The 72,089-nt window shown below is 38.1% G+C and overlaps 2 protein-coding genes, 1 long non-coding RNA gene and 3 other non-coding genes across 6 annotated transcripts; 2 read left to right on the forward strand and 4 right to left on the reverse strand.

Annotated features, from left to right (window-relative positions):
* Positions 1-8,725: 8,725 nt before the first annotated feature.
* Positions 8,726-15,591, forward strand: LOC130982775 (kinesin-like protein KIN-5B). Its single transcript, XM_057906859.1, has 24 exons — positions 8,726-8,881; positions 9,004-9,205; positions 9,601-9,730; positions 9,855-10,010; positions 10,125-10,462; positions 10,543-10,681; positions 11,119-11,216; positions 11,310-11,466; positions 11,566-11,635; positions 11,715-11,791; positions 12,047-12,100; positions 12,178-12,258; positions 12,351-12,462; positions 12,543-12,629; positions 12,764-12,939; positions 13,034-13,195; positions 13,501-13,608; positions 13,704-13,862; positions 13,954-14,037; positions 14,149-14,354; positions 14,442-14,543; positions 14,641-14,750; positions 14,857-15,008; positions 15,156-15,591. The coding sequence occupies exons 2-24, from the start codon at positions 9,015-9,017 to the stop codon at positions 15,336-15,338; spliced, it is 3,132 nt and encodes a 1,043-aa protein (XP_057762842.1). The 5' UTR covers positions 8,726-8,881; positions 9,004-9,014; the 3' UTR covers positions 15,339-15,591.
* Positions 14,978-16,346, reverse strand: LOC130982776 (uncharacterized). Its single transcript, XR_009087199.1, has 2 exons — positions 16,099-16,346; positions 14,978-15,334 (listed from the first exon to the last, which is right to left on the reverse strand). It is a non-coding gene; the product is annotated as an uncharacterized LOC130982776 (long non-coding RNA).
* A 1,992-nt stretch (positions 16,347-18,338) lies between these two features.
* Positions 18,339-19,052, forward strand: LOC130979531 (zinc finger protein ZAT11-like). Its single transcript, XM_057902991.1, has one exon. The coding sequence runs from the start codon at positions 18,421-18,423 to the stop codon at positions 18,934-18,936; it is 516 nt and encodes a 171-aa protein (XP_057758974.1). The 5' UTR covers positions 18,339-18,420; the 3' UTR covers positions 18,937-19,052.
* Positions 19,053-26,614: 7,562 nt separating this feature from the next.
* Positions 26,615-26,722, reverse strand: LOC130984110 (small nucleolar RNA R71). The gene has a single exon (XR_009088065.1). It is a non-coding gene; the product is annotated as a small nucleolar RNA R71 (small nucleolar RNA).
* Positions 26,723-35,099: 8,377 nt separating this feature from the next.
* LOC130984111 (small nucleolar RNA R71) lies at positions 35,100-35,207 on the reverse strand. Its single transcript, XR_009088066.1, has one exon. It is a non-coding gene; the product is annotated as a small nucleolar RNA R71 (small nucleolar RNA).
* Positions 35,208-54,752: 19,545 nt separating this feature from the next.
* On the reverse strand, positions 54,753-54,860 carry LOC130983949 (small nucleolar RNA R71). Its single transcript, XR_009087916.1, has one exon. It is a non-coding gene; the product is annotated as a small nucleolar RNA R71 (small nucleolar RNA).
* Between the last annotated feature and the right edge of the window lie 17,229 nt (positions 54,861-72,089).

Genomic DNA, 72,089 nt, shown 5'->3' on the forward strand with positions numbered 1-72,089 from the left:
GGATTTTGAACAGTGGTCTGGTTGTCCTCTGTCACTTGTTCCTTGTTTGGCTTTTTACTCTTTTGAGCAGTGTTATTCAAGGTCTTCCCACTCCTCAATTGAACTGCTTGACACTCCTCTGTTATCTGTTTAGATATTTGCTGTTTTGCTTGATTCAACTGTAGTTCTATGCTCTTATTAGCAACTTTAGTTTCATGGAGCATCTCTTTAAATTCTGCTAACTGTTCTGTCATCAGGAGCAGTTGTTGATTAAGCTCATTCATCTGTTCTTGAGGATTAGGATCAGTGACTAATGCCATGACTTCCTCCTTTGGAACGAACTCATTGCTAGAATACAAGTATTGGTTTCTAGCAACAGTGTCTATAAGCTCTTGAGCTTCTTCAATTGTCTTCCTCATGTGTATAGATCCACCAGCTGAGTGGTCTAAAGACATCTGAGCCTTTTCTGTAAGCCCATAGTAGAAAATGTCTAACTGGACCCACTCTGAAAACATTTCAGAGGGACATTTCCTTAGCATACCTCTATACCTCTCCCAGGCATTATAAAGGGATTCATTATCCCCTTGTTTAAAGCCTTGGATGTCCAGCCTTAGCTGTGTCATCCTCTTTGGAGGGTAAAAATGATTCAAGAATTTGTCTGATAACTGTTTCCATGTCTTTATGCTTGCTGTAGGTTGGTTATTCAACCACCTTTTAGCTTGATCTTTTACAGCAAATGGAAACAGTAATAGTCTGTAGACATCCTGATCTACCTCTTTATCATGTACTGTGTCAGCAATTTGTAAAAATTGTGCCAGAAACTCAGTAGGTTCTTCCTGTGGAAGACCGGAATACTGGCAATTTTGCTGCACTATGATAATGAGTTGAGGGTTTAGCTCAAAGCTGCTTGCTTTGATGGGAGGTGTACAGATGCTACTCCCATATGCAGCTGTAATGGGGTTAGCATAAGACCCCAGAGTCCTCTTGGACTGATTAATTCCACTTAAGTCCATAATGGACAAAAGGGAAATGAGAATGATTGCAAAGAGATAAATTTTGTTTATTTTTTTTTTTGAAATAGCCGAAAAAAAAGAAAATTAAAATAAAATAAAATAAGACAAAAGGAAAATAAAAATAAAATTCGAAAATTAAAAATAAAATAAGATCAAAGCAAATTGAGAACTGAATCAATTAGTAAAGAAAAAGATTTTGAAAACAGCAATTAAGAAGATATGATTGAAAAAACTTTTATGAAAAAGATTTGATTTTTAAAAAGAGGAAAGAGAAAAACACAAAATGACACCAAACTTAAAATTTTAGAAAATCAAACACTAATCTTTTCGAAAATTTTAAAGAGAAAAACACAAAGAGGACACCAAACTTAGAACTTTTTATGAATCAAAAAGGGGCTAAGGACATGCAAAATTCGAAAATCAAAAGAAAAACAAAAGCATGCAATTGATACCAAACTTAAAATATGAAACTAGACTCAACTAAGAACTCTAAACCAACAAAAATAAAACAGTCCTAATCTAAGCAACAAAATAAACCGTCAGTTGTCCAAACTCAACAATCCCCGGCAACGGCGCCAAAAACTTGGTGCGCGAAATTGTGATCACTACAACTTCACACAACTAACCAGCAAGTGCACTGGGTCGTCCAAGTAATACCTTACGTGAGTAAGGGTCGATCTCACGGAGATTGTTGGTATGAAGCAAGCTATGGTCACCTTGTAAATCTCAGTCAGGCAGACTCAATTGGGTGTAGGTAATAAACGAAAAAGCATAAAGATAAAGATAGAGATACTTATGTATATCATTGGTAAGAGCTTCAGATAAGCGAATGAAGATGCCTTCCCTTCCGTCTCTCTGCTTTCCTACTGTCTTCATCCAATCCTTCTTACTCCTTTCCATGGCAAGCTCGTGTAGGGTTTCACCGTTGTCAATGGCTACCTCCCATCCTCGCAGTGAAAGCTAATGCTCACGCACTCTGTCACAGTACGGCCAATCACCGGTTGGTTCCCGCTCCTACTGGAATAGAACCCATTGATTCTTTTGCGTTGTCACTACGCCCAGCAGGTTACAAGTTTGAAGCACGTCACAGTCATTCAATCATTGAATCCTACTCAGAATACCACAGACAAGGTTAGACCTTCCGGATTCTCTTGAATGCCGCCATCAGTTCTCGCCTATACCACGAAGACTCCGGTTAAAGAATCCAAGAGATATTCACTAGAGCCTTGATTGCTTGTAGAACAAGAATGGTTGTCAGTCACCTTGTTCATAAGTGAGAATGATGATGAGTGTCACGGATCATCACATTCATCAAGTTGGAGAACAAGTGATATCTTGGACAAAGAACAAGCGGAATTGAATAGAAGAACAATAGTAATTGCATTAATACTCGAGGTACAGCAGAGCTCCACACCTTAATCTATGGTGTGTAGAAACTCCACCGTTGAAAATACATAAGAACAAGAGTGATCATTGGTTTCGGCCCTAGAGAGGGAACCAGAAGAACCAAGATGAAAATACAATAGTAAAAGGTCCTATATATAGAAAACTAGTAGCCTAAGGTGTACAAAGATGAGTAAATGACATAAAAATCCACTTCTGGGCCCACTTGGTGTGTGCTTGGGCTGAGCAACGAAGTAATTTCGTGTAGAGACTCTTCTTGGAGTTAAACGCCAGCTTTTATGCCAGTTTGGGCGTTTAACTCCCATTTAGGTGCCAGTTCCGGCGTTTAACGCTGGAATTTCTGAGGGTGACTTTGAACGCTGGTTTGGGCCATCAAATCTTGAACAAAGTATGGACTATTATATATTGCTGGAAAGCCCAGGATGTCTACTTTCCAACGCCGTTGAGAGCGCGCCAATTGGGCTTCTGTAGCTCCAGAAAATCCACTTCGAGTGCAGGGAGGTCAGAATCCAACAGCATCTGCAGTCCTTTTGAGTCTCTGGATCAGATTTTTGCTCAGATCCCTCAATTTCAGCCAGAAAATACCTGAAATCACAGAAAAACACACAAACTCATAGTAAAGTCCAGAAAAGTGAATTTTAACTAAAAACTAATAAAAATATAATAAAAACTCAACTAAAACTACCAAAAACATACTAAAAACAATGCCAAAAAGCGTACAAATTATCCGCTCATCAATATGGCAATTATTTTAAATGACAATTAAAATAAATAAATAAATGTAAAACAAACTTTTGGCAAGGTGTGAGAAATTGGAAGTCCAGACTTTGTTATTCTTAGCAATAATAATGAAAGTTGAATCTTAATTCCACTTAGTTGACCTTTGCTAGAGCAAAGGAAAGTCAAGGGACTAATTAGTTTGACCTTCGAATCCTATTTATTTCCTAAGAAAAAAGGTTGGGATTATTGAAGTTCAGTTCAATTAGCAAAGATAACAGTTATCAATTATGTTAAGCTAAGATAACTCCTGAGTTACTGATTTCTTAACCAAGACCAAAAGGAAGGAAATTAAATCTACCAGAATAAAATATCTTCGGATTGGGGATAATCAATAACATAAACAAAAGAAAACAATATCAAACTGAAATACCTCAAATATCATTAAATAAGGAAATCATCATGAATGTGGCATAAGCCAAATAGGCAACATAACTAATATAAACATTTACGTATCTGAAAATAAGAAATAAATATAAAGCAAAAGAACATTGAACCTGGTAAAAGATAATCCTTGAAGTAATAAAAATTCTAAATCTAAATCCTAATCCTAAAGAGAGAGAGGAGAGAACCTCTCTCCAACTAAACCTAAATCATGGAAAGTGAATTATGAAAAGCTTGATGAGTCTCTGCAAGTTCTCTGACTTTAATCTGTGTTTCTGGGCCAAAAACTGGGTTGAAATCCGGCCCAGAATATCTGCCAGCAACTTTTGTAATTCTGCAGATCGCGCACGTCACGCAGATGCGTCGTCCACGCGTTCGCGTCACTTAGCATTTCTCGTACCACGCGTGCGCGTCGTCCACGCTTTCGCGTTGTTCGTGCAGCTTCCAATCCGCGCGGTCGCATCAGGCACGCGAACGCGTTACTCTGATTTCTCCCATTTCGCGCGGTCGCGTTAGCCATGCGATCGCGTGACTTCTCGCTGGTCATCTCCTCAATTCCTTGTATTCCTTCCATTTTTGCATGCTTCCTCTTCATTCTCTAAGTCATTCCTACCCTATAAAGCCTGAAACACTTAACACACAAATCAAGGCATCGAATGGTAATAAGAGAGGATTAAGATTAGCTAAATTAAGACCAAAGAAGCATGTTTTCAATCATAGAACTAAACTAGGAAGGAATTGTAAAATCATGCAAATCATATGAATAAGTGGGTGAAAAGCTTGATAAAACCACTCAATTAAATGCAATATAAACCATGAAATAGTGGTTTATCAACCGCCTTCCTCTTTGCTCTACACCTTTGACTTCATGTCCCTTTCTCTTCTCCCTTTTTCAGGCTGGCCACCAGAACGGGTAAAGAGAAAGCTTCTACAAAGAGCAACAGCTGAGGAACCACAACACCTGCCCACCTGTACTTCTCAGCATGCACCGAGGACGGTGCAATCTTTAAGTGTGAGGAGGTCGATACCGATCTCCACGGATTAGTTAGTCCCTTCTCAACACCAATTTTTGTTTTTCATTGTTGCATTTGCATGTTTGATTGCATGTTTATTTTTTGTGCATATTTTACCACTTGGTTAAAGTGATATTTTCTTTTTCAAGAAATTTTTATAGTATTTCACTAATTTGAATAAAACTTTTTGAAAAACTTGTTTGAAGAAATATTATTTTGGAACATAGTTTAGAGCTCGAACACACAAAACCTGTGAGATTTTTTAGCCTATTTGAATTGGTTGCATTTTACCAACCAATATTTTATTTTTGGTGTGTGTTTTTCTCTCTAAAATTGTGATCTTTGTCTTGCTCAATTCTATATTTCCATCAATTGATGTATGCATGCACTTATATGATTGAGGCCCTGTTTCACTGAGCTTACATACCCATATGGCCTTATCCTTTTATTATCCTTTGCAAACCAATTTGAGCCTAATATACCCCTTTGTTCTTTACTTTAGCACATCATTTAACTCTAAGCGAAAAACAATAATATCCCTAAATTTGAATCCTTAGTTAGCTTAGACTAGTAAAAGTGCTCATGATTTAAGTGTGGGGAAGATAGATTTGAAAATATTTGGTTTGAATAATTGGGTGTTGTATATTTTAGTGAAAATGTGCAAAATAATAGTTGAGCACATATTATTGCATTCAATACTTTAATCATATGCATTGAAAAAAAAAGTGAAAAAGAAAAAGAAAAGAGCAAATAATAAAAAGGGGACAAAATGCCCCAAAGTAAGTGTTGGTATCAATGCATATGTACTAAACTCAATTTTAGGATGCATGAACATATGGAAAGCACAATTAATGGGAAGTTAGAGTTTGCATTTTAATTAAATGGATTGTCTTAAGTTAGGTGGAAAGTTTATGTTAATTAAGGATTCAGATTTTAGTCCACTTGGCCAAATACAATCCTACCGTGACCCTAACCCTATTACAACCCTTAAAAGACCTTTTGATTTGTGTATTGGTGCATTAAATTTTTGTTGATTGTTAGATGAAGAGCAAGCCATAAAAAGCAAGATTAGTAGAGAATTGAGAGAATTGACCCTAGACACTTGAGAGTTAGAGTGATATACACTACCAGTAAGGGTTCAGCGCTCAATTCTATGTTCCCTGCTTTCATAAGCTATCTTCTTCTTGCAAGTTATTCATATTGTATTATGTGATTTGTATTAGTGAAATCCAGTCCATATTTGTTCTGGAAAGATTTATTTACTCTTTCACCAAGTAGGTAGAATCATCTCTGCATCTAGTTGCATTCACATTCATAGGTTGCATTGCATGGCATTCCACCACTTTAACCTTACTTTTTACCTTGGATATAGCATGAGGACATGCTATTGTTTAAGTGTGGGGAGGTTGATAAACACATATTTTATGATATATTTTGTGCTTAGTTTGAGTGATTTATTCAATCCTTCACCCACTTATTCATATTAATTGCATGGTTTTACTTTCCCTTCCTTATTATGTGATGTATGTTAAAAACATGTTTCCTATGCTTTAAAATTAATTAATTTAATTACCTTTTATTATCATTCGATGCCGTGATTTGTGTGTTGAGTAGTTTCAGATCTTCTAAGGCAGGAATGACTTAAAGAATGGAAAAGGAAACATACAAAAATGGAAGGAAAGCGTAAAACAGAGTTTTGGAGAAACTGGCATCCACGCGACCGCATGGACGATGCGGCCGCATACCAAGCGCGAAGAAGCAGCGACGCGGCCGCATGACTGACGTGACCGTGCACCTAAAGAAGAACACCTATGACGCGGCCACATGACTGACGCGACCGCGCGATAAGAAAAACTCCAATCGACGCGACCGCGTGACCCACGCGGACGCGTGACAGAGGCCACGCACCAGAAATTGCAGAAAACGCTCATAGCGAATTCTGAAGCCTTTTTTTGGCCCAAATCCAAGTCTAGAAGGCATAGACCAGAGGTTATGAAGTGGGAGAATGCATCCATTGGGGGAGTCTCCAATTTTGAGTCACTTTCCATGATTTAGATTTAGTTTTGAGAGAGGTTCTCTACTCTCTCTCTTAGGATTAGGATTTAGATTATGATTTTAATTGCTTCAAGGATTATCTTTTTACCAGGTTCATATTCCTTTTTCATTACTTGTTTTCTCAATTTAGTTATGAATTCTTCCATGTTACAGACTACTTTTTTGAATTAATGTTATTTGAGGTATTTCAGTTTAATATTGCTTTCTTTATTTATGCCATTGATTATTCCCAATCTGAAGATGTTCTTATTCCAGTAGATTTAATTTCCTTCCTTTTTGGTCTTGGTTAAGAAATCAGTAACTCAGGAGTTATCTTAGCTCAACATAATTGATAACTGTTATCTTGCTAATTGAACTGAACTTCAATAATCCCAACCTTTTCTTAGGAAATAAATAGGATTCGAAGGTCTAACTAATTAGTCCCTTGACTTTCCTTTACTTTAGCAAGGGTTAACTAAGTAGAGTTAAGATTTAACTTTCATTATTATTGATAAGAATAACTAAGTCTGGACTTCTAATTTCTCACACCTTGCCAAAAGTTTGCTTTACAGTATTTATTTATTTTGATTGCCATTTAAATTAATTGCCATATTCACTCCTCATTCTTGAAACCCCAAATTTACAATCTTCATAACCAATAATAAGAACATACTTCCCTGCAATTCTTTGAGAAGACGACCCGAGGTTTAAATACTTCGGTTATCAATTTATTTAGGGGTTTATTACTTGTGACAACCAAAACGTTTGCACGAAGGGATTTCTGTTGGTTTAGAATCTATATCTACAACGCGACTATTTTTATAAAATTCTTTACTAGCAAAAAATCCTCTCGTCAATGGGTTTTTGTCCTACCTGATCCTGTTCTGTCCTACAATAATCTGCATCGAATTCGCTTCGCTTTTATTTATGGATAGTAAAATGTTAAATCCTAATCCGCTTCTATGAGTACATGTTCTGTTCCTATCCGTTCCTATAATTATTAAAATTTAACAAATCAAATTAAATTTTAAAATTTATATAACTATCATTATATATGTAACATAAATTAAAGTAAAAATTTAAATATTATACAATATTATTAATCATTTTATTAATTATTTTATATATATTACATATATTATATATTAAAAGTATATATTATATATATATTAGGACGGATAGGAACAGATTTAACTTAAACCCGACCTCGTCTCATTCTGTCCAAAAACCCGTCCCGTTAAAAACTTATCCAGTATGAGGACGAGTAATTATCCGTTTCAAACAACGGGATAGATATCCACGGATTTAGATAGTGTTATCACTCCTAGATAAAAATAGGAATATAATTTTTTAGAATTGAATTCACTTTAGGTAAAATGGCAACATAATTCTTATTGTGACATTGACGATAATATTGTGTGATTTACGCCGTGAATTGACGATAATATTATGACTTACTAGTAGGTTATGACCTACATGATAAATTTGGAATATCAAAATAGCAGCAAGAATTAATTATAATATTCTAATTCTAATTTTAGCACTATAAAAAAATAGCATTTGTATAAAAAAATTGTTACAAAAATTTCTAATTTGTTTGCAAAATAAATTTGTAACAAAAGTAAATAATTGACGATTTTCATTTTTCAAAACAAAAAAAAATAAGTAAGACGATTTCAATTTTTACAATCACTCTGACGGCTAAAACAGTATACTTAACCTATTTTTTACATTATAAATCAAAGAAAATAATTTCATAAATTTCGAATACATTCTTAGATATTTAATATTTAATATCTATCCCATGAACAACATGTGAGATGGGACTGACATAGATGTTGGTTGTTAAAAAATTCATGTAACATTATTAAATCCAAAATTAGATTGTCACCTACAATTCAAACTTTTTTCGTAGAAAGTAGAAACTATACTGGAGCTTGTCCAAATTTATTTAAACGAAAAATTAAAAAAGGCGAAGTTTAAACTTTAAATATTGGGTTTGCCGTGGCTCTAGTGGTTGGAACTCGCTCAACGGCTATCCCAAGCTATGCTACAGTACTACACTATATACTCTCAAATAGCCGTTGCCACTTCACCTTCTCTTTTCAATTTAAATTTCTCTTCATCACTCTCACACCACTCTCTCACAACAATAAGAACGCGAAGGGGAAAGAAAGGAAAAATCACCGAAAAGCAAACAACTCGAAAAGGATCTCTTTCCTCAGATTCTCGGATTTTATTCTGCTTCTCCCCTCAGCTCAGACTCACCACCACAAGGTATATTATCCTCTCACGTTTTGCACTTTAACGTTACTTCGGTAGTTTAAAAAAATAAAATCACATGTCAACAAGTGTTTTTTTTTTTATTCTAATGTCTGTTTTGGGTTTGATTTTGCCAGGTTAAAAGAAAATGATGCCAATAACGCCAGATCAGTGCAGCAAGAAAGTTGGATCAGGGATGACGGCGTCACCGTCTCCGTTTCTAACGCCTCGACCAGAACGACGTCGACCTGATTCAAGAGGCTCGGATCGGAACTCTAATAAGAACCACCGTCACGAAAAAGATAGCGAGACTAATGTCCAAGTTTTACTTCGCTGCAGGTCCTCATCTTCTTCTTCATGAATTTTACCTTGTGCTTCGCAATTTCGAGATTTTTTTCTTCATATATGTATTATATTGTGTTAGATTTTGGACCTGGCAACCTAGCAACTAGCATTAGTTTTATGATCCAAGCTTCGTGTACTATGTTTTATCTGTGGTGTATAGTAAGAATTTTGAATTTTGAATTTTGAACTTTGTATTGCAGATTTGTGTGTCTTTTATTGATTGTTAACTAGCCATGGAATCTCTCTGAATGTTTGGTTTGGTTTACTTTGGATTAGCATTTTAGGGTTAATAGATGTTATCATTGAGACAAGAAATGTTGTATTTCTCCAAATTAGGGCTTAGCTAACATGCTCTTGGATTGTTGTTTTATTTATTTTAATTTATTCAGGCCATTAAGCGATGATGAACAGAAGTCGAATGTTCCTAAAGTGGTGACATGTAATGAAAACAAAAGGGAAGTTACTGTTATGCAGACTCTAGCAAACAAGCAAATAGATAGAGTATTCACCTTTGACAAGGTATGCAATACTTGCTTTGCTTCTATTTTTTAATGAGCTATCTTACTTTGATGTGAATTTCTTAATTGTAGCATAGTGTGATCATTCTTTGGTTAACATTTCTTGATCCTGTTTATTTGGCAAGGTTTTTGGACCTAAAGCACAGCAAAGATCAATCTATGACCAAGCAATTGCACCAATTGTCAATGAAGTTCTTGATGGATTCAATTGCACTGTCTTTGCTTATGGCCAAACTGGGACTGGTAAAACTTATACAATGGAGGGTGGGATGAGAACTAAGGTATACAATACACTATGTGCCACTGCCCTCATTTCCTGATGCTTGTTAAAATGGTGTAGTGTTTTTCTTTTTTATCAAAGAAATTGTATCTAATGACATGATTAATCTGTTTAGGGTGGTGATTTGCCTGCTGAGGCTGGTGTTATTCCACGAGCAGTTCGCCAGATTTTTGACATTTTGGAGGCACAAAATGCTGACTACAGCATGAAAGTGACTTTCCTTGAGCTTTATAATGAGGAAATAACTGATTTGTTGTCCCCAGATGACAATTCTAAGCCCATGGAAGAAAAACAGAAGAAGCCTATAAACCTTATGGAAGATGGAAAGGGTTGTGTGTTCGTGAGAGGCCTTGAAGAAGAATCAGTTTACAGTGTAAATGAAATTTATACCCTGTTGGAACGTGGAGCATCGAAAAGGCGCACTGCAGAGACGCTGCTTAATAAGAGAAGCAGGTAGACCTGGTTTCCTTCAACTAAATTTGTTACATTTCTTGTTATTCGAATGTCTTTTAATGAATATTATTTTGTTGCAGCCGTTCCCATTCAGTGTTCACTATTACTGTCTATGTGAAAGAAACAGTAATTGGTGATGAGGAGTTAATTAAATGTGGCAAGCTTAATCTTGTTGATTTGGCGGGATCAGAAAACATATTGCGGTCAGGAGCACGTGAGGTAATGAAGAGCTTCCTCCTTTATCTCACCTTTTTGTGATTAGTGCTGCATGGTAATATGTAATTGCAATTTGTCTTTTTATAAATGAGATAGATATAGAGCAACGGGGGGTAATGAAGTGCTTCCTCCTTTATCATCTCAGCTTTTTGTGATTAGTGCTGCATGGTATTATATAATTGCAATTTGTCTTTTTATAAATGAGATAGATGTAGAGCAACGTGGTAAGAGAAAATGATCAAAATATGGGTCATATTTGTCACTAAGTTAACTTTTCCAGATATATCAGCAGTGGATTACCTTCTCCAACTATAACTTGTTTCTCTTTGTCTATCAAAATATGAGGACTATACTTGTTTCTCAAGTATGCAACTGAATGTTAATATTATTGAAGCATTAAATATCAGCATATCTTCAATGCTGTGTGACAAAATTTGCAGGGACGTGCTAGAGAAGCAGGGGAGATAAACAAAAGCTTACTCACCCTCGGACGTGTCATAAATGCACTTGTGGAACATTCTCCCCATGTGCCTTACAGGTTCACCATAACACCATGTTCCTGTGCTGTTCAGAATTTGAAAGACATGTATCTTATATTATGCATGCCACTTGGTATTGTTTATTGTTTCAGGGACAGTAAGCTTACTAGGATTTTGAGAGATTCCTTAGGGGGTAAAACAAAAACATGCATAATTGCTACTATTTCACCATCTACTTATTGTTTGGAAGAAACATTAAGTACACTAGATTATGCTAGTCGTGCCAAAAACATCAAGAATAAGCCTGAGGTCAGTTATTAAATGCAGTTTTTATCTTTTTTTTTTTTAAATTTACTTTATCATTTTAATTTGCTTTGTGGTGAATGTCACTTCTTATTCTTTTAACAGGCAAACCAAAAAGTTTCAAAGGCTGTTTTGTTGAAGGACTTGTATATGGAAATTGAGAGAATGAAAGAAGGTACATTCAACATTATCATCTTAAGTTTTGGAATATAGGGAGAATCTTGTATCAAACCTTTTTTCCAAAATGAATGCAGATGTGCGGGCTGCTAGGGAAAAGAATGGTGTATACATTTCTCACGAAAGATTTGCCAAGGAAGAAGCTGAAAAGAAGGTCAAGCATACTTGTTTTCAATATCTACATATCTGCCTAATGTTACAATAGGTTTCGTCTTAATTTTATTTACATCATTCTCTGATAAGAATAATAAGATTAAGGATGTCTACACTCCCAAGTTTTTAGCAGAAAGCTCAAATAATAAGGCAATTGACCTCAAATAATGTCCTCAAAAGATTTAGGATGTTCTGTATCTTGTGATATTACCTATTTCAGTTTCCGCAATCTAATATTGGCTTGTTATCTATTCAGGCAAAAGATGAGAGGATAGAGCAATTAGATAATGACCTCAGCCTTAGTCAAAAGGTATTCCCTGGAGTATATCAGGTTGACATTTTTCTATTCTGTCCCCAAATCTTGTCAATAATTAATTTTAATTTCAGGAAGTTGACAAGTTCCGTGAGCTCTATCTAACAGAGCAAGAACAGAAACTAGATTTGGAATGTGAACTGAAGGATTGCAAGGTGCGTGGAGGCAAAACCTTTTTTCTCTATTGCTAATCACTTAAAAGTTTCAGATTAAGAGTATCTTATCTCAAATTAAACTACCGCTTCAGGAAAAATTAGAAAAAACTAGCAACACCTTGCAAGATCTCCAAGAGAACTACAGGCTGGTAGTTTCAACATTGAAGGAGAAGGAACATACAATTTCCAAGCTACTGAAATCAGGTTTATCAATTGTCACATGCTGGCACATTTGTGCTGTTTTTGTTCAGTATATATGATTTCCTTTATTTTATCTCCAACAGAAAATGCCTTAGTTGGGCGTGCGAAGGAAATGTGTACTGATCTGCAGATCGCATCAGATCATATTGATTCACTATCCTCAAAATTAGGTATGATTTACTTTGCTCTGAACTTTGATGACCACCATAAGAAATTTTCTTCACAGGAAATGCTCTGAACTATACAGGTTTTTGCAGGATATATACTTTCTTTTCTTAAGTATCTTATTTTGTTAATCTCACAGATCAAAAAGAAAGGATGGAGGCAGAAAATCAAAAGATAATATTGAATTTTGGTTCTCTTCTAAACGAGGGCCTAAAAGACTTGCAGACAACCATTGCTGGGTCTATTAGTCAACAGCAGAAACAACTGAGGTGCATGGAAGATCATGTCTCCTCATTCCTCACCAGTAAATGTGAAGTAAGAAAAATGGATAAAAGAAATCTTATTTCAATTTCAATCTATGTTTGCCATATTTCTATTCATTTTCTAACTAGCAGCAATCTTTCATCAGGCTACACAATCTCTAGAATCAAGGATCAAGAAAATGACTGAGATTTATACTTCAGGAGTAGAGACCTTGAAAGGTCTAGCCAATACATTACATATGAAAGCTTCGTCTGATATGGAGCAGATGCAGTCTCAAGTTTCATCACAGGCATTGGCTGTTGAGGAGGTAAGAGCTCATGCAGATATTGCTTGGTTTTGTTAGATACCAAAACATGGTTACGCAAATGGGTTAACTCGACTTAAATTTAACTAAAGTTTACTCAGCAAAATTTGGTTTATTTCAAATGCTCACATCCACCTTAGTTGGACAGTCGGTGTTGATTGTTCATGAATAATGGACAGTCGGTGTTGATTGTTCATGAATAATGGATAGATTGGTTTTACGGTTTATGATTGGATTGTGTATTTAATGAAATTTAATGGTTCCTTTGCTTTTTACTTTAACTTTCAATCCCTTTCTCTCTTTTGTAGTTTCTTGGTACTGCTGTTCATGAAGCCAACGATGTTATATGCAATATCCAGAATTCTCTTGCTGAGCAAAAGCAGCTACTAGCTTTCTCTATCCAACAACAAGAAGAAGTACGTTCTACTTACAACTTTTCAATTTTTTCTTCGGTAAAAATATTAGAACCTAAAACAATTATTTAATCATGCTATTTCATCAATCAATGTAGGGATTGCAACAAAGTTTGACTTCAGCACGAGTGGTTTCTGAGGCAACTGTGAACTTCTTTAATGACATTCATCTGAGATCTTCAAGTGTCATGGAAATTCTCGAAGAAACTCACATTGAGAGGTCCAATCATTTAACTAATTTTGAGAAGAAGTTCGAGGTAGGCAAATATTTTGTGCCTCCGAGTTACTTATCACGTCATCTCTAAGTTAGCCTCTCGTGGTTGATTTCCTTTCTAACACATGTAACAGGAAGATGCTGTGAGAGAGGAAGAGAAAGCCTTAGAGGAAATTGTAGCAATTTTGGCGAGATTGACTTCTAACAGAATCACTATGGTCAATCAATCAATTTCATATTCCTTGTTTATTCATATTTCTCTTCTTGATATGTACAATTTATATCATGTCAACTGCAGTAGTGCTGACTTGTCGAAAAATATGTATCAGGTCTCAGAGGCATCAAGAAATATGCAGGTCATGAGTACAAAACAGTCCGAGAGACTCCAGCATGAGATGTTCAGCATTCAGCAAGTTTCAAAAGATGCAACTAAGGAACTTTGCGAATATGTTGAGAATGCAAAATGTCATTTTGTGGAGCAGATATTCTCAGCAAATGAAATCAAATCCAGCATGGAAAATTCTCTCTTGGATTGGTAAGCTTTCATTTTACTATTTGTTTAGTAAAAAAAGAAAAAAATAATCAGACACATTTTTATGTGATTGTTACTTATGCTCTGCAGCTCAAAGAAAGTGGACTGCTCCAGGCTGCAGTGGGAAAGTGCCCACATGTCCTTAAACAATATCCACAAGCACAGTCTTGTAAAATTTGAATCTACAGTGAAGTAAGCTTTAGATCACATATTTTAGTTTTGTTTATAACAAGATATTTCTATAATCTGATTAGTTCTAATGCTTGTAACTACTATTGATCCTTAACAGGGATAATATCATTAAAAATGATGCTCTAAATCGGGACTGTGTGTCTGCGTCATTGACTTTGGATTCAGATTATACTGCCGGAACTCGCAACTTGTTAACAGATGTAAATGGTAAATTACTAAATTATTTGACTGAAAATATATCAGATGTAAATGGTTTTCAGTTTTCATTTCTTTATTTTCTGAGGCCTGAGAAACAAAAAACTTTTACTTCCAGGTGCACTAATGCTAGACCACGAAACCAAGAGGGAAATTGATTCTATGACTAAACAGTGGTTGGAACAGCTTAACTCTGTTCAACAGAAGCATGATGAAAATATATCAAACATCTCTGTCCAAGCAGATAAAAGCCTTGTTTTAGATTACGTGGTATGTGAAACTAACAATGAATTTAATTGTTGTTGATCTTGTTAGGGAGACAGGAAAAAACTTAGCCAATAACTAACAGAATTCGCACGTCCGAAATCCAAAATTATGTGACAATCTCTTTATGATGAATATTGTTTCTGTTCTTAGGTTGACAAGAATACAAGTCCAACATCCTATAAAAGAACTGTGGTCCCAAGCCATGCTTCCATTGAGAAGATGAGAACTCAGATTACAGAAGACGGTTCCACGCCCAACCATACAAAATGGGAAAGCAAAATTCCACTTCCATCAGCATCTCCAAATCGGACACCATTTGCAAATGTGAACTGATGGAAATTAAGGCAATTGTTTAGTTATCAAGTAAAAAAGCTCATCAACTGATGAGTACCACTCCCATGTATCCCAAACATTGTGATGCTTGTGAACATTTATTAGTTTAATTAATATGAGTCTGCAATGGCTGCATTTCCCAAATTAGGGTGTATATCTTTTTCGAAAGAAAACATTAATGTTTTCAAGCTCAAATTTGATGATCATTTTTATTTGTGAAGAAGGAAGCTAATAAGGAAGAAAATAATAAGAAGAGGAGAAAAAAATGGTTCGTGATATTACTAAAAGTAAAGAATATATTGCTAAATTAGATGTCATTTTTATTTGTGAAGAAGGAAGCTAATAAGGAAGAAAATAATAAGAAGAGGAGAAAAAAATGGTTTGTGATATTACTAAAAGTAAAGAATATATTGCTAAATTAGATGTATAATTTTTTTTAAATATTAATTTTGGTCAATTTAGTTAACAAATAGTTAATATTATTATTAAGAAATAATTTAACAAAACATACTAGTATTTTTTAATTTTTTAAAGTATTCTTTCTTATTTAAGTAAAATCACCAAATTCACCAATAATTTTGCAATTCACAATGCTTCATGCCCCCATATTTAAAAAATTCAGCCATGGGAAGTTGTATAACAGAATTTTCATTTACTGCTTGTGAATGCAAGCTACATATTATATATTATATATTTTCATTTATATATGTAGCTTCACCATATTGTGCTGTACTGCTGTTCCTTTTCATATTAGACTTACGTGCATAAGAAGAAAGAAGTTTCGCACACTTTCCGCTACATGGACAATTCTCCGCGTAAGTTTAATTTTAGCTGGCGCCTATGGCGGCTTAAGTACTTGGCTGGTTTTTGAAGTGTTTTACTGGACAACTAACAAGAAACCTAAGAGAAAAAACATAATTTTGCTACCCAAAAATGGGGTGCGCTTCACAGCAGTTCTGTTTGAATGGAGATTAATAATATTATTCCTCAGACATTTATGCGTTTACATTAATGTTCTTTATTTGACTTTTGGTTACTAGAAAATGGTGTAATAAAATATTCCGAGAAAAATGACATGGAAGCTTCATGGAACTATTGTGCTGGCTTGTTTGACAAGGATATGGAAGATTCATACAAGTCGATTGCTCAACCGTGCAGCCTTACTCGGTGCCATAACTGCAAAAACACGGTTACTAAAGTAGTAGATGTAACGAAGCATGTGAGGGTCACGTGGACTACCGAAAATAAAACTAACTGATTTAGTGAGAGTTTAATTTTGATATACTTAATTATATAAATTAATTTACCTAGTCGTTTACTTATATCTGTTTTTTTTATGATTATTTATATATTTAATATTAAATATAATTATTTTTTCTGATCTAATAATTAGATGCATATATAAAATGTAAAATTATTTATATTAATATTGTATCAAAATTAAATTATTTAATCCAATAAAATTACTAAAACTGAAATAACAAATATTTTGATCCTCTAATAAGTAATAACACAATTTTATTTTTACTCACAAATATTACGGATTTTAGTATTCAATAAGACAGATTTTTAAATACGAATAACATATATTTTTACTTAAAACTTAAAAGAAATAACATTTTTTTTTTTTACTTTTCAAACACACCAATTTGACAGGGTTCGACTACAGATGACTTGTATATATTTTGCGTTAGGGTAATAAATTACTATGATATTTTATGTTCTTATTTTGTTTATAACTATTCGATGAGGTTAGACATCCAATTTTATGTATATAATAATGTTTATAATTATATATATTTGTTATATTAAAAATTGTTTTATTATTTTAGTGGTAATTAATAAATATTAAATAAATTATTTTTAAGCTATTTAGATTAATATTTTTATTATTTCTCAAATATTATTGATATATAATCTAAGGTCTATAAGTTTTAAGAATAAAGGACACTAATAAGTAGAGTGAAAGTTTGTCCAGGGTATTAAAGAAAGTGACAATTTGATCTCTAATAATTCTTGGGTCAGACAATCTTATTTCTGATTTTTTTTTATTTAAAGTTTTTAATGATATGAATAAATTATAGAATATAATAGTTTATTAAAATTTAAAATTGAAAAATGATCACGTATTATTTCAATAATTAGATATAGAGATTAGTCCTGTATATATTCTACTTTTTAAATAGTACGTGCAAATTTTGTTTTTTTTTTTTTTTATAAATTGATGGACTATTCGTGAAGATAGATTTGTGATTAAAGCTTTGAGTGTAAGAAATAAAATGTTAGAGACGAAATTGTAAGACACAGAAATTACACCAAATCTGGATTACTTTAATGTTTAATCTAATTCCGTGTATTGTGATCTACGTGGGCATCACTTACTCATGAAATCATGATATCCTGTTTTATTTAATTATTTATTTATAATAGCGAGAAATATAAATATTTAGGATAAGTTAAAATTTACATACTATATTTGCATATCTTTTAAAAAAAAAAGTAAATACATAAATCACATAATTAGATACGTTATTTTTTCTTTATTTATATAAAGAAATCTAGATCTTTTAAATTTTAAATTTTATTTTAGAAAAAAAAGTATAATCTTTTACAATTTATTTCATAGGTGAAATAAAAAAAATATAAAAAAAACTATTTAAAAATAAGAGATCATCTTTTATCTTTTAAAATAAAAATTTAAAATGTAAAAAATTGAAATTTTTGTATTAAAATAAATAATTTAATTTAAAGAGATATGACATGTGACAATTAGATGAGGAATCTTCCAAATTAAGTTAAGAAACCTATTAGATACGATAGCGCGGAATTATGTAAGCATCCACGAACGCAGTTAGAACTTTTACAACAAAGAAAGTCAAAAAGTCCAACTGATTTGTTTTTTGCTGAACAAATTAGAACCTTTCCCAGTTTCCAAGTTGAACCAAACAATACCTTTGACTTTCTCACCAAGTAATATAACTCCCCTATAAATACACAAACACTTCCACATTCTCCCAATTCATTCATTCACACACTCAAAGCTTAATTATTCACATATACGATTCATTCATTCAAATTCTTCATGACAGTTATCAAGAGAGAAAGAGAAACAAACAATGAAAAAGAGAGCATAGATTATTTGGCAAATACCCTAATGTTGCTCTCAAGTGCCATAGAATTGAAGAGTAGTGAGAAATTCGAGTGCAAGACATGTGGCCGCAAGTTCGCATCTTTTCAAGCACTTGGTGGGCACAGAACCAGTCATAAGAGACAAAAGCATAATGGTGATCATGGTGATGAACAACAACTCAACTCAGAGCCCAAGAAACCCAAGAAGATGCACGAGTGTTCAATTTGTGGAATGGGATTCTCTTTGGGGCAGCAATTAGGTGGCCACATGAGAAAGCACAGAGAGAATAATAATAATAAAGGGTTTTCTTCTAATCCTATAAACCATGCTGTTGTCAAAGTTCCGGTTTTGAAGAGATCGAATAGCAAGAGGGTTATGTGTATGGACTTGAACTTGACGCCATTGGAGAATGATCTCAAGTTGTTGTTTGGAAACAAGGCACCACGAGTTGATCTTTCTTTCTTGTGATGTATAGTTAGTTAGGACTTAGGACAGATATTTTCATTCGTATTTTTTTTCAATTATTTTTTGCTGTAAAGATTCATTATTGATTTATATATATTAGATGATTGATTCATTATCAAGTTTTGCTTTGTGGTGGTATATAGTTAGTGATTTCACTATTTGTAGTTAATCATTCTTGCATCTAAATTGGGTAAGGGAAAAGTTTTTTTTTTTTTTTTTAAATTTTATTGATGAAATCACTATAACATCCTTACAATGTCATAACCAAGCAAAGCATCGCAAAAAGGTGGGACAGGACGGATATATTCATTAGCTAGTGGGGCCAATGAGATTTAAAAAATATTGAGTGGTTCTTAGGCTAAAGAATTAAAATATGGAGTAAAGATTTGTGTTTTTTCTGGAAATGGACGTTTTTTTATATATATAGAGACAGGTGGATATTGTAGAGGTGCAGGCACAATACTTAGGTAACGTGCTGATTCAGCACGCAACCCACATGTTGGACATGTGTCTAAATCTAAAGCAATATGTAAGTTTTGTGTTGACATATGACAACCATCCGTCAACACACATGATGCGTGATTCCTACGTGGCAGGTAACACACAGGTTGCGTGTTGTACACGTGGCGAACGTTGGTTGGATGGTTTAGCAACATGTAGCCTGCGAGGTAAGTCTTATGTCTATAAAAAGTAAAGCTCGTAATCATTTTGTTTCATTCTGAAAGAAGTGTTTTCCTCCAAGGTTGGTACGATGGAGGGCATTGCAAATATAGTGGTTTACTACAACGGTGAGGTCGTACGAAATACGGATGAGGGTGTGAGCTTTGCGTGTGAGAATATGTTTTCGTTTGTGGTTCCATGCACTATAACGTTCGTTGAACTACAGTACGGGCTCTATCAAAACATAGAGGCTGACATTGTAAAGAGGGTGACCAACATTCTTTACAGGAGTCCGGTTGTGGTACTTGGCAGCCTGATACAATTTGAGGTTATGCCAATCATCGACGAAATAAGTATTCAACGGATGTTTCGTGTTCACTAGCAAACTCAGGTGCAACACTCGAGGATTGAGTTATATGTTGAGTTTGAGCATATTGTTGCAGATGAGGTTCAACATGACCCAGATGTGCAAGATGACAGAGTTGAGGCGTACTTGGGAATGAACGATGATAGCAATGAAGAGTTCGAAGCTACGTACGAAGCCGGTGATGAGGACGAGGACGGCAATGCGGAAGGTGAGGCAGTGGCGAAAACTTTAGTAGTTCTAGCCGCAGTTAGTCAACCGATGGGCGTTCTACCCTTTACGCGTAGTTTGGATCTTGACGCCATTCATGCACCGGAGTTTCCCGAATATGCAAACATAGGTACATGATCAGTGGGTAATATGTTTACTTGATTTTGTTTTAGCGGATCAATGAACGACAAATGTTTTCTTATAGGTGTTGCTGATCCTGAGGATGGGGAGTTTAGGATTGGAATGGAATACGATTCAAGAAAATCAGTCATTACGGTCATTCGGAGTTACACTATCTCCAGAGGAGTCGATCGATTACATTGTTTATGAATTTGAGACACAGACGTTCTATGGAAAGTGCAAGAATTATGGACGTGGGTACGACTGGCTTATTCGAGCTAGCTTGATACAGAAGAAAACTTGTTGGGAGATTCGAAGATACAACTGGAGGCACACGTGTTCCATGGGAACGATCTCACAGGATCACTCTAAGTTAAACTCGGACACAATTGCTGAGGCTATGAAGCCATTGGTTGAATCTGATCCATCCATACAGGCCAAAACTACAATTACGGGGGTCCAGGCAAGATTTAACTACACTATTAGTTACCGGAAGGCTTGGCTGGCAAAGTAGAAGTCAATAGCTAAGGTTTTCGGTGGATGGGAAGAATCTTACCAAGCTTTTCTGCTGTGATTCTTGGCAATGGTTCAGAAGATTCCTGGTTCACAAGTCCAAATAGAAACACAACCCTGTATAATGGGAGTTAAGAGGTGGACGGTGTTAGGATACTTCATCGGGTATTCTGGAGCTTCAACCCTGCATAAGAGCTTTCAAATATTGCAAGCCGCTGGTTCAGGTTGGTGGGACCCACCTATACGAAAAATATAAAAGTTGCCTTTTGGTTGCAGTTGCACAAGATGGGAATCAAAACATTGTACCGATTGCTTTTTCTATTGTAGAGGGTGAGACTGTTGATACGAGGCACTTTTTTCTCAGTAATTTACGAACACATGTTGTAAGAAAAGACGGCGTGGGGATAATTTTCAATTGTCATGAGTCAATCCGGGTCACAGTAAACATAACGGAGGTGATTGAAAACCTCCAAGAGTATGGTGGATGTTTTGTATTCGGCACATTGGCAGCAACTTCTTGAGAGAATTCAAGGTTCCGTACTTGTAAAAGCTTGTGGTCAACATTGGGTATTCAAGGACAGTGGAGGAGTACAACGCCAACTATAAGAGGTTGCAAGAATGAGGCGAAGCATATGTTCGTTGGTGCGACAACATCGATCGTCCCCAGTGGGTGTTGGCATTTGACAAGAAACATCGATGGGGTCACATGACGACAAACCTTGTTAAGTGCATTAATTTGGTGTTGAAGGGTGCTCGAAATCTTCTTATATTGGTGCTAGTCCGAGCAACATATTAGTTGAATGAGTTGTTTACGTGAAAGAGTACTGAGGCTTACCAGTGCAAGCGTGCTGGATTTACTTTCTCTGAGTTTGCCACTCAGTGGATAGAGGCAAACATGCAATGTGTAGGTAACATCGTTGTGAACCAGTTTGATAGAAGAAACGAGGTGTTTGAGGTGCGCGAAATGCCTAGTGAAAAAGTGTTAGTTGTTGATCTTGCACGACGGAGGTGCGACTGTGAGTATTTTCAGGTGGAGCGACTTCCTTGTCGCCATGTTATTGCGTGCTCTGCTAATCAGCGACTAAATCGGCAGGTGTGTGTCAGTGATGTATACAAGATGTCAGAGATTCAGAAGGTCTACAGAGTTGAGTTTGTTCTATTGGGCGACACGGAGACATGGCCTGATTACCTGGGACTGACGATGGTCGTGAATCTTACCTTGAGACGAAAGTCAAAGGGTTGTCCCAAATCGACTCGCTATTTAAATGAAATGGATTCACAGGAAAAGCGTGGTCCTCGGGAATGCCATCTTTGCAGGGGACAGGATCATAGTCGCAGTAGATGTCCTCAACGTGCTGGACCAAGTGGGGTAGGTGGCAGTAGGAGCTCGTAGTATTTTTAATATCTATGAAATTTGAGTCATTGTATTTCAATTCTGAATTTTAATGTAGTATTTCAGTTAATGTAGTTCAATTCTAGATTTCGATATCTATGTAGTTTAAGTTAATGTATTTGAGTTAATGCATTCAAAGTTTGTCTAAACTGAAACTAAAACAAGAAATACAACGATGAAGGAAACAAAGTTCGTCTAAACTGAAAACTAATACAACAAATACAACGATGAAAGTAAACAAAGTTCGACTAACGAAAGGACTGGGGATATACTCGCCAACATGCTCCTGTGTCGGCTCATTCAAGTCCAGACCGATCGGAGCTTGCTGTGATGCATTCATATGACCCCGATCGATCTGAATATGCGACTTGATGTATACACTGGCTCGACTATCTAGTTTGGCCGGTAGATGATGTCGATGAGACAAACCGTCGACCGATGCCCGGTAGAGTTGCAAGGACTGCTGTGAAGGGATGGTTGAGATGTAAGCATCATCAAGACGAGGACCACCGCTGTCAAGGAATCGACGAATGATATCTTAGTCCCCAGGTGATGGCTGTGATGGTGAGAATAGGGGAATGTCTGTGAGCCTAAATCCAAGATGGCTGTGATGGCTGATGAGCGGATAATTTGTATACTTTTTGGCATTGTTTTTAGTATGTTTTTGATATGATATAGTTAGTTTTTAGTATATTTTTATTAGTTTTTAATTAAAATTCACTTTTCTGGACTTTACTGTGAGTTTGTGTGTTTTTCTGTGATTTCAGGTATTTTCTGGCTGAAATTTAGGGACCTGAGCAAAAATCTGATTCTGAGACCAAAAAGGACTGCAGATGCTGTTGGATTCTGACCTCCCTGCATTCGAAGCGGATTTTCTGGAGCTACAGAAGCCCAATTGGCGCGCTCTCAACGGCGTTGGAAAGTAGACATCCTGGGCTTTCCAGCAATATATAATAGTTCATACTTTGCCCAAGATTTGATGGCCCAAACCGGCGCTCAAAGTCACCTACAGAAATTCCAGCGTTAAACGCCGGAACTGGCATAAAATTTGGAGTTAAACGCCCAAACTGGCATGAGAGCTAGCGTTTAACTCCAGAAAAGGTCTCTACACGAAATTCCTTCATTGCTCAGCCCAAGCACACACCAAGTGGGCCCGGAAGTGGATTTTTATGTCATTTACTCATTTCTGTACACCTTAGGCTACTAGTTTCTTATAAGTAGGACCTTTTACTATTGTATAGAAATCTTTTGATCACTTTTAGATCTCTAGATCATCTTTGGACATTTTAGTTCTTAGATCATTGGGAGGCTGGCCATTCGGCCATGCCTAGACCTTATGCTTATGTATTTTCAACGGTGGAGTTTCTACACACCATAGATTAAGGTGTGGAGCTCTGCTGTACCTCGAGTATTAATGCAATTACTATTGTTCTTTCATTCAAATTCCGTGAGATCAGAGTCTTCGTGGTATAGGCAAGAACTGATGGCAGCATTCAAGAGAATCCGGAAGGTCTAACCTTGTCTGTGGTATTCTGAGTAGGATTCAATGATTGAATGACTGTGACGTGCTTCAAACCTGTAACCTACTGGGCGTTAGTGACAGACGCAAAAGAGTTATTCTATTCCGGTAGGGGAGGGAACCGAACCGGTGATTGGCCGTACTGTGACAGAGTATTGAGCATTAGCTTTCACTGCAAGGATGGGAGGTAGCTGCTGACAACAGTGAGACCCTATACGAGCTTGCCATGGAAAGGAGTAAGAAGGGTTGGATGAAGACAGTAGGAAAGCAGAGAGACGGAAGGGAAGGCATCTTCATGCGCTTATCTGAAGTTCCTACCAATGAATTACATAAGTATCACTATCTTTATCTTCTATGTTATTTTCGTTCATCACCATATATATCTGAGTTTGCCTGACTAAGATTTACAAGATGACCATAGCTTGCTTCAATACTAACAATCTCCGTGGGATCGACCCTTACTCACGTAAGGTTTATTACTTGGACGACCCAGTGCACTTGCTGGTTAGTTGTGCGAAGTTGTGTAATGCCATGGTATTAAGCGCACCAAGTTCTTGGAGCCAGTACCAGGGATTATGAGAGTTGTGAAAAAGTATAGTTCACAATTTCGCCCGACCAAGTTTTTGGCGCCGTTGCCGGGGATTGTTCATGTTTTGAGCAAGCTTTTGGTAACATCAGTGCCAAGATCCGGCAACAACATCAAATTTTTGGTGTTATTGCCCGGGATTGTTCAGGCTGGACAACTGACGGTTCATCTTGTTGCTTAGATTAGGTATTTTTTTTTCGAAATTCTTGAAGATGAATTCTAGAGTTTCATGATGATTTGTTGAAATCTGGCTGGCTGAGAAGCCATGTCTAATCTGATTGGACCGAGGTTTCAACTTATCACCACAAGAGCTTGTTAATTTCGTACCAATCTTGCTTTTGGAGCAGTGATTTGCTAAGGCTTGGCTGACCTTTGGTCATGTCTAGTGTTTTGGACCGAAGCTTTCTTTGGAAGCTTGGCTGGCTGTGAAGCCATGTCTAATTCCTGGACCGGAGTCTTAGACTAGCATTGCACTGATTCCTGGAATTCTCATTAAGAATTTTGATTCTTTTTCCACTTAATTTTCGAAAAACACAAAAAAATTAAAAAATTTTACAAAATCATAAAATCCAAAAATATTCCTTGTTTGAGTCTAGAGTCTCATCTTAAGTTTGGTGTCAAACGCATGTTTTTGTTACATTTTTCGAATCCATGCATATATTTTGTGTTCTAATCTTTGAATTCTATTGACTTGAGTATTTTGTGTGTCTCATATGCATTTGCAGTTCATTAGTGTCAGTAGTACACAAACTACTAAGTTTGGTGTCTTGTATGCATTGTTATTTGATTCTTGTTGCATTTTAATTATTAAAAATCCAAAAATATTTTTAATTTGTGTCTTTTCAAGTCAATGATACAAGGGATTGAAGATTCAGAACACACTGCAGAGGAATTATACAGAAAAAGCTGAGCATTCAAAAATGCCCAGTGAAGAAGGCAGACTGGCGTTTAAACGCCAGCCAGGGCACCTGGTTGGGCGTTTAACGCCCAAAGAGGTAGCATTTTGGGCGTTAAACGCCAGAATGTATACCATTCTGGGCGTTTAACGCCAGGATGGTGCTAGGGGGAAGATTTTGTTTTCAAATCAATTTTTTTTTCAAGTTTTCAAAGTTTTTCAAAACCAAATCTTTTTCAAATCATATCTTTTCAATCAAATGTTTTCAAAATCAATTTCTTTCCTTTTTCAAAGATACTTACTAACAATTAATGATTTGATTGAACATTTTTTGCCTTTTCTATTAAGGAAGGTTTTATGCTTGAATCATATCTTTTCTTGTTAGGCAAGTCATCAATTTATTTTTAAAATCATATCTTTTTAAATTGTTTTCAAATCATATCTTTTAAAAATTGTTTTCAAATCATATCTTCTCAATCACATCTTTTTAAAACCATAACTCTTCAATCAAATCCTTTTAATCACATCTTTTTCAAATTAGTTTTCAATCAAATCTTTTCAATTTCTAATTTCAAAATCTTTTTCAAAAATCACTTGATTTCTCTTCCACTTTCAATTTTCGAAAACTATCAATCAAATTTTCAAAATGTTTTCAAAATCTTTTGATTGAATTTTCGAAAATTCTCTTCCCTCCTTCCCACATCCTTCTATTTATGGAGTACCACTCCTTCTAAATGCACAATTCGAACCTTACCTAATTAAAGTTCGAATTCTCCTTCTCCTTCTTCTTACTATTTCTCTTTTCCTCTGACACTTCAAGGAATCTCTATACTGTGACATAGAGGATTCCACATTTTCTTTTTTCTCTTCTCTTTCATATGAGCAGGAGCAGAGACAAAGGCATTCTTGTTGAAGCTGACCCTGAACCTGAGAGGACCTTGAAGAGAAAGCTAAGAGAAGCCAAGGCACAACTCTCTTTAGAGGACCTGACCGGATTCTTCAAGGAAGAAGAAAACATGGCAGCCGAAAACAACAATAATGCCAACAATGCAAGGAAGGTGCTGGGTGACTTTACTGCACCTACTCCTGATTTCTATGGGAGAAGCATCTCTATCCCTGCCATTGGAGCAAACAACTTTGAGCTTAAGCCTCAATTAGTTTCTCTAATGCAACAGAATTGCAAGTTCCATGGACTTCCAATGGAAGATCCTCATCAGTTCTTAGCTGAATTCTTGCAAATCTGTGACACAGTCAAGACTAATGGGGTTAACCCTGAGGTCTATAGACTGATGCTATTCCCTTTTGCTGTAAGAGACAGAGCTAGAATATGGTTGGATTCTCAACCTAAAGAAAGCCTGGACTCTTGGGAAAAGCTAGTCAATGCCTTCTTGGCAAAGTTCTTTCCACCACAAAGATGGAGTAAGCTTAGAGTGGAAGTCCAAACCTTCAGACAGAAGGATGGAGAATCCCTCTATGAAGCTTGGGAAAGATACAAACAATTAATCAGAAGATGTCCTTCAGACATGCTTTCTGAATGGAGCATCATAGGTATTTTCTATGATGGTCTCTCTGAACTATCCAAGATGTCCTTGGATAGCTCTGCTGGAGGATCTCTTCATCTGAAGAAGACGCCTGCAGAAGCTCAAGAATTGATTGAAATGGTTGCAAATAACCAATTCATGTACACTTCTGAAAGGAATCCTGTGAACAATGGGACTAATCAGAAGAAAGGAGTTCTTGAGATTGACACTCTGAATGCCATATTGGCTCAGAACAAGATATTGACTCAACAAGTCAATTTGATTTCTCAAAGTCTGTCTGGTATGCAAAATGCACCAAACAGTACTAAGGATGCTTCATCTGAGGAAGAAGCTTATGATCCTGAGAACCCTTCCATGGAAGAGGTGAATTACCTAGGAGAACCCTATGGAAACACCTACAATTCTTCATGGAGAAATCACCCCAATTTCTCATGGAAGAATCAAGAGAGACCTCAACAAGGTTTCAATAACAATAATGGTGGAAGAAACAGGTTTAGCAATAGCAAGCCTTTTTCCATCATCTTCTCAGCAACAGACAGAGAGTTCTAAGCAGAATACTTCTGACTTAGCAACAATGGTCTCTGATCTAATAAAGACCACCCAAAGTTTCATGAATGAAACAAGGTCCTCCATCAGAAATTTGGAAGGACAAGTGGGTCAGCTGAGCAAGAAAGTTACTGAACTCCCTCCTAGTACTCTCCCAAGTAATACAGAAGAAAATCCAAAAGGAGAGTGCAAAGCCATTAACATGGCCGAATTCTGGGAGGAAAGAGAGGAGGTGGACGCCACTGAGGAAGACCTCAGTGGGCGTACACCACTCTCCTCTGAGTTCCTCTATGAGGAACCTTGGGAATCTGAGGCTCAAAATGAGACCATAGAGATTCCATTGGACTTACTTCTGCCATTCATGAGCTCTGATGAGTATTCTTCCTCTGAAGAGGATGAGTATGTCACTGAAGAGCAAGTTGCTAAATACCTTGGAGCAATCATGAAACTGAATGACAAGTTATTTGGAAATGAGACTTGGGAGGATGAACCACCTTTGCTCACCAAAGAACTGGATGACTTGTCTAGGCAGAAACTGCCTCAAAAGAGGCAGGATCCTGGGAAGTTTTCTATACCTTGTACCATAGGCACCATGACCTTCAAGAAGGCCTTGTGTGACTTAGGGTCAAGTGTGAACCTCATGCCCCTCTCTGTAATGGAGAAATTAGGGATCTTTGAGGTGCAATCTGCAAGAATCTCATTGGAGATGGCAGACAATTCAAGAAAACAAGCTCATGGACTTGTAGAGAATGTTTTGGTAAAGATTGAAGACCATTACATCCCTACTGACTTCATAGTCCTAGAGACTGGGAAGTGCATGGATGAATCCATCATCCTTGGCAGACCCTTCCTAGCCACAGCAAAGGCTGTGATTGATGTTGATAGAGGAGAGTTAATCATTCAAGTGAATGAAGAGTTCTTGGTGTTTAAGGCCCAAGGACATCCCTCTATCATCATGGAGAGGAAGCATGAAGAGCTTCTCTCAAACAGAGCCAAACAGAGCCCCCACAGTCAAACTATAAGTTTGGTGTTGGGAGGCTACAACCAAACTCTAAGTTTGGTGTTGAACCCCCACATTCAAACTCTAAGTTTGGTGTTGAGAGGTTCCCACATGGTTCTGAGCATTCCTGAGGCTCCATGAGAGTCCTCTATCAAGCTAATGACATTAAAGAAGCGCTTGTTGGGAGGCAACCCAATGTTTTATAATTAATTATTTTCTTTTGTTATTTTATCTTTTTTGTAGGTTGATGATCATAAGAAGTCACAAAAACAATGAAAAAAGCAAAAACAGAATGAAAAACAGGAAGAAAAACAGCACACCCTGGAGGAGAAGAAACTGGCGTTCAAACGCCAGTAATGCTAGCTGTTGGGCGTTTAACGCCCAGTCTGGCACCATTCTGGGCATTTAACGCCAGAAAGGGGCACCAGACTGGCGTTAAACGCCAGTAAAGGGCAAGAACCTGGCGTTAAATGCCAGGAATGGGCACCAGCCCGGCGTTTAACGCCAGAAATTACTCAAAACGTGATTTTGAGCAACATTTGGTGCAGGGATGACTTTTCCTTGACACTACAGGATCTGTGGACCCCACAGGACCCTACCATCACTCTCTCTCTTCTTCCCCCATTCACCAATCACCTCAACACCTCTTCCCCAAAAACCCCTCACCTATCAAATCCCATCTTTCTCTTCACCACTCACATCCATCCTTCATAAAACCCCACCAACCTCACCCTTCAAATTCAAACCACTTTCCCTCCCAAACCCACCCCTCATGGCCGAACCTTTACCCCCTCTCTCCTATAAATACCCTTCTTCAACTCTTCATTTTCACACAACCTAAACACCCTTTCTTACCCTTCTTGGCCGAACACACTTCCATCTCCCTCTTCCTCATTTCTTCTTCTTCTACTCTCTTCTTTCTTCTTTTGCTCGAGGACGAGCAAACATTTTAAGTTTGGTGTGGTAAAAGCATTGCTTTTTCATAACCATTATGGCACCAAAGGCCGGAGAAACCTCTAGAAAGAGGAAAGGGAAGGCAAAGGCTTCCACCTCCGAGTCATGGGAGATGGATAGATTCCTCTCAAAGGTGCATCAAGACCACTTCTATGAAGTTGTGGCTTTGAAGAAGGTGATCCCCGAAGTCCCCTTTTCACTCAAAAAGGGTGAATATCCGGAGATCCGCCATGAGATCCGAAGAAGAGGTTGGGAAGTACTTACCAACCCCATTCAACAAGTCGGAATCTTGATGGTTCAAGAGTTCTATGCCAATGCATGGATCACAAAGAACCATGACCAAAGTGTGAACCCGAATCCAAAGAATTATCTCACTATGGTTCGGGGGAAATACTTGGATTTTAGTCCGGAGAGTGTGAGGGTGGCGTTCAACTTGCCTATGATGCAAGGAGATGAGCATCCTTACACTAGAAGGGTCAACTTTGATCAAAGGTTGGACCAAGTCCTCACAGTCATATGTGAAGAGGGCGCACAATGGAAGCAAGATTCAAGAGGAAAGCCGGTTCAATTGAGAAAGCATGACCTCAAGCCCGTGGCTAGAGGATGGTTAGAGTTCATACAACGCTCAATCATCCCCACTAGCAACCGGTCCGAAGTTACCATAGACCGGGCCATCATGATCCATAGTATCATGATTGGAGAAGAAATAGAGGTTCATGAGGTTATAGCCCAAGAACTCTATAAGGTGGCGGACAAGACCTCCACCTTGGCAAGGTTAGCCTTTCCTCATCTCATTTGTCACCTCTGTTATTCAGTTGGAGTTGACATAGAGGGAGACATTCCCATTGATGAGGACAAGCCCATCACCAAGAAAAGGATGGAGTACACAAGAGATCTCACTCATCATGAGATCCCTGAGATTCCTCAAGAGATGAATTTTCCTCCACAAAACTATTGGGAGCAACTAAACACCTCCCTAGGAGAACTAAGTTCCAACATGGGACAACTGAGGGTGGAGCATCAAGAACACTCCATCATCCTTCATGAAATTAGAGAAGATCAAAGAATCATGAGGGAGGAGCAACAAAGACAAGGAAGAGACATTGAGGAGCTCAAGCACTCCATAGGATCTTCAAGAGCAAGAAAGAGCCGCCATCACTAAGGTGGACCCGTTCTTTGATTTCCTTGTTACTGTTCTTCTGTTTTTCGATTTTTATGCTTATGTTTATCCATGTTTGTGTCTTATGATCATTAGTGTCTTAGTGTCTATGCCTTAAAGTTATGAATGTCCTATGAATCCATCACCTTTCTTCATTAAAAACGTGCCTAATTGATAAAAGAAAGAATTGCATGAATTTTGAATTTTATAATAGTTTAATTATTTTGATGTGGTGGCAATATTTTTGTTCTCTGAATGTATGCTTAAACAGTGCATATGTCTTTTGAATTTGTGGTTCATGAATGTTGGCTCTTGAAAGAATGATGAAAAAGGAGACATGTTACTGAGGATCTGAAAAATCAATAAAATTATTCTTGAAGCAAGAAAAAGCATTTAAAAAAAAAAAAAAAACCGAAAAAAAAATTTCGAAAAAAAAAAAAGAAAAGAAAAAAAAGAAAGAAACAAAGTTGTGATCCAAGGCAAATAAGAGTGTGCTTAAGAACCCTGGACACCTCTAATTGGGGACTTTAGCAAAGCTGAGTCACAATCTGAAAAGGTTCACCCAATTATGTGTCTGTGGCATGTATGTATCCGGTGGTAATACTGGAAGACAGAGTGCTTTGGGCCACAGCCAAGACTCAATAAATAGCTATGTTTAAGAATCATCATACTTTACTAAGAGAGTCATTAACACTATCTAGATTCTAAGTTCCTAAAGAAGCCAATCATTCTGAATTATAAGGGATAAAGTGAGATGCCAAAACTATTCAGAGGCAAAAAGGTAAAAGCCCCGCTCATCTAATTAATACTGATCTTCATAGATGTTTTTGGAGTTCATTGCATATTCTCTTCTTTTTATCTTATTTGATCTTCAGTTGCTTGGGGACAAGCAACAATTTAAGTTTGGTGTTGTGATGAGCGGATAATTTGTATACTTTTTGGCATTGTTTTTAGTATGTTTTTGATATGATATAGTTAGTTTTTAGTATATTTTTATTAGTTTTTAATTAAAATTCACTTTTCTGGACTTTACTATGAGTTTGTGTGTTTTTCTGTGATTTCAGGTATTTTCTGGCTGAAATTGAGGGACCTGAGCAAAAATCTGATTCTGAGACCAAAAAGGACTGCAGATGCTGTTGGATTCTGACCTCCTGCATTCGAAGCGGATTTTCTGGAGCTACAGAAGCCCAATTGGCGCGCTCTCAACGGCGTTGGAAGGTAGACATCCTGGGCTTTCCAGCAATATATAATAGTTCATACTTTGCCCAAGATTTGATGGCCCAAACCGGCGCTCAAAGTCACCTACAGAAATTCCAGCGTTAAACGCCGGAACTGGCATAAAATTTGGAGTTAAACGCCCAAACTGGCATGAGAGCTGGCGTTTAACTCCAGAAAAGGTCTCTACACGAAATTCCTTCATTGCTCAGCCCAAGCACACACCAAGTGGGCCCGGAAGTGGATTTTTATGTCATTTACTCATTTCTGTACACCTTAGGCTACTAGTTTCTTATAAGTAGGACCTTTTACTATTGTATAGAAATCTTTTGATCACTTTTAGATCTCTAGATCATCTTTGGACATTTTAGTTCTTAGATCATTGGGAGGCTGGCCATTCGGCCATGCCTAGACCTTATGCTTATGTATTTTCAACGGTGGAGTTTCTACACACCATAGATTAAGGTGTGGAGCTCTGCTGTACCTCGAGTATTAATGCAATTACTATTGTTCTTTCATTCAAATTCCGTGAGATCAGAGTCTTCGTGGTATAGGCAAGAACTGATGGCAGCATTCAAGAGAATCCGGAAGGTCTAACCTTGTCTGTGGTATTCTGAGTAGGATTCAATGATTGAATGACTGTGACGTGCTTCAAACCTGTAACCTACTGGGCGTTAGTGACAGACGCAAAAGAGTTATTCTATTCCGGTAGGGGAGGGAACCGAACCGGTGATTGGCCGTACTGTGACAGAGTATTGAGCATTAGCTTTCACTGCAAGGATGGGAGGTAGCTGCTGACAACAGTGAGACCCTATACGAGCTTGCCATGGAAAGGAGTAAGAAGGGTTGGATGAAGACAGTAGGAAAGCAGAGAGACGGAAGGGAAGGCATCTTCATGCGCTTATCTGAAGTTCCTACCAATGAATTACATAAGTATCACTATCTTTATCTTCTATGTTATTTTCGTTCATCACCATATATATCTGAGTTTGCCTGACTAAGATTTACAAGATGACCATAGCTTGCTTCAATACTAACAATCTCCGTGGGATCGACCCTTACTCACGTAAGGTTTATTACTTGGACGACCCAGTGCACTTGCTGGTTAGTTGTGCGAAGTTGTGTAATGCCATGGTATTAAGCGCACCAAGTTTTTGGAGCCAGTACCAGGGATTATGAGAGTTGTGAAAAAGTATAGTTCACAATTTCGCCCGACCAAGTTTTTGGCGCCGTTGTCGGGGATTGTTCATGTTTTGAGCAAGCTTTTGGTAACATCAGTGCCAAGATCCGGCAACAACATCAAATTTTTGGTGTTATTGCCCGGGATTGTTCAGGCTGGATAACTGACGGTTCATCTTGTTGCTTAGATTAGGTATTTTTTTCGAAATTCTTGAAGATTAATTCTAGAGTTTCATGATGATTTGTTGAAATCTGGCTGGCTGAGAAGCCATGTCTAATCTGATTGGACCGAGGTTTCAACTTATCACCACAAGAGCTTGTTGATTTCGTACCAATCTTGCTTTTGGAGCAGTGATTTGCTAAGGCTTGGCTGACCTTTGGTCATGTCTAGTGTTTTGGACCGAAGCTTTCTTTGGAAGCTTGGCTGGCTGTGAAGCCATGTCTAATTCCTGGACCGGAGTCTTAGACTAGCATTGCACTGATTCCTGGAATTCTCATTAAGAATTTTGATTCTTTTTCCACTTAATTTTCGAAAAACACAAAAAAATTAAAAAATTTTACAAAATCATAAAATCCAAAAATTCCTTGTTTGAGTCTAGAGTCTCATCTTAAGTTTGGTGTCAAACGCATGTTTTTGTTACATTTTTCGAATCCATGCATATATTTTGTGTTCTAATCTTTGAATTCTATTGACTTGAGTATTTGTGTGTCTCATATGCATTTGCAGTTCATTAGTGTCAGTAGTACACAAACTACTAAGTTTGGTGTCTTGTATGCATTGTTATTTGATTCTTGTTGCATTTTAATTATTAAAATCCAAAAATTTTTAATTTGTGTCTTTTCAAGTCAATGATACAAGGGATTGAAGATTCAGAACACACTGCAGAGGAATTATACAGAAAAAGCTGAGCATTCAAAATGCCCAGTGAAGAAGGCAGACTGGCGTTTAAACGCCAGCCAGGGCACCTGGTTGGGCGTTTAACGCCCAAAGAGGTAGCATTTTGGGCGTTAAACGCCAGAATGTATACCATTCTGGGCGTTTAACGCCAGGATGGTGCTAGGGGGAAGATTTTGTTTTCAAATCAATTTTTTTTTCAAGTTTTCAAAGTTTTTCAAAACCAAATCTTTTTCAAATCATATCTTTTCAATCAAATGTTTTCAAAATCAATTTCTTTCCTTTTTCAAAGATACTTACTAACAATTAATGATTTGATTGAACATTTTTTGCCTTTTCTATTAAGGAAGGTTTTATGCTTGAATCATATCTTTTCTTGTTAGGCAAGTCATCAATTTATTTTTAAAATCATATCTTTTTAAATTGTTTTCAAATCATATCTTTTAAAAATTGTTTTCAAATCATATCTTCTCAATCACATCTTTTAAAACCATAACTCTTCAATCAAATCCTTTTAATCACATCTTTTTCAAATTAGTTTTCAATCAAATCTTTTCAATTTCTAATTTCAAAATCTTTTTCAAAAATCACTTGATTTCTCTTCCACTTTCAATTTTCGAAAACTATCAATCAAATTTTCAAAATGTTTTCAAAATCTTTTGATTGAATTTTCGAAAATTCTCTTCCCTCCTTCCCACATCCTTCTATTTATGGAGTACCACTCCTTCTAAATGCACAATTCGAACCTTACCTAATTAAAGTTCGAATTCTCCTTCTCCTTCTTCTTACTATTTCTCTTTTCCTCTGACACTTCAAGGAATCTCTATACTGTGACATAGAGGATTCCACATTTTCTTTTTTCTCTTCTCTTTCATATGAGCAGAGCAGAGACAAAGGCATTCTTGTTGAAGCTGACCCTGAACCTGAGAGGACCTTGAAGAGAAAGCTAAGAGAAGCCAAGGCACAACTCTCTTTAGAGGACCTGACCGGATTCTTCAAGGAAGAAGAAAACATGGCAGCCGAAAACAACAATAATGCCAACAATGCAAGGAAGGTGCTGGGTGACTTTACTGCACCTACTCCTGATTTCTATGGGAGAAGCATCTCTATCCCTGCCATTGGAGCAAACAACTTTGAGCTTAAGCCTCAATTAGTTTCTCTAATGCAACAGAATTGCAAGTTCCATGGACTTCCAATGGAAGATCCTCATCAGTTCTTAGCTGAATTCTTGCAAATCTGTGACACAGTCAAGACTAATGGGGTTAACCCTGAGGTCTATAGACTGATGCTATTCCCTTTTGCTGTAAGAGACAGAGCTAGAATATGGTTGGATTCTCAACCTAAAGAAAGCCTGGACTCTTGGGAAAAGCTAGTCAATGCCTTCTTGGCAAAGTTCTTTCCACCACAAAGATGGAGTAAGCTTAGAGTGGAAGTCCAAACCTTCAGACAGAAGGATGGAGAATCCCTCTATGAAGCTTGGGAAAGATACAAACAATTAATCAGAAGATGTCCTTCAGACATGCTTTCTGAATGGAGCATCATAGGTATTTTCTATGATGGTCTCTCTGAACTATCCAAGATGTCCTTGGATAGCTCTGCTGGAGGATCTCTTCATCTGAAGAAGACGCCTGCAGAAGCTCAAGAATTGATTGAAATGGTTGCAAATAACCAATTCATGTACACTTCTGAAAGGAATCCTGTGAACAATGGGACTAATCAGAAGAAAGGAGTTCTTGAGATTGACACTCTGAATGCCATATTGGCTCAGAACAAGATATTGACTCAACAAGTCAATTTGATTTCTCAAAGTCTGTCTGGTATGCAAAATGCACCAAACAGTACTAAGGATGCTTCATCTGAGGAAGAAGCTTATGATCCTGAGAACCCTTCCATGGAAGAGGTGAATTACCTAGGAGAACCCTATGGAAACACCTACAATTCTTCATGGAGAAATCACCCCAATTTCTCATGGAAGAATCAAGAGAGACCTCAACAAGGTTTCAATAACAATAATGGTGGAAGAAACAGGTTTAGCAATAGCAAGCCTTTTTTCCATCATCTTCTCAGCAACAGACAGAGAGTTCTAAGCAGAATACTTCTGACTTAGCAACAATGGTCTCTGATCTAATAAAGACCACCCAAAGTTTCATGAATGAAACAAGGTCCTCCATCAGAAATTTGGAAGGACAAGTGGGTCAGCTGAGCAAGAAAGTTACTGAACTCCCTCCTAGTACTCTCCCAAGTAATACAGAAGAAAATCCAAAAGGAGAGTGCAAAGCCATTAACATGGCCGAATTCTGGGAGGAAAGAGAGGAGGTGGACGCCACTGAGGAAGACCTCAGTGGGCGTACACCACTCTCCTCTGAGTTCCTCTATGAGGAACCTTGGGAATCTGAGGCTCAAAATGAGACCATAGAGATTCCATTGGACTTACTTCTGCCATTCATGAGCTCTGATGAGTATTCTTCCTCTGAAGAGGATGAGTATGTCACTGAAGAGCAAGTTGCTAAATACCTTGGAGCAATCATGAAACTGAATGACAAGTTATTTGGAAATGAGACTTGGGAGGATGAACCACCTTTGCTCACCAAAGAACTGGATGACTTGTCTAGGCAGAAACTGCCTCAAAAGAGGCAGGATCCTGGGAAGTTTTCTATACCTTGTACCATAGGCACCATGACCTTCAAGAAGGCCTTGTGTGACTTAGGGTCAAGTGTGAACCTCATGCCCCTCTCTGTAATGGAGAAATTAGGGATCTTTGAGGTGCAATCTGCAAGAATCTCATTGGAGATGGCAGACAATTCAAGAAAACAAGCTCATGGACTTGTAGAGAATGTTTTGGTAAAGATTGAAGACCATTACATCCCTACTGACTTCATAGTCCTAGAGACTGGGAAGTGCATGGATGAATCCATCATCCTTGGCAGACCCTTCCTAGCCACAGCAAAGGCTGTGATTGATGTTGATAGAGGAGAGTTAATCATTCAAGTGAATGAAGAGTTCTTGGTGTTTAAGGCCCAAGGACATCCCTCTATCATCATGGAGAGGAAGCATGAAGAGCTTCTCTCAAAACAGAGCCAAACAGAGCCCCCACAGTCAAACTATAAGTTTGGTGTTGGGAGGCTACAACCAAACTCTAAGTTTGGTGTTGAACCCCCACATTCAAACTCTAAGTTTGGTGTTGAGAGGTTCCCACATGGTTCTGAGCATTCCTGAGGCTCCATGAGAGTCCTCTATCAAGCTAATGACATTAAAGAAGCGCTTGTTGGGAGGCAACCCAATGTTTTATAATTAATTATTTTCTTTTGTTATTTTATCTTTTTTGTAGGTTGATGATCATAAGAAGTCACAAAAACAATGAAAAAAGCAAAAACAGAATGAAAAACAGGAAGAAAAACAGCACACCCTGGAGGAGAAGAAACTGGCGTTCAAACGCCAGTAATGCTAGCTGTTGGGCGTTTAACGCCCAGTCTGGCACCATTCTGGGCATTTAACGCCAGAAAGGGGCACCAGACTGGCGTTAAACGCCAGTAAAGGGCAAGAACCTGGCGTTAAATGCCAGGAATGGGCACCAGCCCGGCGTTTAACGCCAGAAATTACTCAAAACGTGATTTTGAGCAACATTTGGTGCAGGGATGACTTTTCCTTGACACTACAGGATCTGTGGACCCCACAGGACCCTACCATCACTCTCTCTCTTCTTCCCCCATTCACCAATCACCTCAACACCTCTTCCCCAAAAACCCCTCACCTATCAAATCCCATCTTTCTCTTCACCACTCACATCCATCCTTCATAAAACCCCACCAACCTCACCCTTCAAATTCAAACCACTTTCCCTCCCAAACCCACCCCTCATGGCCGAACCTTTACCCCCTCTCTCCTATAAATACCCTTCTTCAACTCTTCATTTTCACACAACCTAAACACCCTTTCTTACCCTTCTTGGCCGAACACACTTCCATCTCCCTCTTCCTCATTTCTTCTTCTTCTACTCTCTTCTTTCTTCTTTTGCTCGAGGACGAGCAAACATTTTAAGTTTGGTGTGGTAAAAGCATTGCTTTTTCATAACCTTATGGCACCAAAGGCCGGAGAAACCTCTAGAAAGAGGAAAGGGAAGGCAAAGGCTTCCACCTCCGAGTCATGGGAGATGGATAGATTCCTCTCAAAGGTGCATCAAGACCACTTCTATGAAGTTGTGGCTTTGAAGAAGGTGATCCCCGAAGTCCCCTTTTCACTCAAAAAGGGTGAATATCCGGAGATCCGCCATGAGATCCGAAGAAGAGGTTGGGAAGTACTTACCAACCCCATTCAACAAGTCGGAATCTTGATGGTTCAAGAGTTCTATGCCAATGCATGGATCACAAAGAACCATGACCAAAGTGTGAACCCGAATCCAAAGAATTATCTCACTATGGTTCGGGGGAAATACTTGGATTTTAGTCCGGAGAGTGTGAGGGTGGCGTTCAACTTGCCTATGATGCAAGGAGATGAGCATCCTTACACTAGAAGGGTCAACTTTGATCAAAGGTTGGACCAAGTCCTCACAGTCATATGTGAAGAGGGCGCACAATGGAAGCAAGATTCAAGAGGAAAGCCGGTTCAATTGAGAAAGCATGACCTCAAGCCCGTGGCTAGAGGATGGTTAGAGTTCATACAACGCTCAATCATCCCCACTAGCAACCGGTCCGAAGTTACCATAGACCGGGCCATCATGATCCATAGTATCATGATTGGAGAAGAAATAGAGGTTCATGAGGTTATAGCCCAAGAACTCTATAAGGTGGCGGACAAGACCTCCACCTTGGCAAGGTTAGCCTTTCCTCATCTCATTTGTCACCTCTGTTATTCAGTTGGAGTTGACATAGAGGGAGACATTCCCATTGATGAGGACAAGCCCATCACCAAGAAAAGGATGGAGTACACAAGAGATCTCACTCATCATGAGATCCCTGAGATTCCTCAAGAGATGAATTTTCCTCCACAAAACTATTGGGAGCAACTAAACACCTCCCTAGGAGAACTAAGTTCCAACATGGGACAACTGAGGGTGGAGCATCAAGAACACTCCATCATCCTTCATGAAATTAGAGAAGATCAAAGAATCATGAGGGAGGAGCAACAAAGACAAGGAAGAGACATTGAGGAGCTCAAGCACTCCATAGGATCTTCAAGAGCAAGAAAGAGCCGCCATCACTAAGGTGGACCCGTTCTTTGATTTCCTTGTTACTGTTCTTCTGTTTTTCGATTTTTATGCTTATGTTTATCCATGTTTGTGTCTTATGATCATTAGTGTCTTAGTGTCTATGCCTTAAAGTTATGAATGTCCTATGAATCCATCACCTTTCTTCATTAAAAACGTGCCTAATTGATAAAAGAAAGAATTGCATGAATTTTGAATTTTATAATAGTTTAATTATTTTGATGTGGTGGCAATATTTTTGTTCTCTGAATGTATGCTTAAACAGTGCATATGTCTTTTGAATTTGTGGTTCATGAATGTTGGCTCTTGAAAGAATGATGAAAAAGGAGACATGTTACTGAGGATCTGAAAAATCAATAAAATTATTCTTGAAGCAAGAAAAAGCATTTCAAAAAAAAAAAAAAAACCGAAAAAAAAAAATTTTCGAAAAAAAAAAAAGAAAAAGAAAAAAAAAGAAAGAAACAAAGTTGTGATCCAAGGCAAATAAGAGTGTGCTTAAGAACCCTGGACACCTCTAATTGGGGACTTTAGCAAAGCTGAGTCACAATCTGAAAAGGTTCACCCAATTATGTGTCTGTGGCATGTATGTATCCGGTGGTAATACTGGAAGACAGAGTGCTTTGGGCCACAGCCAAGACTCAATAAATAGCTATGTTTAAGAATCATCATACTTTACTAAGAGAGTCATTAACACTATCTAGATTCTAAGTTCCTAAAGAAGCCAATCATTCTGAATTATAAGGGATAAAGTGAGATGCCAAAACTATTCAGAGGCAAAAAGGTAAAAGCCCCGCTCATCTAATTAATACTGATCTTCATAGATGTTTTTGGAGTTCATTGCATATTCTCTTCTTTTTATCTTATTTGATCTTCAGTTGCTTGGGGACAAGCAACAATTTAAGTTTGGTGTTGTGATGAGCGGATAATTTGTATACTTTTTGGCATTGTTTTAGTATGTTTTTGATATGATATAGTTAGTTTTTAGTATATTTTTATTAGTTTTTAATTAAAATTCACTTTTCTGGACTTTACTATGAGTTTGTGTGTTTTTCTGTGATTTCAGGTATTTTCTGGCTGAAATTGAGGGACCTGAGCAAAAATCTGATTCTGAGACCAAAAAGGACTGCAGATGCTGTTGGATTCTGACCTCCCTGCATTCGAAGCGGATTTTCTGGAGCTACAGAAGCCCAATTGGCGCGCTCTCAACGGCGTTGGAAGGTAGACATCCTGGGCTTTCCAGCAATATATAATAGTTCATACTTTGCCCAAGATTTGATGGCCCAAACCGGCGCTCAAAGTCACCTACAGAAATTCCAGCGTTAAACGCCGGAACTGGCATAAAATTTGGAGTTAAACGCCCAAACTGGCATGAGAGCTGGCGTTTAACTCCAGAAAAGGTCTCTACACGAAATTCCTTCATTGCTCAGCCCAAGCACACACCAAGTGGGCCCGGAAGTGGATTTTTATGTCATTTACTCATTTCTGTACACCTTAGGCTACTAGTTTCTTATAAGTAGGACCTTTTACTATTGTATAGAAATCTTTTGATCACTTTTAGATCTCTAGATCATCTTTGGACATTTTAGTTCTTAGATCATTGGGAGGCTGGCCATTCGGCCATGCCTAGACCTTATGCTTATGTATTTTCAACGGTGGAGTTTCTACACACCATAGATTAAGGTGTGGAGCTCTGCTGTACCTCGAGTATTAATGCAATTACTATTGTTCTTTCATTCAAATTCCGTGAGATCAGAGTCTTCGTGGTATAGGCAAGAACTGATGGCAGCATTCAAGAGAATCCGGAAGGTCTAACCTTGTCTGTGGTATTCTGAGTAGGATTCAATGATTGAATGACTGTGACGTGCTTCAAACCTGTAACCTACTGGGCGTTAGTGACAGACGCAAAAGAGTTATTCTATTCCGGTAGGGGAGGGAACCGAACCGGTGATTGGCCGTACTGTGACAGAGTATTGAGCATTAGCTTTCACTGCAAGGATGGGAGGTAGCTGCTGACAACAGTGAGACCCTATACGAGCTTGCCATGGAAAGGAGTAAGAAGGGTTGGATGAAGACAGTAGGAAAGCAGAGAGACGGAAGGGAAGGCATCTTCATGCGCTTATCTGAAGTTCCTACCAATGAATTACATAAGTATCACTATCTTTATCTTCTATGTTATTTTCGTTCATCACCATATATATCTGAGTTTGCCTGACTAAGATTTACAAGATGACCATAGCTTGCTTCAATACTAACAATCTCCGTGGGATCGACCCTTACTCACGTAAGGTTTATTACTTGGACGACCCAGTGCACTTGCTGGTTAGTTGTGCGAAGTTGTGTAATGCCATGGTATTAAGCGCACCAAGTTCTTGGAGCCAGTACCAGGGATTATGAGAGTTGTGAAAAAGTATAGTTCACAATTTCGCCCGACCAATGGATGTGATGTGATCTATGATAAAACTGATGGCTATGATGCAATCTGTGATGGCTCGATGATGGCTATGGATGATGATAAAGAAACAGCTGAAACATTGCATAAGGTGGTGGCTACGGTGGATACTGAGGTGGCTACTGCGGTGGATACTGTGGTGGCTGCTAAGGTGGTGTCTGCTGAGGTGGATACTGTGGTGGGTGCTGATGAATGAATTCCGTCAACCTCAGGTACATCCCATATGATCTAATGTACCAACTCCAATAATCGGCAGATGGGGTGAAGTCGACAATTGGTTGCAGATCCTGATCTTGCAGACAACTGTTGTGGCGTTTACCCTATTATTGTATCCATTCGTCATAAATCCTGCACCAGTCATGGTGATGTACTCCCCGAAGAGTATAGCAATGCGTCTCAACTAGTATGGCTTGTATTGCCAGAGGGGGAGACTGTGCATATTTGTACTGGCGAACCTCTCAGTCCACAGGAAGCCATTCAACACACTCGAATGACACCAACGGCCCCACCGTGTCACAAACATCAAGGTGTGCATGTAGTTTGGCACGAATGATGATGCCGACATACGACCTCCATACAAACTGCAAAATAAATCGAGGGGCATTAGATTATTAATAATACCATTAATTATAACAAAAACCCTCAAAACCCATACTCACCTCTTCCATAATGTTGATTGCATGCCTAATGTTCGCCTAAATCCTAGCCATCCATTTTTGGGCCTGTGGATGATGACTCCATCTGCAACATAAAACATTATTCACATAGTTTGAATTACATTTTGCCTATAAATAATATACAAGTCAAATTCCTATAAAATAATGATGCATACCTGCGTGCCACTAGTATCTCAGCCAGCGCAAGCTGGTGTCGGAGAATGGGTGCAAGCCTTGACATACGCTCCCATGCCCAAACAAACAGCAAGTCTAGTGGCCCATCCATCTCCTTGCAATTGTACTGTAATGCACGACACAGTGACCTGTAAAGGTTTGCAAGACAAGCTGACCCCCAACTGTAATTGCTGATCTGATCAAAATTCTAGAGCAGTGGTAGATACTTCGCGTGTAAATATACCGTCGACTTATCCACGAAGAGGGTGGTACCCAACAGACAGAAGATGTGACACATAACATAGCGCATAACTGACTCCCATGTATCCAAAGGCTGTGTGTCTCTAATATGGCGAACCCATGAATGATTTATGTAGCTCTTGGAGGAACTGCTCACTTGGGGTTTGCTGCCGAATATTGCGAGACTCTGGCGACCAAGAAGTCGTGACTGCTATCGGTCCAACCAGTCACAACCTCTCCGTCAATCAGTTGGCCGAATAAGTGTAACACGTCCTGCAGTGTCACTGTAACATCACCCACTGATATTACAAACGTACGTGTCTCCGACCGCCACCTTTCCATAAGAGCAACTAGTATCGCAGAATGCCCTCTGATTACTCAAACTCTTGAGAGCTGGTAGAACCCGGTGGTTCGTAAGGCTTAGTCAACCGCCGGATGCCACGTTTCTGGTTGGCGAAGCTTACGAGACAAAAAATTCCTATCAGCCTCGTAGAGTTCAACCACAAAAAAATTAATTTAATAAATAGCAAAAATAATAAATTAATAATTTTTCAACAAAAAATAAAATAAATAATAATTAAACAAATTTGAATTTTTTATTATTTACATTTATAATTAATTTAATAAATAACATAAATAATAAATTAATAATATTTTTAACAAAAAATAAAATAAATAACAATTAAACAAATTCAAATTTTTCATTATTTACATTTATAACGTCATTCTTTTAATTAAAACAGAAAATAAAATAACAATAATATTAAAACACAAAACACCATATAATTATATATTATTCATTGCTTACTCAGTTTCATTAATTTATTTTACTAAACAAATGAACTGTACTATACCTAACGAAAGAAATAATAATAAGGACTAGATTCAAATTAATAAATTAGATAAATTAATAAATTAAATTTTGTGTATATTCAATTATCTTGTCTTTAGTGTTAAAGATATATAATAAATTTGTTATCAGCTTAAATTTGTTATTTTGTTTAACTAAGACTTATATTTTATATTTAATATTTTATTATTCAATCAATTATATATTCTAACGAAGAATATGGAAACAGGACTATATCACAATCATACAAACTATTATACTAATATTAACTAAGTAAATATTAATAAATTAATAAAAAATAATAAACTTATATAATTAGAATGCCTCAGATAATTGATAACATGATCTTTAAGAGATGTATAATCACGTATTATTATAAATATATTAATCTCACTTTTAACTTTAAAACTAATTCAAAACATTTCTAAACCCTAGACCGCACCACTCCTTTGTCATTCTCAAAGAAAACAATGAAAACAACCCTAGCCACACCACCATTTTATATGTAACACCCTAATATTCAAATCCTTATACTCGAGTCATAAGTCAATGATAATAAGGTGGTACGACTCTCAAGGTGAATTTTTAATACATAATTTATAAGTATAATTGAAAGGAGTATTAATCGAGAAGTCTGAAAGGAGTAAAAATAAAATCGCGAAGTCGTAACACTCACGTATCGACAAAAAGAAGGTAAAGCATGAATTGGGACGATATAAAGATAATGCCATCAAGAAGAATAAGATAAAACAAAATATAGATAGGTAACATAAATAATTAGTCACTAGTCGCGACCCGCGAAGTTTAGGCCGATTAGGGTACATTATAAAAGCAGTTTGACAACCATATCTCCTAATCTCTCCCAAAAGATGCACAAGGTCCTCTATAGGCAAGTTTAAAAGAGTTTAGTATATAATATAGGTTTTTCAAAATAAAGCTGGAGAGATTATAAGCAAAATATAAAGTAGAGGATATAAAGATCTTCGCCATTTCTCAGATGAACCACAGCTCACTTCTGAGCACCTGGACCTGTATCTGAAAAATAAGAGATATATACGGAATGAGAACCCCTGACCCATGAGTTCCCAGTGTGATAAAAATGCCAAATAAATACAATGCACTGTAATAAAAACTCACTAAGCATCCTAAACTTCCTTTCACCAAATATTCATCCTATGTTCTCGCTAATCCATGAATAGGAAACTATCATAAGGGAAAGCTAAATCTAATTCATATTCCTCATACTTCCCAACTTTCTAACTTTTCAACAAATCAAAATCAGAATCAGAATCCAAACCATCACCAATTATTCTGTCTTAGCAATTCTATATCAATACTTCATATCCTCACCTGAAGCAGGTGAAATCACTTCACTGTGTCTACTCAGGGAGCTCAATTTATCTCATTCAATAATCATCATCATTATTTAATTTTATCATCAACTCATCTCATCAATAACAGCCCTCAGTGTCAACTGGCACCAGCATGAGGGACCTCTCAGTTGTACAAACACAAGCAATACAAGCAAAAAATACACAATAAGGTACAAGTAGAACAAGTAGCACATAATCAGATAGCATAGCTTATATGATATAGCAATCCAAAACAATTAGGAAAACCCAAACAATTCAAACATATGCAAATGATGTATGCCTGCCCTATGGCTGATGATATCATCTGTCGGTTATATAGCCAACCCGACACGTCTTGGTAGCTAACCATGGACAGAAACACTCATCGCGGAGCAAGTAGGCTTGAGCTACAACTCCCTTGCTACTACCCACTCAACCCAAAGCCAGTGGAATAACCAATACTGCGGCTACTACCCAGGCGGGTGTTTAAAAGCTCAACCTGGAGCGAGCGGAATCACCACTACTGCCACTACTACCCAGGCATCACAATCTCTGACCTGGAGCAAGTGGGGCGAACCAGCACCCTTGCTACTACCCAGGTATCACACTCTCTGACCTGGAGCAAGTGGGACAAACCACAACCCTTGCTACTACCCAGGTATCACAAATATACATTTATTCATAATCACCCTTCATTATTACCAATTCTCAGACAATGACCCAAAGCAAGCAAGACGAACCACGACCCTTGCTACTACTCGGGCACAATCATACATTCATTCAAAACTCCATAATTAAATTCATTTATCATAATCCTTCCTCCCCATCTCATACCCGGAGCAAGTGGACAACGCCACTGCCTACTACCCAGGGTCACACATCACATTCAACATTTTTCATCATTATTCATTTACCACAATCATTCATTAATCATATATGCATCTCCGGCATACTCGCCACATGTTCAAGCCTCCTCAATCAATCATAATCATTTAATCATTAATCATATACAAATACATACTTAGCCATAATTCAATGCTTATCATAGTCATCCGGCTCGTAACATACACAGCACCTTTACCATCATCCTCAAGAACTCATACAATCATCATTACTCATCATTCATCATTGATTCTCACTTTACTTCATCCACAGGTTATCACATGTCCTAACTTATTCTTATTACTAGGCATACTATAAAAATTTAGGACTTAAAGAATTAAAATGGAGGCTTAAAAGTCTGAAATTCAGCTTTAAAACTCAAAAATCAATTTTTGCTAAAAATGAGGTCACGTGTGTGTGTCGCCCACGCGTACGCGTGGGAATTGGAGAAAGGGGGGACGCGTAAGCGTCGCCCATGTGCACGCGTGGAAAGTAGAAAGGTAGGGTGATGTGTGCGCGTCAGCTACGCGTATGCGTGGATACGTTTTGTGCTCCTCGCACAAAACTAGCACGCTACCAACACAACTCTCTGGAATTTATACCACGCACCTGCATCAATACAGCGATGCATACGCATAGGCCAGGCGCACGTGTGAGAGAGTAAAAATCATGAGTGACGCGTGCGCGTCGGCCATGCGTGCACGTCGGAGTACGTTTTACCAAAAATTTTACTAAGTTAAAAAGCTGCAGGATTACATTTTCAAACCTCAAACTTCCGACACACATAACTTCTTCTACAAAATTTCTTTTCCAACCATTTCTGAATCGTTGAATGAACTTTCATAAAAATTCAATTTTGAAGAATTCATAACTCTGAGGACCGAGTTACGGACTGCCGAAGTTGGTCAAAAATAATTTTTTTACCCAAAAATAGAAATCACCAATTTTTCCAATGTTCACTAGCCCAATTTCCTTTCCACTCATCCAAATGACCACAACCCAACCATATTCACATAATTACACTCAACTAAAACGAAACCTACCTCATCTACACAATTCAATTCAATTTTGTCACGTTCCACTCCTAAATTTCTAATTTCTTATTATTCCACATTCCTCCCATTTATTCATACACACACTCAATATTCAATATTCAATATCCATTCAATCTCATATGACATCACACAATACACACATCACTTACCTTCCTTACCTCTTTCCAGCCTCCGGCCCAAGATTCACGACCTCCGGCCCCAAATTCATAATTTAAATGTATATTCCACAAACCAATATTCATTATCCAATTCATCAAATTCTCAACACACCAAACATACAAATTCACACAATTCTCAACCCAATCATTAATTTACATTACATATCAACTATACATATTAGTACCAACCAATTACACAATCCAAACTTAATCCTAGGGGCATCTAGCCTAGGAAATCTCATCACACCACCTGGTACTTAAATGAAACTTAAATCGTACCTCTTGTAGACAAAATAATTGAGCTTCTTCTTGGAAGTCTCCACCAACCCTTAGCTCCAAATCTCACCAAGGCTCTACAAGCAATATCAATCTTCCAATTGTGCACCAAAATCACCCAATACTTTAACATAATCAATTTTCACACTTGTAATCAACCTAGGGTTCATGAAATTGATAAATTACAAGAGTTAGAGGATTCCTTACCTTAACGTATGAAATTAGTTGATAGAACTCACCAATGGTTCATATTAGAGCACCCCTAAACAACCAAAATCATAAAATTACTCAGCACCTATAACCAAACTCGAATTTAAGAGAGAAAATGAAAACTGGGTATAGAACAGTGGAACACTCAACACAAAACTTAGATAGAATTGTAGAGGATGAGAAGAGTGATGCGTGGTCATAAATGGCTCGTCAATCGGAGTTCCGGAGAGAAAGTTATGGTGATTTGAAGTTTGATGAAGTTAGGATTTTCTCTCTTCTTCCTCTCTTCTCCATTTTAGTGCCCCACCCTCTTTCTTTAGGGTTAATGAGGTGAAATGCTCATAACTAATGTTTATATATGTTAGGTCTTGGGCCCACTAGGGCCCAGTTCACTTGGTTTAGTCCATTGGCCCAATTTTGGATCAAATCCTTTAAGATTAGAGTTTTAAATCGTATTTTAAATATTTCTATATACAGAAATTATAAATTATTGTTTCTTAAAATTATTCACTTCTAATTAATTTTTTCAACCACAGTACCAGACAGATCGCAACCGGTACTACCAGTCACATTTTTAGTGCGCAATTTTATTCAGAAAACTATCTTTTTCGACTCAGAAAAATTCACTGAGTCCAAATATCGTATCTAAATGATCAAATTCCGATTGTTAAATTTTCTAACCATATTCACTCCTATTTAATATATTATTTAAATAATTACAGTTTGACCGGGTTTTACATTATAAACCCGCGCTATCAACCCTCAACCTTTATCATTAATGACTGTTGTTCCCGGTGCGGGGCATGCCGCTTGCAATGAGACACGGAGCAACACACATGTTGCGTGCTACTACATGTAGGGGCTCCGCTGTCAACACGCAGTGTGCGTGCTGCCTAGGATGAAGACACATGTCCTTTTTTGACAGATTTATAATTCTGTAAAACAACCCAAACACCCATATTTAAATAAAGAACTATTCTTTTTTTCATATCTAAAATAATTTCTGTGGTTCTTAATTTAAAAGGTGAGTTGTCCCTATTAAAAAATTAATTTTAATCCTACTCAAATTTCTTGAATTATTTTACCATCTACATTCTTAATTTAATATTATATTATTGTGTATTTTTTTATTGTTTGGTTTATATTTTGTATTTATAATTTTATATTGTACTTTTAAATTTGTATGAAATTGTGAATTATTTTGATTAATCAATTTTTTGTGTGACTATTTTGATTAATCAATTAACTTAGGTTTATAAATTTATCCTTTTAGTATGGAAAAATATTTCAAAAAATATCATCATTGAAGATTGAATTCCAAAATAATTCATCAACATCTTCTAACAAAAGGAGGTTTTTAGAATTTGAAGAGCGACTTATAACAAATCCAAAATAACGACCAAGAATTTTAAGTTATCATTCGAATGAGAGAGACAAAATAAGATGTGTATATTTGCAAAAAGGTCCTTGTCAACCAAGGACTCATGATTTTCTGCAAACTACTTGTGGATCTTCTTTTCGAAGATTTAATCTTTAATTGGTTTGATGACTATGGTAACTGGCTAGAGTATACTATATCAAAATATGCTATTTTTTGTCTTTGTTGTACCTTATGAAACTCAAGACTGAAGATGATGATGCTTTTGTAACTAATGACTTTTCAAATTGGAAAAGAAGGAGAGAATACAAACTCATGTTGAAATTTATGATAGTGCTCATAATCAAGTTTGGAGAAAATATGAAGCACTTGTGAAGCTGAAACAATATATTAGTGCTGCTATTGAAAAATAATTTGAGGAAGCTAAATAGAATTATCAAATTCACTTTATAGCAACAATTGATTGTATTAGATTTTTTTCTGTGATAAGGATTTGCCTTTCATGGTAATGATGAAACAGATGATTCTATAAATAATTTTTTTTTTTAGAATTTCTAAACTTTTTTGCATAACATAATGAAGAGATTGGTCGTGCTTTCAAAAATGCTTGTGAAAATCTTAAACTAATAGCACCCTCAATTTAAAAAGACATTGTAAGAACTGCTACAAGTGAAAAAATAAAAGTTATTGTTGATGATCTTGAGGATGAATTATTTGTTGTTTTGATTGATGAAGCTTGCAACATTTTTATTAAGGAGCAAACGTCAGTTTATTAAAGGTATAAGAACAAAGAAGGACAAGTTAGGGAGTATTTTTTTTTTGTCTTATTCATATTTCTAATACCAATATTTTATCTCTAAAATTAGTATTAGAGTCATTATTAGAAACATATAATTTAAGTTTATCAAGAGTATGTAGACAAGAATATAATCGTGCAAGTAACATGCAAGAAGAATTTAATGCCTTAACAACTTTGATATTGAAAGAAAATTCTAGTACTTTCTATGTTCATTGTTTTGTCCACCAACTTCAACTCTTGTTACCGTTGCAAAAAAAAGTTGAAATTGATTTTCTTTTTAATTTGTTAACTAATTTGTACAATGTTGTTGGAGTTTCGTGTAAACAAAGAGACATGCTTCGTGAAAGTCAGATGATTAAGACAACTGAAACATTAAAAAATTGAGAAATTTTAAGTGGATGTAGTTTGAATCAAGAAATAGATATAAAAGAGTTGGAGATACTAGATGGAGTTCACACTATGGAACTATACTTAGATTAATATCTTTATTTACTTCCATGGTCAATATTCTTGAATATGTTGAGGAAGATATAAATAATTCTGAACAAAGAGCTAAAGCATGTCGTTTATTGAATGTTATTCAATCTTTTGAATTCATTTTCAATTTGTACTTGATGAAAAATATCTTGAAAATTAATAATGAGTTATCTCAAGCATTACAAAGAAATGATCAAGATATTATAAATGCTAAAAAATGTCTAAACAACGGTTGCAAAATATAAGAGATGATGGTTGGCCTCTTTTACTTGATAAAGTCTCATTGTTTTGTGACAAACACAATATTACTGTTTTAAAAATGGATGATATATTTGTGACACAAGGAAGATCAAGATGCAAAGCTCAAAATATCTCAAATTTGTATCATTTTCAAATTGAGATATTATATCAAGTAGTTGATAAACAACTTCAAGAACTCAATAATTGTTTTACAGAGATGAATGCTGAATTGCTTCTTTGTATAGCTTGTCTGAATCTATGACACTCATTTATTGCATTTGATAAGGAGAAGTTGATCCAGTTAGCTCATATCTATTATGGTGTCTCTTTTTTAACCTACTTCTCACCACTCTTAGTTCCTGACCCTGCTGTTATACCACTTCTCAGTTGAACGGCCTGGCACTCTTCTTTAGAGTTGGAAACTGTGTCACTCCGAGGGTTGTCAGAAGATCTCTAAGATGTTCGTTTGTCCAATTAATCCATTTTTATCTCTATATTTTTGAGTGAGGCTCTGGTTTCTTGCATAAAACTTTATTGGCTTTTGGAGAGTTCTGCTTGTAACACTCTCACTATCAGAATGTCACACTTTCGATTGCGCTACTCAGATAGAAAGAAGTATTACGATGACTTCATATATACTTCATAATAAAATAGGTGCCTTTGACTCGAAATAGTATCACTGTTCTTTTTATAAACCGGAAAAAGAATACTTTTTAAATAAAACAAAACAAGCATATACATGTACAAAACCAACTATTACATAATATAATATACATACAAATCATACAACTCCTATCCCTCTTACATAATATAATGTTGATGGCTAGGAGTAAATAAATAAAAACTAAATAGCATTATCGACTAAGCAAAACGCAATACAACCCTTCGTGAGCTTTTTCATCCGTCTCCTGAAAAGGATAAAGCTGTAGGGGGTGAGAACATAACCACACGATCTCACCACAGAGTTTCAGAGTTGTCATAATAAGATATTTAAAGAGAAATCTATTTTTTAAGCTCAATGATTATTGATCGGAGACAGTGATGAGCGGATAATTTATACGCTTTTTGGCATTGTTTTTAGTATGATTTTAGTAGGATTTAGTTAGTTTTTAGTATATTTTTATTAGTTTTTAGTTAAAATTCACTTTTCTGGACTTTACTATGAGTTTGTGTGTTTTTCTGTGATTTCAGGTATTTTCTGGCTGAAATTGAGGGACCTGAGCAAAAATCTGATTCAGAGACTAAAAAGGACTGCAGATGCTGTTGGATTCTGACCTCCTTGCACTCGAAGTGGATTTTCTGGAGCTACAGAAGCTCAATTGGCGCGCTCTCAACGGCGTTGGAAAGTAGACATTCTGGGATTTCCAGCAATATATGATAGTCCATACTTTGCCCAAGATTTGATGGCCCAAACCGGCGTTCAAAGTCACCCTCAGAATTTCCAGCGTTAAACGCCGGAACTGGCACAAGAATGGGAGTTAAACGCCCAAACTGGCACCAAAGCTGGCGTTTAACTCCAAGAAGAGTCTCTACACGAAAATGCTTCATTGCTCAGGCCAAGCACACACCAAGTGGGCCCGGAAGTGGATTTTTATGTCTTTTACTCATCTTTGTAATTCTTAAGCTACTAGTTCTCTATAAATAGGACCTTTTACTATTGTATTTTTAATCTTTTGATCATGTTTTATGATTGAACCCTCTTTGGGAGGCTGGCCTCACGGCCATGCCTAGACCTTATTCTTATGTATTTTCAACGGTGGAGTTTCTACACACCATAGATTAAGGTGTGGAGCTCTGCTGTACCTCGAGTATTAATGCAATTACTATTGTTCTTCTATTCAATTCAGCTTGTTCTTGTTCCAAGATATCACTTGTTCTTCAACTTGATGAATGGGATGATCCGTGACACTCATCATCATTCTCACCTATGAACGTGTGACTGACAACCACCTCCGTTCTACCTTAGATTGAGTGAATATCTCTTGGATTCCTGATACACGATGCATGGTTGATCGCCTGACAACCGAGCGCTCGCCTGACAAACGAGCCAGCCATTCCGTGAGATCAGAGTCTTCGTGGTATAGGCAAGAACTGATGGCGGCATTCAAGAGAATCCGGAAGGTCTAACCTTGTCTGTGGTATTCTGAGTAGGATTCAATGATTGAATGACTGTGACGTGCTTCAAACTCCTGAGGGCGGGGCGTTAGTGACAGACGCAAAAGAATCACTGGATTCTATTCCGGCCTGATCGAGAACCGACAGGTGAATAGTCGTGCCGTGACAGGGTGCGTTGAACATTTCCACTGAGAGGATGGGAGGTAGCCACTGACAACGGTGAAACCCTTGCATAAGCTTGCCATGGAAAGGAGTAAGAAGGATTGGATGAAGACAGTAGGAAAGCAGAGAGACGGAAGGGACCAAGCATCTTCATACGCTTATCTGAAATTCCTACCAATGAATTACATAAGTATCTCTATCTTTATCTTTATGTTTTATTCATCATCTATACCCATTTGAGTCTGCCTGACTAAGATTTACAAGGTGACCATAGCTTGCTTCATACCAACAATCTCCGTGGGATCGACCCTTACTCGCGTAAGGTTTATTACTTGGACGACCCAGTGCACTTGCTGGTCAGTGGTGCGAAGTTGTAGTGCTCGCAATTTCCGCCCACCAAGTTTTTGGCGCCGTTGCCGGGGATTGTTTTGTGTATGGACAACTGCCGGTTCATCTTGTTGCTTAGATTAGGTATTTTTCAGAGTTCTTAAGAATGAGTTCTAGAGTTTCATGATGATCTGTTGAAGTCTGGCTGGCTGTGAAGCCATGTCTAATCTTATTGGACCGAGGTTTCAACTGATCATCACAAGAGCTTGTTGATCTCTATCAATCTTGCTATTGGAGCAATGATCTGCTAAGGCTTGGCTGGCCATTGGCCATGTCTAGTGTTTTGGACCGAAGCTTTCTTTGAAAGCTTGGCTGGCTGTGAAGCCATGTCTAATTCCTGGACCGGAGTCTTAGACTAGCATTGCAATGATTCCTGGAATCCAAATTAAGAATTCTGAACCCTTTATTTTCTATTTCCATATAATTTTAGAAAAATCCAAAAAAAAAATTTTAAAATCATAAAAACAAAAAATATTTTATGTTTCTTGTTTGAGTCTAGTGTCTAAATTTAAGTTTGGTGTCTTGCATGCATTGTTTATTTGATCTTGGTTCTATTTTCAAGTCAATAGTACAGGGAACTGAAGATGCAGAACATGCAGCAGAGGAATTACACAGAAAAAGCTGGGCGTTCAAAACGCCCAGTGAAGAAGGACAGACTGGCGTTTAAACGCCAGCCAGGGTGCCTGGTTGGGCGTTTAACGCCCAAAAAGGTAGTGCATTGGGCGTTAAACGCCAGAATGTGCACCATTCTGGGCGTTTAATGCCAGGATGGCACAAGAGGGAAGATTCTGTTTTTAATTCAGATTTTTTTTCAAGTTTTCAAAGTTTTTCAAAATCAAATCTTTTTCAAATCATATCTCTTCAATCAAATCTTTTTCAAAATCAATTTCTTTCCTTTTTCAAAGATACTTGCTAACAATTAATGATTTGATTGAACATTTTAAGTATGTTGCCTTTTCTGTTGAGAAAGGTTTAATGTTTGAATCATATCTTTTCTTGTTAGCCAAGTCATTAATTTTTAAAATCAAATCTTTTTAAAATTTGTTTTCAAATCATATCTTTTCAATCATATCTTTTTAAAAAGCATAACGTTTCAATCATATCTTTTTAATCACATCTTTTTCAAAATAGTTTTCAATCATATCTTTTTAAATTCTAATTTCAAAATTTTTTTCAAAAATTACTTGATTTCTTTCCCTCTCTTGGTTTTCGAAAATCAATTAAAGTTTTTTTTCAAAATGTTTTTAAAATCTTTTTAACTTAATTTTCGAAATTTCTTCCCCTCTTCTCACATCCTTCTATTTATGGAGTACCACTCCTCCTCAATGCACAATTCGAACTCTATCTCACTAAGTTCGAATTCTTCTACCTCTTTCTTCTATTATTCTGTTCCTCTGACACCTCAAGGAATCTCTATACTGTGACATAGAGGATTCCACATTTTCTTGTTCTCTTCTCTTTCATATGAGCAGGAACAAGGACAAAGGCATTCTTGTTGAAGCTGACCCTGAACCTGAAAGGACCTTGAAGTGAAAGCTAAGAGAAGCTAAGGCACAACTCTCTGTAGAGGACCTAACAGAAATCTTTAAACAAGAAGAACCCATGGCAGCCAAAAACAACAACAATGCCAACAATGCAAGGAAGGTGCTGGGTGACTTTACTGCACCTACTCCCGACTTTTATGGGAGAAGCATCTCTATCCCTGCCATTGGAGCAAACAACTTTGAGCTTAAGCCTCAATTAGTTTCTCTAATGCAACAGAATTGCAAGTTCCATGGACTTCCATTGGAAGATCCTCATCAGTTCTTAGCTGAATTCTTGCAAATCTGTGACACTGTCAAGACTAATGGGGTTGACCCTGAGGTCTACAGACTTATGCTATTCCCTTTTGCTGTAAGAGACAGAGCTAGGACATGGTTGGACTCACAACCTAAAGAAAGCCTGGACTCATGGGAAAAGCTAGTCAATGCCTTTTTGGCAAAGTTCTTTCCACCTCAAAAATTGAGTAAGCTTAGAGTGGAAGTCCAAACCTTCAGACAGAAGGATGGAGAATCCCTCTATGAAGCTTGGAAAAGATACAAACAATTGATCAGAAAATGTCCTTCTGACATGCTTTCTGAATGGAGCATCATAGGTATTTTTTATGATGGTCTCTCTGAACTATCCAAGATGTCTTTGGATAGCTCTACTGGAGGATCTCTTCATCTGAAGAAGACGCCTACAGAAGCTCAAGAGCTAATTGAAATGGTTGCAAATAACCAATTCATGTACACTTCTGAAAGGAATCCTGTGAACAATGGGACTAATCAGAAGAAAGGAGTTCTTGAGATTGATACTCTGAATGCCATATTGGCTCAGAATAAAATATTGACTCAACAAGTCAATTTGATTTCTCAAAGTCTGTCTGGAATGCAAAATGCACCAAGCAGTACTAAAGATGCTTCATCTGAAGAAGAAGCCTATGATCCTGAGAACCCTTCAATGGAAGAGGTGAATTACCTAGGAGAACCGTATGGAAACACCTATAATTCTTCATGGAGAAATCATCCAAATTTCTCATGGAAGGATCAACAGAGACCTCAACAAGGTTTCAACAATAATAATGGTGGAAGAAACAGGTTTAGCAATGGCAAGCCTTTTCCATCATCTTCTCAGCAACAGACAGAGAATTCTAAGCAGAACCACTCTGACTTAGCAACCATGGTCTCTGATCTAATCAAAACCACTCAAAGTTTCATGACTGAAACAAGGTCCTCTATTAGGAATTTGGAGGCACAAGTGGGACAGCTGAGCAAGAAAATTACTGAACTCCCTCCTAGTACTCTCCCAAGCAATACAGAAGAAAATCCAAAAGGAGAGTGCAAGGCCATCAACATGGCCGAATTTGGAGAGGAAGGAGGGGCAGTGAACGCCACTGAGGAAGACCTCAATGGGCGTGCACTAGCCTCCACTGAGTTCCCCAATGAGGAACCATGGGAATCTGAGGCTCAAAATGAGACCATAGAGATTCCATTGGACTTACTTCTGCCTTTCATGAGCTCTGATGAGTATTCCTCCTCTGAAGAGGATGAGTATGTCACTGAAGAGCAAGTTGCTAAATACCTTGGAGCAATCATGAAGCTAAATGACAGGTTATTTGGAAATGAGACTTGGGAGGATGAACCCCCTTTGCTCACCAAAGAATTGGATGACTTGTCTAGGCAGAAATTACCTCAAAAGAGGCAGGACCCTAGGAAGTTCTCCATACCTTGTACCATAGGCACCATGACCTTCAAGAAGGCTCTGTGTGACTTAGGGTCAAGTGTAAACCTCATGCCTCTCTCTGTAATGGATAAGCTAGGGATCTTTGAGGTACAAGCTGAAAAATCTCACTAGAGATGGCAGACAATTCAAGGAAACAAGCTTATGGACTTGTAGAGGATGTTTTGGTGAAGATTGAAGACCATTACATCCCTGCTGATTTCATAGTCCTAGAGACTGGAAAGTGCATGGATGAATCTATCATCCTTGGCAGACCCTTCCTAGCCACAGCAAAGGCTGTGATTGATGTTGATGGAGGTGAACTAATCATTCAAGTGAATGAAGAATCCTTTGTGTTTAAGGCTCAAGGATATCCCTCTGTCACCATGGAGAGGAAGCATGAAGAGCTTCTCTCAATTCAGAGTCAAACAGAGCCCCCACAGTCAAACTCTAAGTTTGGTGTTAGGAGGCCACAACCAAACTCTAAGTTTGGTGTTGAACCCCCACATTCAAACTCTAAGTTTGGTGTTGGGAGGTTCCAACATTGCTCTGAGAAAATGTGAGGCTCCATGAGAGCCCTCTGTCAAGCTACTGACATTAAAGAAGCGCTTGTTGGGAGGCAACCCAATGTCATATTTTATCTATTTTCTTTTGTTCTTTTATGTTTTCTATAGGTTGATGATCATGAGAAGTCACAAAATCAATTGAAAAAGCAAAAACAGAATGAAAAACAGGAAGAAAAACAGCACACCCTGGAGGAAGAACCTACTGGCGTTTAAACGCCAGTAAGGCTAGCATATGGGCGTTTAACGCCCAGTCTGGCACCATTCTGGGCGTTTAACGCCAGAAAGGGGCACCAGACTGGCGTTAAACGCCAGGAAAGGGCCAGAACCTGGCGTTAAACCCCAGAAATGGGCACCAGCCCGGCGTTTAATGCCAGAAGTGGCTCGAAACGCGTTTTTGCATGCCATTTGGTGCAGGGATGACTTTTCCTTGACACCTCAGGATCTGTGGACCCCACAGGATCCCCACCAACCCCACCACTCTCTCTCTTCTTTACCCATTCACCAATCACCTCAACACCTCTTCCCCAAAAACCCTTCACCTATCAAATCCCATCTTTCTCTTCACCACTCACATCCATCCTTCATAAAACCCCACCTACCTCACCCTTCAAATTCAAACCACCTTCCCTCCCAAACCCACCCATACATGACCGAACCATGAGCCCCCCCTCTCCTATATAAACCCTTCTTCACTCCTTCATTTTCACACAACCTAAACACCACTTCTCCCCCTCTTTGGCCGAACACAAAAGCCATTCCCTTCTTCCTCATTTCTTTCTTCTTTTGCTCGAGGACGAGCAAACCTTTTAAGTTTGGTGTGGTAAAAGCATTGCGTTTTGTTTTTCCATAACCATTTATGGCATCCAAGGCCGGAGAAACCTCTAGAAAGAGGAAAGGGAAGGCAAAAGCTTCCACCTCTGAGTCATGGGAGATGGAGAGATTCATCTCAAGGGTGCATCAAGACCACTTCTATGAAGTTGTGGCATTGAAGAAGGTGATCCCCGAGGTCCCTTTTTCACTCAAAAAGAGTGAATATCCGGAGATCCGACATGAGATCCGAAGAAGAGGTTGGGAAGTTCTTACCAACCCCATTCAACAAGTCGGAATCTTAATGGTTCAAGAGTTCTATGCCAATGCATGGATCACCAAGAACCATGATCAAAGTGTGAACCCGGATCCAAAGAATTGGCTTACTATGGTTCGGGGGAAATACTTGGATTTTAGTCCGGAAAGTGTAAGGTTGGCATTCAATTTGCCCATGATGCAAGGAGATGAACATCCTTACACTAGAAGGGTCAACTTTGATCAAAGGTTGGACCAAGTCCTCACAGTCATATGTGAAGAGGGCGCCCAATGGAAGAGAGATTCAAGAGGGAAGCCGGTTCAACTGAGAAGGCATGACCTCAAGCCCGTGGCTAGAGGATGGTTGGAGTTTATCCAACGCTCAATCATTCCCACTAGCAACCGGTCCGAAGTTACTCTAGACCGAGCCATCATGATCCATAGCATCATGATTGGAGAAGAAGTAGAAGTTCATGAGGTTATAGCCCAAGAACTCTATAAGGTGGCGGACAAGTCCTCTACCTTGGCAAGGTTAGCCTTTCCTCATCTCATTTGTCACCTCTGTTATTCAGTAGGAGTTGACATAGAAGGAGACATCCTCATTGATGAGGACAAGCCCATCACTAAGAAGAGGATGGAGCAAACAAGAGACCCCACTCATCATGAGATCCCTGAGATTCCTCAAGGGATGCACTTTCCTCCACAAAACTATTGGGAGCAACTAAACACCTCCCTAGGAGAATTAAGTTCCAACATGGGACAACTAAGGGTGGAGCACCAAGAACATTCCATCCTCCTCCATGAAATTAGAGAAGATCAAAGAATCATGAGAGAGGAGCAACAAAGACAAGGAAGAGACATTGAGGAGCTCAAGCACTCCATAAGACCTTCAAGAGGAAGAACAAGCCGCCATCACTGAGGTGGACCCGTTCTTTAATCTCCTTGTTCTTTATTTTCCTGTTTTTTGAATTTTAGTGCTTATGTTTATCTATGTTTGTGTCTTGTGATCATTAGTGTCTATGCCTAAAAGTTATGAATGTCCTATGAATCCATCACCTCTCTTAAATGAAAAATGTTCTTAATTGAAAAAGATAAGAATTGCATGAATTTTGAATTTTATAACAGTTTAATTATTTTGATGTGGTGGCAATACTTTTGTTTTCTGAATGTATGCTTAAACAGTGCATATGTCTTTTGAATTTGTGATTCATGAATGTTGGCTCTTGAAAGAATGATGAAAAAAGGAGACATGTTACTGAGGATCTGAAAATTATAAAAATGATTCTTGAAGCAAGAAAAAAGTAGTGAATACAAAAAAAAAACGAAAAAGAAAGAGAGAAAGGGAAAAAGAAAGAAAAAGAAAGGAATAAAGTTGTGATCCAAGGCAAAAAGAGTGTGCTTAAGAACCCTGGACACCTCTAATAGGGGACTCTAGCAAAGCTGAGTCACAATCTGAAAAGGTTCACCCAATTATGTGTCTGTGGCATGTATGTATCCGGTGGTAATACTGAAAGACAGAGTGCTTTGGGCCACAGCCAAGACTCAATAAGTAGCTGTGTTCAAGAATCATCATACTTAGCTAGGAGAATCAATAACACTATCTAGATTCTGAGTTCCTAAAGAAGCCAATCATTCTGAATTTCAAAGGATAGAGTGAGATGCCAAAACTATTCAGAGGCAAAAAGCTAAAAGCCCCGCTCATCTAATTAATACTGATCTTCATAGATGTTTTTGGAATTCATCGCATATTCTCTTCTTTTTATCTTATTTGATTTTCAGTTGCTTGAGGACAAGCAACAATTTAAGTTTGGTGTTGTGATGAGCGGATAATTTATACGCTTTTTGGCATTGTTTTTAGTATGTTTTTAGTAGGATTTAGTTAGTTTTTAGTATATTTTTATTAGTTTTTAGTTAAAATTCACTTTTCTGGACTTTACTATGAGTTTGTGTGTTTTTCTATGATTTCAGGTATTTTCTGGCTGAAATTGAGGGACCTGAGCGAAAATTTGATTCAGAGACTAAAAAGGACTGCAGATGCTGTTGGATTCTGACCTCCCTGCACTCGAAGTGGATTTTCTGGAGCTACAGAAGCCCAATTGGCGCGCTCTCAACGGCGTTGAAAAGTAGACATCCTGGGCTTTCCAGCAATATATGATAGTCTATACTTTGCCCAAGATTTGATGGCCCAAACCGGCGTTCAAAGTCACCCTCAGAATTTCCAGCGTTAAACGCCGGAACTGGCACAAGAATGGGAGTTAAACGCCCAAACTGGCACCAAAGCTGGCGTTTAACTCCAAGAAGAGTCTCTACACGAAAATGCTTCATTGCTCAGGCCAAGCACACACCATGTGGGCCCGGAAGTAGATTTTTATGTCTTTTACTCATCTTTGTAATTCTTAAGCTACTAGTTCTCTATAAATAGGACCTTTTACTATTGTATTTTTAATCTTTTGATCATGTTTTATGATTGAACCCTCTTTGGGAGGCTGGCCTCACGACCATGCCTAGACCTTATTCTTATGTATTTTCAACGGTGGAGTTTCTACACACCATAGATTAAGGTGTGGAGCTCTGCTGTACCTCGAGTATTAATGCAATTACTATTGTTCTTCTATTCAATTCAGCTTGTTCTTGTTCCAAGATATCACTTGTTCTTCAACTTGATGAATGGGATGATCCGTGACACTCATCATCATTCTCACCTATGAACGTGTGACTGACAACCACCTCCGTTCTACCTTAGATTGAGTGAATATCTCTTGGATTCCTGATACACGATGCATGGTTGATCGCCTGACAACCGAGCGCTCGCCTAACAAACGAGCCAGCCATTCCGTGAGATCAGAGTCTTCATGGTATAGGCAAGAACTGATGGCGGCATTCAAGAGAATCCGAAAGGTCTAACCTTGTCTGTGGTATTCTGAGTAGGATTCAATGATTGAATGACTGTGACGTGCTTCAAACTCCTGAGGGCGGGGCGTTAGTGACAAACGCAAAAGAATCACTGGATTCTATTCCGGTCTGATCGAGAACCGACAGATGGATAGCCGTGCCGTGACAGGGTGCGTTGAACATTTCCACTGAGAGGATGGGAGGTAGCCACTGACAACGGTGAAACCCTTGCATAAGCTTGCCATGGAAAGGAGTAAGAAGGATTGGATGAAGACAGTAGGAAAGCAGAGAGACGGAAGGGACCAAGCATCTTCATACGCTTATCTGAAATTCCTACCAATGAATTACATAAGTATCTCTATCTTTATCTTTATGTTTTATTCATCATCTATACCCATTTGAGTCTGCCTGACTAAGATTTTTACAAGGTGACCATAGCTTGCTTCATACCAACAATCTCCGTGGGATCGACCCTTACTCGCGTAAGGTTTATTACTTGGACGACCCAGTGCACTTGCTGGTCAGTGGTGCGAAGTTGTAGTGATCGCAATTTCCGCCCGCCAGACAGCAGGCCATGGAAAACAACCTTGCTTCTACTCTAAATGGTCTGAACTCTACCTTGCAAGCTCTTGTCTCACAGATTGGATAACTAAATAACTCCAACAACCAGCCTTTAAGCTCCAGTGGAATCCCCTCTCAACTATTACCCAACCCCAAGGGTGGCATCAATGCCATCACCTTGAGGTCCGGAACCACATTACAGGAGAGGAACAATGAAGAGCCACCAAGCCCCCCAGAACACACTCCAGCTGAAGATGTAGTGGAAGTGGAAGATGCTGAAGAGGAAGAGGACGTACAAGACATAGTTGAAGAAGAGGAAGCTCAACCACAGAATGAAGCACCAAAGGATGATGAAGCCACAGATAATGCCCGTCCTATCCCCTTTCCACAACTCGCAAGAAAACCCAGGAAGCAGATGGAACTTGATCCCAAAATGGTAGAAATATTAAAAAAGGTTGAGGTAATTGTTCCCCCTTTTTGATGTTATTCAACAAGTACCTAAATATGCGAAGTTTCTAAAGGATTTATGTATACATAAAGATAAAATTAATAAATTAGAAACTATTCCTTGTAGTTCTATCTCTGCTTTAATGGGAGGTATACCTGAAAAATGTAGTGATCCAGGTCCATGTATGGTTAACTGTACCAGTGGAGATGTGATATTTTCTGACTGCATGTGTGATTTAGGAGTGTGTGTTAGTATAATGCCTTTGTCTATATATGATACCTTAAGGCTCCCTCCCTTAAAAAGGTCAGCAGCTCGTTTTGTGTTAGCAGATAAAAGCATTATTACAGTGGTTGGAATTGCTGAAGATGTATTAGTGAGCATTAAGGGGCTCACATTTCCCATTGACTTCTATATCCTGGAAATGCCCCCTAATGACTCAGGGAGGCCATCATCAATCCTACTTGGAAGACCATTCTTGAAGACTTCAAAGTTCAAGCTGGATGCATTCTCAGGAACTTACTCTTTTGAGATAGATGGCAGAATAGTGAAGTTCAGTTTAAATGAAGCTATGAAGCACCCTCCGGAAGATCATTCTATCTCCCAGTGTGATATCATTGATGAAAATATAGCTGAAGTTCACCAGGAAAAATTAGAAGAGAAGTACATAGGGCAAGGTCCAAGTGTGGGGACACTTTCTGAAGACAATGAGAGCACTTTGCCATTTTCACCAGCCCCAGATGCTACGGAGCCAAGCCATGAGCAGAAAATGGAATTAAAGCCCCTCCCTCCACACCTCAAGTATGCTTACCTTGAGGACGAGCATAAGTTCCCAGTTATCATTGCAAGGGAACTCACTTCTCAACAAGAAGACCAGCTACTCAGTGTGCTGAGAAAACATAAGAAAGCAATTGGATGGAGCTTGGCGGATATAGTAGGCATCAACTCTCAAGTTTGTGAACACAGAATATTCTTAGAAGAGGGGGCAAAGCCTGTCCGTCAACCTCAAAAAAGATTGAATTATACAATCTTAGAAGTTGTCAAGAAAGAAGTGACCAGGCTACTTGAAGCAAATATCATTTACCCCATCTCAGATAGCGAATGGGTCAGCCCAGTGCAAGTGGTGCCCAAGAAGTCTGGAGTCACAACAATAAGAAATGAGCGTGGAAAACTTCTGACAACCAGAGTGCAGAACTCATGGAGAGTTTGCATTAACTACAGGCGTCTTAACCAAGCGACTCGCAAGGATCATTACCCATTGCCATTCATTGATCAGATGCTTGATTGCCTGTCAGGTAAATCCCATTATTTCTTTTTAGATGGTTATACAGGCTATTTTCAAATTCATATAGCTCCTGAAAATTAGGAAAAGACTACTTTTACATGTCCTTTTGGAACTTATGCTTATAAGAGAATGCCTTTTGGCTTATGCAATGCACCAGCTACTTTCCAAAGGTGCATGATGAGTCTTTTCTCTGACCTCATTAAGAAATGTATGGAGGTTTTTATGGATGATTTTAGCGTATATGGTGATTCATTTAGCCTTTGCTTGGATAGTTTATCTAGAGTGTTGGATAGATGAGTTAGTACAAACCTTGTATTGAATTTTGAAAAATGTTACTTTATGGTAAAACAAGGAATTATTCTAGGATATGTTGTTTCTGATACTGGTATTTCTGTAGACCCCGCAAAGGTGGACGTTATTTCCAGTTTACCTTACCCTTCCTCCGTGAGGGAAGTCCGTTCGTTCCTTGGCCATGCAGGTTTTTACAGGAGATTCATTAAGAACTTCAGTAAGGTAGCATTGCTTTTATCCAGATTGCTGCAGAAAGATATTGAGTTCGAGTTCAGTGAAAGTTGTAAGCAAGCTTTTGATAAGCTGAAAACCGCCCTGACTCAAGCTCCAATTGTGAGAGGACCAGACTGGAGTCAGCCATTTAAAATTATGTGTGATGCTTCCAATCATGCAGTAGGAGCGGTGCTGGCTCAGCGTGAAGGTAAGGATCCTTTTGTAATTGCTTATGTGTCTAAGACTTTAGACGCTGCTCAGTCTAATTACACTACTACTAAGAAAGAGCTTCTTGCTATTGTTTTTGCTCTGGATAAATTCCGAGCCTATTTACTTGGTGCTAAAGTAGTAGTGTACTCAGACCATGCAGCTCTAAAATATCTATTGGCTAAAAAGGAATCCAAACCAAGGCTTATATGTTGGATACTGCTACTACAAGAATTTGATTTAGAAATTAAGGATAGGAGTGGTACCCAGAATCTAGTGGCAGACCACTTGAGTCGCCTTGAGCACATTAAGGATGACTCCTCTCCTATAGATGATAATTTCCCATTTGATAACCTGCAAGCAGTATCTGAAGTAGTCCCTTGGTATGCACCTGTAGCTAATTATCTAGTTAGCCACACTTTTCCTCCAAATTTTACTAAGCATCAAAGAGACAAGCTGAAAAGCGAGTCCAAGTATTATATATGGGATGATCCATATTTATGGAGGTGTGGTGCTGACCAGGTAATTAGACGGTGTGTGCCTCAATCAGAATTCTAGTCTATTTTAGAGGCCTACCACTCATCTGAGAGTGGAGGACATTTTGGCCCTCAAAGAACAGCTAGAAAAATTCTAGACTGTAGATTCTGGTGGCCTACTCTTTTTAAAGACGCTGCTGAATTTTGTAAATCTTGTTCCCCTTGCTAAAGGTTTGGTAATATGTCCAAGAGGGATGAGATACCTCAACAGATTATGCTTTTCTGTGAAATTTTTGATGTTTGGGGCATTGACTTCATGGGTCCATTTCCAAATTCTAATAGTTACTTTTATATATTGTTAGCTGTAGATGACGTTTCTAAATGGGTGGAAGCAATTCCTACCCGCACTAATGATGCTAACACTGTTGTTTCCTTTGTTAGAAACCATATCATTTGTCGCTTTGGATCACCCCGAGCAATCGTGAGCGATCAAGGCACCCGCTTTTGTAACAGGAGACTAACAGGATTACTAAAAAAGCATGGGATAATTTATAAAGTAGCAACAGCCTACCATCCCCAGACTAATGGGCAAGCCGATGTGTCTAACAGAGAAATAAAGCATATATTGCAGAAGATAGTCAAACCTCATAGAAGAGACTGGAGCACCAGGCTACAAGATGCACTCTGGGCATACAGAACAGCATACAAGACACCCATTGGGATGAGTCTCTTCCGCTTAGTTTATGGAAAAGCATGTCACCTCCCAGTTGAGGTAGAGCACAAAGCCTTTTGGGCAGTGAAAGAGTGCAACATGGGATTTGAGAAAGCCGGAGCTGAAAGAAAGTTGCAACTGCAAGAATTAGAAAGCCTTTGCCTAGAAGCTTATGAGAACTCCAGGCTGTACAAGGAAAAGATGAAGGCTGTGCATGATAAGCACATCAAGATGAGAGAGTTCCAACCTGGGGACTTAGTCCTCTTTTACAACTCTAGACTGAGGCTCATGCTAGGCAAGTTGAGGTCAAGATGGGAAGGTCCCTATAGAGTAGAGAAGGCTGAGCTGTACGAAGTTTTTCACCTGAGTCATCCTTCAAGCTCTGAATTCATCAAAGTCAATGGACATCGCTTAAAGCTATATCATGGTGAGAAGATGAAGAAAAACAAGGAGCTAGAGATCTTCCTCTTGGAGGATCCACCAACAGCAGAAGACTGAGCTAGTGGAGCATCCAACTTAAGGACGTTAAAGCAAAGTGCTGGGTGGGAGACAACCCACCATGGTATGATCGTTCCTTTCTCTCTTCTTCGTTTTCTTTTTCAATAACTCTTCTCATTATTAGTACATATAGTTTGCATCTTCTTTTGCACATTCCATAAAAAAACGTACGCGACGCGACAGCGTCGCCGACGCATCCGCGTCAAATGTGCGTTGGAAAGAAAACTAAATTTAACAGAGAGTCACGCGAAAGTGTGGCTGGAGGCGTGACTTTGGCACAAACTCGCCCACGCGACCGAGTCACTAACGCGTTCACGTCGTTTGCGAAATATCCTCCCCACGCGTCCGCGTCACTCACGCGTATGCGTGGCCCTGTAAAATCGACGTAAATGGGTGTATGGCAGCAAGTTGTGTTGGAGCGGGACTGGAACCGTGCTAAGAGCACCAGCTCTATCACGTGAACACATGTACCTCACGCGTCTGTGTCATTTTCAAAGTATGGCCATTCACGCGATCGCATCAACCACGCGAACGCGCCACCCTAAAATTTGGCAAAATGAGTTTCAAACAGAGAGTTGCGCGAGCGCGAGGCTGCTCTCGCGCCAATTGCACAAATCAACTCACGCGACCGCGTGACCTACGCGTTTGCGTTACTTGAACACACCACACACCACGCGTCCGCGTCACATGCGGCGCACAGCTTATCCAGATCAGCCAAATATCTTATCTTTTCTTCCCTAAATCTTAATTTTTTCTCATCCCTTCTTATTTCTTTCTTCTCTCTTCTCCCTCCTTCATTCTTTCTCACTTTCTCCTTCCTCTTTTTCACTACCATTATCAAGGTTTTTCTTTTCTTCTTCCCTCTTTACTTTTCTATTCTTATTCTTATTTTTATATTTTTTTCTTCTTTTTCTTTTTACTTTCATTATCTATGTTTTCTTTTTCCTTTTTCTTTTTAAACCCTTCTTTATTGGTGTTGGAAATTTATTTGGGTCTTTATTTTTTATATTTTGCTTGTGATTATTAAGGAATTGTTTGACAATTATATATTACTTTTTATAGGGTTGCTTGCATGTTCAATTTAATACTTTCAATACCTTATTTACCATGCATGCTAAGTGTTTGTGAAAAATCCCGTATGGCGTCATGCACTACTTTTATGTCATCCCACTTTAACGCCTGTTTTTCACAATACCCCTTTTATATTTTATTAATTAAATATAATTGTCCATACAAATATATTGTTAGTTTGACAGACTTGGTAATCTAACTTGGACATTGAATGCTTGATCCATACTACTCATGCCTTTGCTGGCATACTACTAAACATCTTGCATTCAATTGTCATCACATGCACTTGCTATAATTCCATTGATGGACTCTTCACATGTAGTCTAGACCATGTGTTAACGACATCTTTCTTTCCCGTGCATTGATTACCACCCATTATATTCGCTCCCTTGCTCGAACCCTTAGCTTTACATATTACTTTCTCTTTTCTTTTTCAGGATGGCTACCAAGAAAGGCAAGGAGAAAGCTACTCCTAAACCACCAGCAAGGAGAGGAACAAAACGAGCATTAGTGGTAGAGCCATCTTCAATAGCAGTAAAACCCTCAACAAAAAGAATCAAGAGGATCATCAAGGTTGATGAAAAAGAAAAAGCCTTCCCAACAAAGGACACTACGCGGTTTTCTAACCGCTACTGTGAGCAAATGTTTCCTATCCTGGTAGAGAGGAATTACAACAATAAATACCTTCTTATCCTCCCGACCAACATTGCTACCTTTGTTGAGCCGCAAATTGAACGAAGACAATGAGGATTCCTACAGAGACAGTCACGGCAGGTTAATCTTTCATGGATAGTTGAATTCTACTCCAATTTCCACTTGCCAACCCTGCAGTCTGTCTATGTCCGTCAGAAGAAAGTCCCCATTACAGAGAGGCCATTCAGCGAGCTCTAGATCTTCCCCCTACTCCAGAAGGACTAGACGCATTTTAAGAAGCCGCACTCAAGCACCAGACATACCAATTTGACTGGGATGTCGTTCTCAGAGTTATCGCGCAATCTGGCAGCAGATGGATCTACGGATACCATCGCTCCCGACCTAAGGGGATCTCGGCTTCCATACTTACCTTGGAGGCTCGTGTATGGGCACAGATTATGTCCCATTACGTCTTTCTGAGCACTCATGAGTCTTCCTTCACTGCAGACATGGCTGTTCTATGGTGCGGTATTTTACAACCCACAATCTAACCGGCAAGTGCACTGGGTCGTACCAAGTAATACCTTACGTGAGTAAGGGTCGATCCCACGAGGATTGATGGATCAAGCAAGAATGATTGATTGATTGGCTTAGTTAGGCAAACAGAAAAGAGTGTTTTGGTATTCAAAGAGCATTAAACACAGACAACTAAATAAGTTGGGAATAATATAATGAGAAGATAGTTAAGGTTTCAGAGTTATCTATTTTTCTGGATTAACTTTTCTTACTAACTATTTTAATCATGTAGGATTTAATTTATGGCAAACTATTTATGACTAGACCCTAATTCCTTAGACCTTCCTAGTCTCCTCTAAAATTCATCAACTGCCAATTCCTTGGTCAATTAATTCCAATTAGAGGGTGAAGTTCAAATTCCAGTTTAAATGCCACAAAAATTCTAATTACCCAAAAATAAAAGGATTATATGTCACGTATCCTATTAAATCCAAATAATTAAAATTTAGGAGAATATATTTTCAAGTTGTTGTTCAAGTAAAGAGCTTTTCCAAGTTTTACAAGAACTCAAATAGAAAGAGGGTCATACTTCCGTTCCACCCAAATTCATAAGATAAAAACGAAAACAATTCTTAAATTATAAATCCATGCATAAATTAAAATAGAAAAAAGTAATAAAATCAATCCATATAAATAGACAGAGCTCCTAACCTTAACAGTGGAGGTTTAGTTACTCATGGAATGTGGAATGTAAATTTGTATAGAATTCCCTAATGGAATCCCCCTAATGGACTCTCCAATGGAACCTCTAATAGAAGAGAAGTCTCCCCTTTTTATAACTAATCCTAATTAATTTAAAATCTAATATTTAAAATTAAGATAATATCTTTTCATATTTAAAAATCAAATTTGAATTTAAATTAGAATTAACTAACTACTCCGCGTCTTGTAACGTGGGGACCACTTGGCTTCACTGGATCCGTGCCTAACTTGGGTGCTAAAATGGGGTCCAGAAATCACCCCTCAACGTTTTCTGTGTTTTCTACACGTGGCGCATGTCACGCGTACGCGTCAGTCATGCGTACGCGTCGATGGTCTTTTTCGCAAGTCACGCAGACGCGTCGGTCATGCACACGCGTCGCTGTGCAAATCTTCAAATCACGCGTACGCATCAGTCACGCGCACGCGTCGCCATGGAAAGCTCCAAATCACACGTACGTGTCAGTCATGCATACGCGTCGCTCCTCGTTGCTATCTGATGAGCGGATAATTTGTATGCTTTTTGGCATTGTTTTTAGTATGTTTTTAGTATCTTTTAGTTAGTTTTTAGTATATTTTTATTAGTTTTTAATTAAAATTCACTTTTCTGGACTTTACTATGAGTTTGTGTGTTTTTCTGTGATTTCAGGTATTTTCTGACTGAAATTGAGGGTCCTGAGCAAAAATCTGATCCAGAGACTGAAAAGGACTGCAGATGCTGTTGGATTCTGACCTCCCTGCACTCGAAGTGGATTTTCTGGAGCTACAGAAGCCCAATTGGCACGCTCTCAACGGCATTGGAAAGTAGACATCCTGGGCTTTCCAGCAATATATAATAGTCTATACTTTGCCCAAGATTTGATGGCCCAAACCGGCGCTCAAAGTCACCTACAGAAATTCCAGCGTTAAACGCCGGAACTGGCATAAAAATTGGAGTTAAACGCCCAAACTGGCATGAAAGCTGGCGTTTAACTCCAGAAAAGGTCTCTACACGAAATTCCTTCATTGCTCAGCCCAAGCACACACCAAGTGGGCCCGGAAGTAGATTTTTCTGTCATTTACTCATTTCTGTAAACCTTAGGACACTAGTTTACTACTTATAGGATCTTTTGACATTGTATCCGGACCTTATGACCTCATAACATTTTGTACACGTTTACTTCCACAGTATGAGTCTCTAAACCCCATGGTTGGGGGTGAGGAGCTCTGCTGTGTCTTGATGGATTAATGCAATTACTACTGTTTCTTATTCAATCATGCTTGCTTCCATTCTAAGATAACACTTGTTCTTAATCCGGATGAATGTGATGATCCGTGACAATCATCATCATTCTCAACCATGAACATGTGCCTGACAACCACCTCTGTTCTATCTTAGATTGAGTAGTTATCTCTTGGGTTCTTTAATCGGAATCTTCGTGGTATAGGCAGGACCTGATGGCAGCATTCAAGAGAATCCGGAAGGTCTAAACCTTGTCTGTGGTATTCTGAGTAGGATTCAATGATTGAATGACTGTGACGTGCTTCAAACCTGTAACCTACTGGGCGTTAGTGACAGACGCAAAAGAGTGATTCTATTCCGGTAGGGGAGGGAACCAAACCGGTGATTGGCAATACTGTGACAGAGTGCGTGCATTAGCTTTCACTGCGCGGATGGGAGGTAGCTGCTGACAACAGTGAAACCCTATACGAGCTTGCCATGGAAGGAGACTTGCGTGTTGGATGAAGAAGACAGTAGAAAAGCAGAGATTCAGAAGATGGAGCATCTCCAAAACCCCAACCTGTTCTCCATTACTGCAAAACAAGTAACCATTTCATGTTCTTTTGCTTTTCACAATCAATCCTGATAATTTCTGATCTCCTGACTAAGATTTACAAGATAACCATAGCTTGCTTCAAGCCGACAATCTCCGTGGGATCGACCCTTGCTCACGCAAGGTATTACTTGGACGACCCAGTGCACTTGCTGGTTAGTTGTGCGGGATTGCAAAAAGTGTTATTGCAATTTCGTGCACCAAGTTTTTGGCGCCGTTGCCGGGGATTGTTCGAGTTTGGACAACTAACGGTTTATTTTGTTGCTTAGATTAGGACTGTTTTCTTTTTTGTTGGTTTAGAGTCTTTTAGTTGAGTCTAGTTCATATTCTAAGTTTGGTGTCAATTGCATGCTTTTTTGTTTTTCTTCTTTTAATTTTCGAATTTTTTTATTGTTCTTAGTCCCTTTTTGATTCATAAAAGTTCTAAGTTTGGTGTCCTCTTTGTGTTTTTCCTTTAAAATTTTCGAAAAAAATTAGTGTTTGATTTTCTAAAATTTTAAGTTTGGTGTCTTTTTGTGTTTTTCTCTTTCCTCTTTTTAAGAATCAAATCTTTTTCATAAAAATTTTTCAATCATATCTTCTTAATTGCTGTTTTCAAAATCTTTTTTTTTCACTAATTGATTCAGTTCTCAATTTGCTTTGATCTTATTTTATTTTTAATTTTCGAATCTTATTTTAATTTTCTTTTATCTTATTTTATTTTATTTTAAATTTCTTTTTTTTCGGTTATTTCAAAAAAAAAATATATAAAAATAAACAAAATTTATCTCTTTGCAATCATTCTCATTTCCCTTTTGTCCATTATGGACTTAAGTGGAATTAATCAGTCCAAGAGGACTCTGGGGTCTTATGCTAACCCCATTACAGCTGCATATGGGAGTAGCATCTGTATACCCCCCATCAAAGCAAGCAGCTTTGAGCTAAATCCTCAACTCATTATCATAGTGCAGCAAAATTGCCAGTATTCCGGTCTTCCACAGGAAGAACCTACTGAGTTTCTGGCACAGTTCTTACAAATTGCTGACACAATACATGATAAAGAGGTAGATCTGGATGTCTACAGACTGTTACTGTTTCCATTTGCTGTAAAAGATCAAGCAAAAAGATGGTTGAATAACCAACCTACAGCAAGCATAAAGACATGGAAACAGTTATCAGAAAAATTCCTGAATCATTTTTACCCTCCAAAAAGGATGACACAGCTAAGGCTGGACATCCAAGGCTTTAAACAAGAGGATAATGAATCCCTTTATGATGCCTGGGAGAGGTATAGAGGTATGCTCAGAAAATGCCCCTCTGAAATGTTTTCAGAGTGGGTACAGTTAGACATCTTCTACTATGGGCTTACAGAAAAAGCTCAGATGTCTTTAGACCACTCAGCTGGTGGCTCTATACACATGAGAAAGACAATTGAAGAAGCTCAAGAACTTATAGACATTGTTGCTAGAAACCAATACTTATATTCTAGCAAGGAATTCGTTCCACAAGAAGAGGTCATGGCAGTAGTCAATGACCCTGATCCTCAAGAACAGATGAATGAGCTTAATCAACAATTGCTCCTGATGACAGAACAGTTAGCAGAATTTAAAGAAATGCTCCATGATACTAAGGTTGCTAACAAGAGCATAGAACTGCAGTTGAATCAAGCAAAACAGCAAATATCTAAACAAATAACAGAAGAATGTCAAGCAGTTCAACTGAGGAGTGGGAAAACACTGAATGCCACTGCTCAAAAGAGCAAGAAGTCAATTAAGGAACAGTTGACAGAGGATAACCAAGCCACTGTTCAAAATCCCTCTGAGGACAGTAAGAGCCCAGAGAGGAATATTATTGGCGTTCAAACGCCAGAAAGGGAAGGAAAGTTGGCGTTAAACGCCCATTCCTTGCCCAATACTGGCGTTCAAACGCCAGAACAGGGAGGAAAGCTGGCGTTAAACGCCCATTCCCTGCCCAGTTCTGGCGTTCAAACGCCAGAAAAGGGGGAGAAGTTGGCGTTTAACGCCCAAACTTCATCCACTCCTGGCGTTCAAACGCCCAAGGAGAATCAGGCACCTGAGAGTTCTGCTGATTATCCCCCTAACAAGGCCTCTTCAACCATTTCTG

This window comes from Arachis stenosperma, chromosome 5, assembly GCF_014773155.1.
Source record: "Arachis stenosperma cultivar V10309 chromosome 5, arast.V10309.gnm1.PFL2, whole genome shotgun sequence".
Taxonomy (NCBI): Eukaryota; Viridiplantae; Streptophyta; class Magnoliopsida; order Fabales; family Fabaceae; genus Arachis; species Arachis stenosperma.

Excerpts from the sequence above, each read along its gene's own strand:
- LOC130982775 (XM_057906859.1), top strand. The coding sequence starts at position 9,015 with ATGATGCCAATAACGCCAGATCAGTGCAGCAAGAAAGTTGGATCAGGG. Across the intron at positions 11,467-11,565 it reads ACATCAAGAATAAGCCTGAG|GCAAACCAAAAAGTTTCAAA; the intron begins GTCAGTTATTAA and ends TTCTTTTAACAG. Across the intron at positions 14,544-14,640 it reads AAATTTGAATCTACAGTGAA|GGATAATATCATTAAAAATG; the intron begins GTAAGCTTTAGA and ends GATCCTTAACAG.
- LOC130979531 (XM_057902991.1), top strand. The coding sequence starts at position 18,421 with ATGACAGTTATCAAGAGAGAAAGAGAAACAAACAATGAAAAAGAGAGC.